Here is a 67,040-nt window from a genome sequence, read left to right as displayed (position 1 = left end):
TGGCAAGGGAAGTCCATGGGCCTACGTACAACCCGACCACCGAGGAGCACTTTGATGCACAGATTGTGATGAGGGTCAGGCAAGGCAAGAAGCATGGGCGGTTCTGGCTAGGCGACGGCACCATCGACACCAGCTCCACTCCCACTCTGACGCAGATCTGGCAGGCTACCACGAGCTCAGACCAGCCCATATGCCAGCGGCCGCCTATGGTGTTGGCACTCCAGGTAAGTGCTCCTCTTCCATTCCTCGTCCTCTAACATGTACAAAACAAAGCTCCACAATCTTGAAACACAAAGCCTTCAAATGTTGCAGAAAAAGGTCGCGGCTATGGAGGTCGAGCAGGTGAGGGGTGGCAGCATTGTATAGGCCGAGCATGAGAGGCTGGCAGCTTTGGAGGCCCAGAGCGAGCGGGACCGGCTGCAGATGGCCCAAATGGCCAGTTTCCTGACGAGCCTTGGGTTTCAGCAAGGTGTCGTGCTCCCGCAGCCGCAGCCTACACCTCCTCCGTCTTCTACTCCGGTGAGTACCCGAACGAAGGCTTTTCTTTCTCCAAGTGTCAAACATAGTGACATGTAGTGAAACCTAATGCTACTACTTGTTGGTTACCTATTTATCTTATATCATACGCTCCACATCAAATTTGTGCAACGTCAGTCGGCAGCGTCCAACGATCCAACCCTTCTGCTAGGCAACTCGCTGGGATCACACGTGGGGACGTTAGCGCCATAGGGGCTGTCACCGTGACCAGCTTGGAGCCTATTATTTTTTCTTTAGGTTGTTTGTCATGGATATTGCTTATGTTGGTACTTAGAGACTTCAATTTGCGAGTTTGAACTTAATACTTCGTTTGTGATGTGACATATGTAGTTTGAATGTGATATATTGTGATATATGTGGTTTGAATGTGATATGTTGTGACATATGTGGTTTGGATGTGATATATATGTTTGTATGTTGTCAGAAAATGAAAAAAAAAAGAAATTTCCCTGGAGGCTTTGCCGAGGGCAATGATCAGACTCTCGGCAAAGAATTAAGGCTTTGCCGAGAACCATGCCATAGCTCTCGGCAAAGCTAATTTTTTTTTAAAAAAATTCTTTACCGAGAGCCGCACCGTAGCTCTCGCAAAGAGTTTTGTAAAAAAAAGAAAAAAAAATTTCTCTGCCGAGAGTTAACTCTCGTCAAAATTTTTTTTTGAAAAAAAGAAAAAAAATTCTTTGCCAAGGGGCAAAGTGGGCCGTCACTGTGACTTGGGCGTCACGGCGATTTTTCTTTGCCAAGAGCCGGCCGGCCCTCAGCAAATCCTTTGCCGAGAGCACGTGTTTCGACTCTCGGCAAAGAGGTTCGCTGCCGACAAGTCATGTTCCGACCGCCTTTGCTGAGGACGGCTCTCGGCAAAGTTTTTGCCGAGAGCAAAACAGGCTTTGCTGAGAGCCCGAGGCCCTCGGCAAAGAAATCAGTTCCAGTAGTGATATTATGCCACGAAGTTCATCATATGTTGTTATATTTGTACACCTTTGAATTTGCTTCAACTTAGTTATTTTCTCATTTCCACTTCGGTACAATAATGTTTACTTATAATCTATTATTACTCCTTCCAAATGAATAAAGGTTAGTTTTTCCTTGTGAAAGTTACTCGTGTATGTACTTCATGCTTGGCCGGATATCATCACTGTGTGCGACGACTGCTAGCAGTGTGTATGACACTATGACTTGCTCTTGCCTTGAGATTTCAGTCTCTGAGACTGAATTGCATGCTCTTCTATTGGCTACATTATGCTAATGACAAATATTTGGCCTAGGCTTCATTAAATGTGACTGCTCTTTTCTATGGACTGCTTTTGTTACTAATCTGAACCAGCTAACTGGGTGTGTTATTACAGATTAATTACACGGGAACTTAGCAAAACACCAAATTGCACATAGAACACAAGGGCCAACATCTGGCGCGTTTGACATTGTCCTGCACGGCCTGCAGCCAATTTTTGATACTTTGTTTCTTGCACTGGCCGCTTTCTTCAGCTCCATCGCTGCTTTGCATTGGGGATGCAGCATGCCAGCAAGCAGAATGTCTTGTTGATTTCCAGTAACAATTAATCCTTTGCATATGCTTTGCGGAAAGCCAGCAAAGTCGTGATTTTCCCAATAATATCATCCTTTGCTTGGTTACAAAATTTCGTCGCGTCGGTCGTGTCGCGTATTGTGAGGTGACCCGTCCACCTCCTCCATATATATACGTGCACTCGCTACAACTCATATGCATTATACTAGCACAATGACTAACTCCGTTGCTTCTCTTTCCGTCTGCTGCCTGATTGTGCTTGTGCTTCTGCTTCCTGCTCCACATGGCGCCTCCTCCCATACAAGCCACGAGCTAGGGTCCGGACAATTTTTTCCAAATAAGACACATGGCAAGTCATCTGGCAACTCACAGCAGGCCTCCACGGTGTCTACTGCAACCACCACCTCCTCGTCGTCCATCGCAACTGGTACACTATATACATTTAATAACATGACAAAAATCAAAGTTGTAGATCTTAAAGAGTTAAACAACTTTGTAGTTGATAAACTTTTTTATTGAAATCATTTATCCAAGAAAGATTATATTTGAATTTTTCATATTTGAAAAATTCAAAAAACTTTCAAACGGTCTTTGATGAAGAAACGACCAAAATTCTAATTTTGTTAGCCAAAGACGAAGAGCAGAACTAGCTCTATATATAAAGGGTGCGTGCACAACATATAAAAAAAATTATTGGATGATCAAAAGATATATAAATAGCTGTCCAAAGAATGATTTGGAGAGTGGGTTTAAAATATACTCTCAGATGTAGTCTTACATATTGTTGTATATATTTTGAACTTTTACAGGTCTACTAGGAAACAACAAGCTACCCATAGTGCACCAGCAGAGCCCATGCTCGCCGTTGCACGGGCTGCCATCCCTAACGGCGGCAGATGGCTTGCATCACGATGCCTCCCTCATCCGGCGCCGTTTCTCCTCAAAATCATCTCCGGTGGCTCCACCGGCTTCATCGCTGGCAGTGACCATAATCCCCACCAATGGCTCGTCGGACCCGACGAGGAAACCGGTCACGCTACAATACAGTGTGCTCGTCAGCTACGGCACGCCGGAGCAGCAGTTCCCGGTGTTGCTCGACACCAGCAGCATCGGCATGTCCCTGCTCCGGTGCAAGCCGTGCGCCTCAGGTTCCGACGACTGTCATCTGGCATTCGACACGTCGCGGTCCTCGACGTTCGCGCATGTCCTTTGCGGCTCGCCGGACTGTCCTACCAACTGCTCCGGCGACGGCGATGGCGACTCCTTCTGCCCGCTCGACAGCACGTACTCGATCATCGACGGCGCTTTTGCCGAGGACGTGCTCACACTGGCGCCGTCGTCCAAGGCCATCGAAAACTTCAGATTCGTCTGCCTGGACGTGGATGAACCTGATGACGACCTGCCGGTGGCCGGAACCCTAGACCTCAGCCGCGACCGCAACTCACTGCCGTCACAGCTGTCGTCGTCGCCGGGGCAGGCCACCGCCGCCTTCTCTTACTGCCTGCCGAAATCCCCGAGTTCCCAAGGCTACCTCTCCCTCGCCGTCGACGCCACCGTCAGACACGACAAAGTCACCGCACACGCCCCACTGGTGAGCAACGGCGGCGACCCGGAGCTGGCGAGCATGTACTTCATCGACCTCGTCGGGATGAGCCTCGGCGTCGACGACATCCCGATCCCGCCGGCGGGGAGCTTCGGCAACAATGGCGTCAACCTGGACCTGGGGACTACCTTCACCAAGCTGACGCCGGAGGTGTACATGACGCTGCGCGACTCCTTCAGGAAGCAGATGTCGCAGAACAACCACTCGTTGCTAGGGTTCGACGGCTTCGACACCTGCTTCAACTTGACCGGGGTGCGTGACCTCGCCATGCCGCTCCTCTGGTTCAAGTTCAGCAATGGCGAGAGGCTGCTAATCGACCTGGACCAGATGCTTTACTACGACGACCCCGCCGCCGCTCCGTTCACCATGGCGTGTCTCGCCTTCTCCTCCTTGGACGCCGGCGATAGCTTCTCGGCCGTGATTGGGACGCATACGCTGGCGTCCACGGAGGTGATCTACGACGTGGCCGGAGGAAAGGTTGGCTTCATCCCACGGAGCTGCTAATGTAACATGTTATGCCAAGGAGTTCATGATATATATGTTGTTATCTTTATACACCTTTGAATTTGCTTTCAACACTGGATAATTTTCTTTTATTTCCACTTTGGTGCAATAAATCTTACGTACTTTTGTAAGTTTAATTTGGAATATGAAGAATAATAATCATTAATCTGAGATATGCGTGTGTACATATATATAGGCTTTGGACCTGTGTTCATGATATGTTGTCATCAGCCAACAATCTTAATCTACAAGATATTACCACGTGCGTTGCCACAGGAACTTTCTAGTCAATCAGATTAAGTATTCTATGCAAAAACACAAAATCTCGTTTACAAATTAAATGATTTGCACCTCTAAAAGGAATGAACTATATGAGTCTTTTTTTATGATAACAGGAGGGGGGTGCTCCCCCTACTAGGCTTTTATTGAAAAAAAGATGGTTCTTACAGAGTGTAATCAGGAAACAAAAAAGGAAATAATCGTAATCGATGATCCAGGGCATGCCTCCATTGGTCCATCTTGTAGGACCAAATGGATAAGATGGTTAATTAGAGAGCTCGGGACATAAATTTTCGGCTATCACCGGAATGCAGAGCGCAATCACAACGAACGCGACGGACACAGACACACCTGAGTGAGAGAGGATAGTATTTCCCCTGCAGATGGTGCAGCTTCTTTGATGCATTGCTTAGTCTTTATCATGGGCTTGATCCGCACTACTACACATTATTTTAACAGAGGTAGGCCAAATTGATTAACCGAGGTGGTATTTCTAACTGCCTCAGATCAAAGGTCACGGTTAATCGTGACCTTAACCGAGGCGGGCAACCGGCTCAGTTAACAAAAAAAAGAAGCTATGCCTGGATCTGGACCTGGCCGCCCCTGTGCGTCGCTGTCGCCACAGATCCACACTCGTTGGACCAATCAGATGCCCCATTTCCTTCTCTGGAACCTTATTGCAAGCCTTCGAACCCATCCTTTGCTCTGATGCTGCTCTTGTGCCTCGGTCTGATGTGGCTACTCACGTGAATACTGGTGTCCAATGCCCCCTTCCCTGCTCGGTCCAATGCTTGTGGCTAGGTTTTGGATCGTCTATAGTCCGACGCCCTCAAGGCCTAGTTTGATGCATATTTCGCACCCCATATTGACTTGTTTCTTCCATCTTGTGTCTTGAACTTCTGTATGTCTTGTTAGTCTTCCATATGTCTTCTAATGTCTTGCTTTATGTGTTGATCAACCGGATAACTATGTTGTCTAAGTCTAAATCCAGCTTTACACCCTTTAAATTTCTACTATATCCAAATACACTGCTAAATAATGTTAGCCCAAATAGTCATCATATTGATCATCAAATACTAAAATCCAAACTAAATGGCCCATGGGGGTACATTTTTCTTACAGGAGGCACTGCATTTCCTATGACGTGATTATACAACTAACGCTCACTAATAGCCTCTTCCCAATTGCCCTTGCTGGTGAACACCACACCACCTACCATGAAAGGAAAGATCAACCTGGGGCATAGTGTAGATCCAGCCACACAAGGACGCCGAGAAGCGGAACATCTCGCTGGAGAGCCGTCGATATAGGCCGTTGCAAGCCACTCATAAGAAAACCAAGAGAGCGGAGGATGAGGGAGTGTCTAGTGGAGAGAAGCATAATTCCAAGCAACACACAACCGACAAGCCCACTAGACTAGAGTGCCCACAAAGGAGCCTCTTCACGCCAGCGTGCACCACTTCCCGGCTCTCCTTGCGCCATCCACATGCCAAAATGTCCATGCATAGATTGAGGCCTATGATGAGATCCCATCCCTATTGTCCGATCCTTGGGAGCCGAGCGCAGCAACGACGCAAGGGGGAGCAAGGGGCAGTTGTGTAAGGATGGGGACGGTGCTCCAAATGATAATACTCGCGGCTCTTCTCTAGTGTAACTAAATGAACTAAATAAAAAAAAATAAGGGAAGAAATTCACAAAGTTCTTACCTTTGTTTGAATTGTTTCTTTTTTTGCACGGTAAATTTGTTTTAACTCAACCTCAACACACCAACATACCAGTTAATTTGGCGCGCAATTAATTCCAGATTAGTTACCCGGTAGAACTTAACAACACCAATTAAATTATGCAACGCATGCACATAGAACACAACGGCCAACATATGGCGCGTTTGATATTGTCCTGCCACGGCCAGCCGGCCAATACGTGATATTTTGTTTGTTGCATTATAGGCCGCTTTCTCTAGCTCCATCCCTGCTTTACAATTGCATTTCATTGGGGAAGCAGCATGCCAGCCAAGCAGAAATTATTCTTGATTTCCAGTAACAATCCTTTTTGCATATATATGCTTTGGGCGGGAACCCAGAGCAAGTCGTGATTTTTCCAATAATCATCCTTTGCATGCTTCCGAGGTTACAAATTTCGTCGCGTGGGTCCTGACTCCTGAGGCGTATTTTTGTGAGGTGACCCGTCGCCCTCCTCCGTATATATACGTGCACTCGTCGCTACGACACTCGATCATATACATGTACGTAGCAATGACTCCCTCCGTTGCTTCAGTTGTTTCCTTCTTCTTATGCCTGCTTGTGCTTGTGCTTCCTGCTCCACACGGCGCCTCCTCCCATGCAAGCTACAATCTAGGGTCCAGACAATTTTTTTCTAAGACACCTGGCAAGTCCTCTGGCAGCTCACAGAAGGCCTCCACGGTGCCTACTGGAACCACCTGCTCGTCCCTTGCAGCTGGTAACATAGATATATAGAGCGTATATATTTAATGGTTTTATTTTTTACTAACAAAACATACTTTCTAATATGGTAGAGTCTGTACTGTTACCATACCCCTGCGCTATTATAACTTGTATGAGCATGTCCTAAGTTTCGGAAAACAATAGACCGATTAAGACTCTAATTTGTAATTCATCATGTATACTACTTACTACTACAAAATCCGCTTCTAGAGACATCTGTTTTCTTAAACAGATGTGGCTCAAGCTAAAACCACATCTAAAAATGGCTTCAAAAAATAAGCCACCTCTAGAAAGACATTTGTTAAGGCGGTAGGTATTTTCAACCGTATTTATAAATACCCCTATATCTTTCAAGGCGGCTAATATTTTTTTATTAAAATCATTTTTCACATTTAAAATTTAAAAACTTTCAAACGATCTTGGATGGAGAAACGATCAAAATTAGAGTTTTTTGCGAGCCAAAGACAAAGAGCAAAATTATGGATCGGAGGTTCAAAATCACGATTTTGAAAGTACGTTTAAAAAGTACTCTTAGATATATACTCTTATATACTTGTTATATATATTGAATTTTTACAGGCCTAGGAAGCAACAAGCTAGCCATAGTGCACCGGCAGAGCCCATGCTCGCAGTTGCAGGGGTTGCCGTCCCTCACGGTGGCAGATGTCTTGCGTCGTGATGCCTCCCTCATCTCGCGCCGTTTCTCCTCACAGTCGTCGTCTCTAGTGACCACGCTGGCCACACCGCCGGCACCGACCACGCAGCCCCCACCGCCAGCACCGACCGCGAAGGCCCCACCGCCGGCAACGACCGCGCCGGCACCAACCACGCAAGCCCCATCGCCGGCGCCAACCGCGCAGTCCCCGTCGCCGGCACCGATCACGCAGGCGCCAACTCCGGCAGCGACCATAATCCCTGCCAACGGCTCGTTAGACCCGAGGACGCTACCGGGAACGCTGGACTACAGCGTGCTCGTTAGCTACGGCACGCCGGAGCAGCAGTTCCCGGTGTTCCTCGACACGAGCAGCGTCGGCGCGTCCATGATCCGGTGCAAGCCCTGCGCCTCAGGCTCCGTCGACTGTGATCCGGCGTTCGACACGTCGCTGTCCTCGACGTTCAACCATGTCCTCTGCGGCTCGCCGGACTGTCCTACCAACTGCTCCGGCGACGGCGACGGCGACTCCTTCTGCCCGCTCGACGGCACATACTCGGTCATCAACGGCACGTTTGTGGAGGATGTGCTCACACTGGCGCCGTCGACCGCCATCAACGACTTCAAATTCGTCTGCCTCGACGTGCATAAACCTGATGTCCTCCAGACGGCGGTCGGAACCCTCGACCTCAGCCGCGACCGCAACTCACTCCCGTCGCAGCTGTCGTCGTCGTCGTCGTCGTCGGGGCAGGCCTCCGCCGCCGCCGCCTTCTCCTACTGCCTGCCGAAATCCTCGAGCTCCCAGGGCTTCCTCTCCCTCGGCATCAACGCCACCGTCAAAGACGACAACGCCACCGCGCACGCCACGCTGGTGAGCAGCGGGAACCCGGAGCTGGCGAGCATGTACTTCATCGACCTCGTCGGAATCAGCCTCGGTGACGAGGACCTCTCGATTCCGGCGGGCACCTTCGGCAACAGGAGCACCAACCTGGACGTCGGCACCACCTTCACCATACTGGCGCCGGACGCGTACACGGCGCTGCGTGAGTCCTTCAAGAGGCAGATGTCGCAGTACAACTTCTCGTCGTCGCCGACGGACATCGCCGGCGGCTTCGACACGTGCTTCAACTTCACCGATCTGAATGACCTCGTCATACCGAACGTCCAGCTGAAGTTCAGCAACGGCGACATGCTGGTGATCGACGCAGACCAGATGCTGTACTACGACGACGACACCGACGCCGCTCCGTTCACCATGGCGTGTCTCGCCTTCTCCTCCTTGGACGCCGGCGATTCCTTCGCCGCCGTGATTGGGTCGTATACGCTGGCGACCACGGAGGTGGTCTACGACGTGGCCGGAGGACAGGTTGGCTTCATCCCATGGAGTTGCTAGTGCTTGCTAGTATAACAACATATAATGCCACGGAATCCATATATAAATACTACTCTATATATGTTGTTATCTTTATACACCTTTGAATTTGCTTTCAACTTTTATTTCTTCGTTTCCACTTTGGTGCAATAATGTTTTAATAGTACTGCTTTCAAATGAATAAAGGTTAAATTTTCCGTGTCACAATGACTTGTGTATGTGTGGGCTGTGGCCGTGTGGTGCCGGGTGAGAGTGTTAGATTTACTGGAGTATTAGATTTTCTTGGTTCATACAATATTAATCATATAAAAGGGCGAAACTAACTGTTTATATTTAACGAGCATAAACCTAAACAAAATCTATAACTAAGATATACATGATAAAACTAGAATAAAATTTTTACCACAGTTTAAACATACAATAATTAGCTCACCATAACAATTTCACTACAATTGGACCATAGAAACTGCAGCTATAAACTATTAAATTTAATTATAGAAAAATATAGATATAAAGTTACAACAAAAGCTTTGTACTAAACCATATTGTATTATATGTTCACTACGTAGATCTACTTATCTACAGTCCAAAAAAATTAATTTTTCTATTTTTATAATTTTTTGTGATTTACCAGACTTTTCAAAAATTTAGGTGAAATAAATAAAAAAAAAAAACAAAGCCGCTTTCAAAGCCACTTTTGGCCACTAACTTCCCCCTTTACTCCGATTAATTACAAATATTCTCCGATGCTAATTTTAAGGTAAAATGGAAGTTACATAATAAATCAAGTGCATCATTGGGCCTCTTCAGTAATTCCATGCTCTTTGGCGATGTTCTTGACAGGATTATCTTGAGACAAAACTCAAGGTCGTTGTCTTTCCAATCTGGAATCCGGAATTATCTTGACGGTTGAAAATTTTCTTGAGTGCTAAAATGGAGCCGCCAAAGAATATATAGTTTCTTGGCGATGCTAGTAAACCTCCAAGAAAAGTATTTTTTTTCCTTTGAGGGGCTTATAAGATCCATCAAGGGAGTTAAGCATTTTGTTGAGTGTGATTGTAAGTCAACCATTTCCTTCACTGCTACTCTTAACTGCCAAGAAAATTTTTAATTTCTTTGAATACGATTAATTTTTTTTTGGTACATGTCGACCTTGAGTCCGAAGGACATGGTCGTATAGCAATATGCGCCGAAAGGAGTAATGAAAGAGGTTTTGATCTGATCGTCTTCCTTTAGCGAGATCTGGTGATAACCAGAGTAGCAATCTAGGAAAGAAAGGAGTTCGCATCCGGCCGTTGAGTCGACCACCTCGTCGATGCGAGGGAGACCAAAAGGATCTTTAGGACAGTGTTTATTGAGATCAGTGTAATCAACGCACATTCTCCATTCATTATTCTTTTTGCGTACAAGAACCGGATTGGCGAGCCAATCGGGATGATACACTTCTTTTATGAATCCGGCTGCTAGAAGCCGCGTTATTTCTGTCCTAATAGCCTCCTTTTTGTCACGAGCGAACCGTCGCAGCTTTTGCTTGATGGGTCTTGCGGTCTTCGAGACATTTAAGGAGTGCTCGATCAGGTTTCGTGGGACGCCGGGCATGTCTGCGGGTTTCCATGCGCAAACGCTTACGTTGTCCCTTAGAAACCTCACGAGCGCGTCTTCCTATTTAGGGTCCAGGTTGGCCCCGATGAGGGCCGTCTTCTCGGGGCTGCCTTCGACCAGCTGCACTTCCTTGTGTTCCTTGGATTTTAAGTTCTTCCTGGCGGTCTCCTGCTCGGGTAGTCGACGCTGGTCGGGAGGTAGCTGTGCAGCCTGGGTTGCTGTCTCTGCCATGCGGATTGAGAGATCGATTGCTTCGGTGATCTTGAAGCTCTCCTCCTCGCAAGTATATGCGGTGTAGACATTGCCCCTGACGGTTAGGACGCCTTTCTCCGTGGGCATTTTAAGGACCAGGTATGAGTAATGCGGGACTGCCATGAACTTTGTTAGCGATGGTCGGGCCAGTATAGCGTGGTAGGTCCCGTCAAAGTCAGCGACCACGAAGTTGACGAACTCTGTTCGGAAGTGGTCGGATGTGCCGAATTGGACAGGCAATGTTATCTGTCCGAGGGGCACTGAACTCTGACCGGGCAGAACTCCCCAGAATTGAGCGTCGTAGGGTTTTAGCTGTGCCGGAGATATCTTGAGAGCGGGCAGGCTGTTGCGGAAGAGGATGTCAATGGAGCTTCCTCCGTCTACGAGCACCCGCTCGAATCTGATGCTGTTGATGCAAGGGTCCAGGATTAGAGGGAAACGACCTGGCTCTGGGATAGCGGCCCACTGATCCTTCCTGCTGAAGGAGATCTCTCTGTGTGACCACGGGGGGAATTTCGGGTCTGCGACCAGGTCATCCGAGCTGTCTATGTTGAGGCAGGCTCTTTTTAGGAGCTTTCTTTCTCGCTTAGATTCGATGGAGACCTTGCCCCCGAAGATGGAATGGACCACGTCGGTGGGACTGACATACTGGTGTCGTGGGTCCCTATCTTGGTCCTCGTCCTCATCTTCGTGGTCGCGTCCGTCTTGCTTCCCATTCTTCTTGGCGGAGTCATCTTGGGCGGCCCGCCGTGTGTAGATGTTTTTGAGGACGCGACATTCTTCCATGGTATGGTTGGACTTTGGATGCAGTTGGCACGGTCCCTTCAACGTTTTGTTGTAGTCTTCTTGGTAGTCCCGCCGCCCGTTGGGGCGTTTGACTGTATTCACTTCGTGGTCATGGTCGCGGGGGCGCTTTCCTCTGAAATCGTCACGATTGTCGCGCCGCCTATCCCAACCTTCCCTGTGATCACGGTTGTCGGGACGGCGGTGGCTCCTGTTGTCGAAACGACCGCGGCTATCATCTCGCCGGGGAGGCTGGTCGGGACCTCTCGCATCGTCCCGGATGAGTTTTTCTGCGTCATCGGTGTCGGCGTAATTTTTAGCCGTGGCGAGGAGCTCGGCCATCGTTGTTGGCCTTTTGCGCAACAGCTTGTTCCTTAGTGCTTCATGGAAGCGCAGCCCCTTGATGAAAGCAGATATGGCCTCATCGTGGGAAATCTTCGGGATCTTAAGGCGCATATCCGAGAATCGTCGGATGTAATCGCGCAGAGGCTCGTTCTTCCTGTCCCTTATCCTTTCGAGGTCGTACTTGTTTCCAGGCTGCTCGCATGTGGCGATAAAATTGTCGATGAAAGCCTGGCGCAGCTCTTCCCAAGAGTCGAAGGAGTCCTCGGGCAGGCCAAGGAGCCACTGGTGACCAGCCTGGTCGAGGACTACTGGAAAGTAGTTGGCCATGACGTGCTCGTCTCCTGCTGCTGATCGGACGGCGATCTCATAAAGGGTGATCCAGTTTTCTGGATTTTCCTTGCCGTCGTATTTTTTGAGTTTCTCGAGCTTGAAATTGCGAGGCCACACGACCTGGCGGAGGTGTGAGGAGAACTGCCTCAGGCCCGGGGGGCGTGTGTTGCGTCATATTCGATACGACGCAGGTTTTCGTGGACTGCTCTATCCGTGGCGTGCCTGTTGATGCGGTCTCGGGCGTCTTTGGGAGGGATGTTGTATCGAAGATCCCTGTGCTGGTTTACTTCCTGACCACGCCCATGATTCTGCTCGTGGCGACCGCCAGCATCCCGATCGCCATCGCCACGCCGTGAATCTTTTCGATGATTGTCGGGGGAACGGCTGCGGTGGTGCCTGCTGGGCTGCGGTGAGGTCCGGCTGCGGTGAGTCTGGTCGGAGGTGGCCTCCGTATAGGAGACGGGTTGGACTCTTTTGAGCAGAGTGGCTGTCTGTCCCATTGCGGCGATCAGATGTGCTCGAACGCTGGTTCCGACGCCCTGGCACTCGGGAGTATCAGGGAGCCGATCTAAATTGGCCATGGCGACAGCCACGTTGGCGCTTGGCGTTTTGTAAACTGGCTGATCCCCGACCATGTCGAAAGTGTCGCTGAGATTATGCGGCGGGATTTGACGTTCCTCGTCCGCGCATCGTCGGGCGCGATCGGCGTTACGCTGCTCGCGGAGCTGCCTCTGCTCGTCTGTTTCTCCATCGACGACCGGCTCGTCGGCGCTGACATTGAAAACAATGTCTCCTCGCCGCGGCGGAAAGACCGGGAAACGAGGGAAGCCCGGAGGATGTGAAGGTAAATCCAGATCGTAGTCCTCGTCTTCGGAGTTTATGACCTCGGTGCGGACGGAACCAGTGCTCGAGTTTGTGCTGGAGGCCTGGCCGTCCCGTAGTTCTCGGATCGCCACCATGTTGACGTAGTGACGAGTTGGTTGACCGTTCCGTTTGGGCAGCTAACCCGCCTTGTTGAAAAGGGATTGGACGTGCCGTGAGTAGAGAGAGGCCGAGTTGTTCAGACCGCAAGGGTAATCCTCCTCCGGGTTAGCTTCGAGCTTGACGAATCGTCCTGAGGGAGTTGAGGTTATTGTCAGAGACGTTCTCAGTCGTTCGTGTGTAACGACACGAGTTGGCCGGTGGGAGTTGAAAAAATCTGCTAGAGCGGCTTGACCAGGCTGACGCAAGATCCCATCTATTAGTTGGGAAGCTTCGAGTATCTTGGAATCAGCGCGATCAAGTGCTTGGAGAAGATCCGAGCAGTCGATCTCCTTCCCCTTGTAGCGTGGGAGTGGTGGTCGGGCGCTCGGTGCCGTCATCCGAGTGGTCGGAGGCAACGTCATCCCAGATTGGATCTGGGTTTCTTCCGAAACCGTGGTCGTGAGACCACCGCCGCGCGTCGTCCACGTGATCTGGCCGACAGTGAACGTGAGGCCTTCAGGCACGGCCGCGGAAGCTCGAACTATGACCATCTTGTTCGCCGGAGAAGTTGTACGCACACCCCCTACCTGGCGCGCCACTGTCGACGAAAGCTGGTCGGCAGTCTACCTTGGGGTATGCTCACGGTAGTAGTTTATCGGCAGACGGTGCGCAAACTACGAACTCGATGGTGACGCAAGACACGGACAAGCTTTTTATCCAGGTTCGGCCGCCGTGTGGGCGTAATACCTACGTCCTGCGTCTGATTGTATTGGATTGAGAATAATGTCTCTCCTAGGGGGTCCCTTGCCCCTCCTTATATAGTCCGGAGGGCAGGGTTACAGATCTGGAAACTAATCCTAGTCGGTTACAATTACCATAGATAGTTCGATATCAATTCCTATTCTAACCGACTAGAATCCTGCTTGATCTCCACGTCTTGTTTGCTTGCGCGGAACTCCAAGCTGTCGGATCAAGCCTTGAACTTGTCTCGTAATGGGCCAAGCCTTCTGACCCAAGTCTAGCCGTAAGGGTATAGGGGTTTATACCCCCACAGTACATAAGGTAAAAAGTTTTGCATGTTACTTTAGAAGGGTATCTTAGTTATTTGAAATTATGAAAAACATTTTTTTGCATGACAAGTGCCCATATACATTGTTCATAAGAATATATAAAAAGTTAGTTTGACTAGAAATATGAAGTGTATATGAGTAAGAAAACTTTCGAGATGTACAAATAGCAAAGTTTTGTTAAAGTTATAACATGAAACTTTGTGAGAGATATGATGTATTATTTTGTTAAATTAAACAAGTATAGGCCAACTTTTGTCAAATATTTTAGATTTTTTATTAACATTATGCACCCATAATATGACACCACGACAATTTAAAGTACTTTTGGACTACTTCTAGACATTATCATTATTTTCCTTCCATTAGTTGCAGAGAGAAATTTGAAATATTCCTGTCAAACATTTGAATGATTTTTGTCTATTTTTAGGATATAGATATGGACTATAGAATTATTCCTGTCATACATATTTTGTAAAAAAAATTATCTATTTTGAGATACACTTAGTTTAAATGTGAATTATGTTCAATAAACGAGCATAAATTTATTTAAACTATAGAAGATATTAAATTGACTCAAGAATTATTGAAACTCCTCTACCATAACTTATATGTAGTATATTAAATCTAAACAATATATTTGGGTATATAAGATATGCTTTCTACATGTTACTTAAGGGATTCCATACTTAAAAACTACACAAAATAGTTGACTTCATATAATTGACAACCTCACAATATTGTTCCTAAGAATAAAGCCATGCATATCATACATGCAGGCCAGCACAGCCCGAATCAAACCCAACCTCAAACTTGGTTGTTAGGACGTCTCCAATGGTTTTCAAATAGCTAATTTAGAAGAATTTTATTGGCTATCAATAACAATTTTTAAATTAATAGCTAGCAAGATGAGACATAAACATAAGAAAATAATAAACACTATAGTGGAGAGTTATGTGAGAGAGATATTTCTAGGAGATCGTGCTAGATTAGTTATTTGGAAGTTGCTAATTATTTTGGAGTCGCTAGCTATTTGATCTCTTTCCTTGAGAGCCAATGAAAGTGTTATATTTTTATTATTTTAAAATGTCATCTAGCTAACTGTTTATAAATTGTCATTAAATATGTCCTCATAGCCAATAGAATTCTTTTAGTCAAACTATTTAATTACCATTGGGGATGCCCTTAGATCGAAAGGGACGACCAAGGTGCACCAGGCCTCACCCCTCGCCTTTCATCTTGTTAAGAAGGAAGCAGAGGCACACAAGGGAGGCAGAACTAGCCAACTAGGCAAGTTGGCTTGATAGTTCTAGATCAACCATGTTTTGTAAGACTTGCCTTTCTCCTCAAGCCTTTCTTTCTTTTACAACTGGTTAAACCAGAGATCTATCGCAACAACACGACTGTCTCTAGTATATATACTGCATAGGGATCAGACCTATTGTAGGCCAAATGTGCACATAATCAGTCGCTTGTTAAGTTTGCTCTGTCTCAGTTAAGTTCATGTCTTGGCTTTGTGTGTTGGACAGGCCACAGTACACATGCCAGCTTCTGTGTCTTGTGCTTCTGTAACATGCCCTCTCCTTTAGATCCCCAAGCTGGTGCCTTGGGAAAGCATGTGTTGGAAGCCAGACCTGTTTTTTTTTAGGTCTTCGAGGGACAAATTGTCATTATACTATGCATGTGTGTCATGGGAAAGCATGTGTTTCTGAAGAAGTACAATTGAGGAAACACAGAACTACAAAAGAGGCCTTTACAATATAGGCTCATAACCTCCTTCCAAATCAGCTCTCTAGTTCTAGCTGTAAACATGCTGATCACATTCGAACTGTTTCAGAAAGCAGAGTAAAACCTTATCGCCCCTAAGGATCTCCATGGCCCTCTTTGTGGCTCCGACCTCGGATCCAAGATCTGTGGCTCCGAGGTACCAGCCATGTCAATACCACCTAGAATGCCCTGCTGTGCATGGCCAGGCACCTCAGAGTCAAGATTTATGGCGCGGAGATGTGTTACCTCAGAGCCATGAGTTCTGACGCCGACCCTCAGAGTTCAAAGATGAGTTTATGTTACATAAGGGGCCAAATGTAATTTTGTTCCAGAAAAAAGACCAAAATATACAAAATTGGGTTGGACAGAGGGGCAAAGCCAAGCAAAACACTATACTAGCTAGTATATGGCATGCTGGCTCCTACACGCCGTTACACGGTTCTCTAAAACCTCCTGGTACTTCCCATGCCTACCAACATGAATTTGCATCGAAACATATTGCATGGCATGTAAGTTCTGTCCCTGAGTTTAAATTTGTTGCAAATCATACTAGCATGCAGTTAAGAAAGTTTTGGGTGGAGCAATAGGACAAGCAATGGGGACGGAGGAAGAATGCCTGTTTGGTTAATGTTGGATGCTAGTAACTGCTTAGTCCCCTTCTATATATCTTAATCATGTCCTTCTTAAATGCCATTAGCCTTACTATTAAATTTTCACATATCACTACAGGATTCGGACGTTTTGCCAGGAGCCGAAAACTCCCGGAAAAGGGAGCAGCACCCGGCAAAGAGCCTCCGGTAAAAAATTGGCCGGCAAAGATTTCTTTGCCGGGAGGTTTTTATCGGACACCTGGCAAAGACTTTGCCGAGAGTAAACACAACCCCCGGCAAAGAAAAGTGACCATCACGGCGCCGGCTCCGTCGGTTCTTTCTTTGCCGGGAGCTGTGTCAGAGACACCCAACAAAGATTTTTTAAATTTTTTTCCAGATTTTCTTTGCCGAGCGCTTGCTGGCTAGGCTCCTGGCAAAGGGTTTTTTTCAACAATTTCTTTGCCGGGCGCCTTGTCCCTGGCACCCGGCAAAGATTTTATTTTATTTTTTTTACAAGTTCTTTGCCGGGTGCCCTGGCCCTGACACTCGGCAATTCTGGGAACATGAAGTTGGCGTATTCCCAGCTTTGCCGGGTGCCATTGCTAGGGCATCCGGCAAAGCCTTTATTTTTTTATTCTATATTTACAAACATAATATAACATATATTTATATCACAAACACAATATAACACATCCATCTCATCAAAAACTCAATCCGGCATATATATATCACATCGCCAACACAAGATCTCACATGCATACACGACATCACAAACATAATAGTTCCAATATCCATCATCACAAGTCGATAGTCATTCACAGTGCATCACATGTCCATCAAGCCATGAAAAAGAAAAACAAACTAGAGGTGGGGGGGAACTGAGTACCCGGTGAAGAAAAATCGCCTGAGATGGGTTATTCCAACTCAATGGTGCCATCACCAAGCCAGTACCGTCCATGCCATCACTTGCATCGTATCCATGCAAGTGATGCGCTCCTCATAGTGCATGTCAGAGAGGCGCTTCCTAGCACATTTCACCAAGTTCTTCTCCGCCCTCTCCTCCTGTCCCTCTTCACACCTGAAAAAAAATCTGCAAACAGACATAATGTATCAATTCATCATGTCAAAAAAGTCGAATGAATACGATGTATTGATCAAAGTTGTGCAAACAAGACTTACCCAAAACTCTCTCCTGACCCGCTCCTCCTTGTTTCCATAATCTGTGTCAGGGGCAGATTTGTAGTGGTCCCATGTTTTGGCCGGCCCCACAGTCCCCTTGTGTGTGACAATGCCAGGGTAATAGTGCCTACACACAAGCCCCAAGATGTGGTTGGAGTTGCGTGAGTCACCAGGCGACACAACCTCCCAGTGCCTACACAAGTCATTAACAAACATTATTAGTTTATCTGACATTATATGAAGTAGCTGTGATTAAATCTAAAGTTAGTTACCTGTCCCCTGTGGGCGAATCACTGGGCGTAGGGGAGGAAGCGGAGGCCCAGGGAGTTTTGAGGGACCTCGCAAGTAGGGCTTGGCAGCAGTAGAGGCAGTGGAACCACCTTTAGTCTCGTCGACCTCCAGTGCGTCTCCCTCGTCATCTATCGCCCCAACCTGGTCATCCCCCGAGGAGTTCGTGGTACGGCACACCTCCTCCGGCACGGGGTGCGGCCTGACTAGAGGAGGCCGAGCCCTCCTGTTGCCGCTACCGCTACCGCTACTGCTGCTCCTAAGCCTCTGCCTCCTCTCATCCGACGAGTTCTCTCTAGCATCCTCACATGCCCTCTGGTACCTCGAGTTCATGTTCCTTGGCCCACTGCCGCCCGCCATCTTTGTTCAATCACCTACAATTAAAAAACAAACAAGACATATTAGTAGATGTATTAGAAATAGATGTATTAAAAAGAAACAAACAAGACATGATTATTACAAAATAACATAGTATTACATGTATTAGAAGTAATCATCATTATTGGGATTATCTGGATCATATGTCTCATCATCACTATCAAAGTTGTCCAAATAAACAAGATTGTATGAAGGTTCAATGTTGCCTTCATCGTCATCGTCTAAATGTAATCGCTCAAGCATTTCTAAGTCCTTTGCATTTTGCACCTCATCTCCTTCTTCCTCGTCATCAACCCTTTCATTGTCTACTTCCATTCCGATCGCCTCGGTTAAGTCTATCACCAACCTCCCTTGTAGCCCATCTTCTTGATAGAACTCACCATCATAAGTGTTTGGGTTAAAGTTGTAATCTTCATCGTTTGGGACAGGACATCTCCCATGTGGCGATACCTGGTGCACAATAGACCAACCCTGAAGAGCCCTGTTGCCTTGGCATGTGTATGGCAAATAATAAACCTGCACGGTCTGATGTGCCACAATAAAGACATCTTTTCCTTGATAGATGGAATCATGTCGAATCTCGACTTGACCAATATTAGAGCTCCGTTTCGTTAGTCGAGGATTGAACCAGTGGCATTTGAACATGACAAGACGAAGAGGTTCCTTTCCATAAAATGAAAGTTCACAGATATCTTCAATTATGCCATGGTACTCTAGGCCATCAGTGCCAGGAGTAGAAACTCCGCTGTTTGTGGTTTTTCGATGGGGCCGAGCTTGCTTGTAGCTTCTTGTGTGAAAGCGATATCCATTCACATCATAACCTGAATAAGCTTTCACCTTATTATCAAAGCCATTTACAACTTGTCTTAACTCCTGATTCATAGTCGCATCAGTTTAGGCCTACAAGCGCAAGAAGGAAAGATTGCCAGACTAAGTACGTGAAACTTGGAATCTCAAACTAGATATAAGGTAAATTTGAGAATACCTTTGTTTTGAACCAAGAAATGAAATCGGGCCTCCCTGCACCGAACCCTATAAAAGAAGGGTGTCGGTTTGGCGTTGGGTAGGATCCCTTGGTTGATGCCAAGATACACGAATAAATTCCCTATGCAAACGAGAAAGAATCAGTTGGATGCAAAATAGTAAGGGCATATTGAAACAAGTTCTTTGAGAACTTACTCAATGAATGGTTTCACCTCAGGAAGGTTGTGGAACACATATAGCATGATCGTGCGCCACTCTTCATTGCCTAACCTCTTATTGGTTGATCCACTTGACTTGCTGAGTTGCCCTTGGAAAAGGCTAAGGTTGGATTCATTCTCGTCAACATTGTAGCGAGGGAGTGGATTATGCACGCTAGGAAGGTTCTCCATGTAGTATAGCTGTGTGAAGTTTGTCACCTCCTCTAGAATGGAAGCCTCTGCAATGGAAGCCTCAATTTTGGCTTTATTTCTACATTTTTTGTGAATGACCTTTAGACATCTCTCGATTGGATAGCACCAACGGCCCTGCACGGCCCCCCCATACGTGCCTCATACGGGAGGTGCACAATCAAATGTTGCATCGACAAGAAGAAGCCAGGTGGAAAGATCTTCTCCAACTTACAAAGCAACTTAGGTGCCACTTTCTCCAAGTTTGTAACCACGGTCCGAGATAGCTCCTTGGCATAAAGCTGGCGGAACAAATAGCTCAACTCTGCTAGCACTAGCCAGAAATGCTCAGGAACATAGCCTCGTACCATCGCCGGAAGAAGCCTCTCAATCCATATGTGGTAGTCATGACTCTTCATTCCGTTGACTTGCATAGTGAGTAAGTTTACTCTCCTGCTTAGGTTCGCTGCATATCCATCAGGGAACATTAACGCCTTCATCCATTGTAGTACTTCCCTCCTTTGTTCGGGTTTCAAGACAAAATCGGCCTTAGGCCTTTTCCAGTTCTTGCCGTTTGTAGGAGGCCGCATCACTTGCTGTGGTCTATCGCATAACGTCTCCAGGTCCACTCTAGCCTTAGGGTTGTCCTTAGACTTGTCAGTGTCCATGAGTGTTGCCCAAAGTGCTTTGGCGATATTCTTTTCAGTGTGCATTACATTAATGGTATGGGGCAGCAGTAGGTCCTTGTAATAGGGGAGCCTCGTCAAGCCGGACTTATGAGTCCACATGTGTTGCTCACCATATCCCACAAAACCACCTTCTTCATTGGGCACTAGAGCATCTATCTGAGCATAAACCTTAGCAACAGTCTTCAAGTGCGGTCTAGGGTCCATGACTGCGACACCTTTCCTAAAATTCTTGGTGTCTTGTCGGAATGGATGGTTGTCATCTAGGAATTGACGATGTTGATCGAACGGTGAATACTTTCCACCCTTCTTCAACCAAATGAACCTCACAACTTCCTGGCATATTGGGCACGGGAACTTTCCATGAACACACCAGGCGCTAAATAACCCATATGCTAGGAAGTCATGCATGGAGTACTGGTACCAGACATGCATTTTGAAGCTTTCCTTTGTAGCTCGGTCGTATGTCCATACCCCTTCATTCCAAGCTTTGATCAACTCATCAATCACAGGCTCCATGAACACACCCATATTACTCCCTGGGTGCCCAGGAATTATCAACGTCAAGATCACGTTATGTCGTTGAAAGGCAACGCCGGGGGGGAGATTGAGGGGATGACAAACACGGGCCAACATCTGTAAGGGGCAGACATCATGCCATAAGGATTGAATCCATCTGTTGCCAGCGCGACACGTACATTACGAGCCTCATCGAATTTCAAACGATGCTTATCATCAAAGCTGGCCCATGCTTCACCATCAGCTGGATGCACCATCCTGTCAGGATGGTAGCGTTTGCCATTCTTGTGCCACGTCATTTGTTTCGCAGTTTCCTCGGTCATGAATAGCCTTTGAATCCTCGGCAAAGGGAAGGTGCCGTAGGACTCGGGCAGGTATCTTAAGCTAGCTCTTCTGGCCACCACTGTCACCAGATAGATATAGCTGAGTGTGGGTCACAAATTCTACTTTTCCCTATGATACTCTCTTGTTCTTTGGTACTAGTCGTACACTCTACCTCCTGGTTTGCTCAAAATTACACATACTATTTGTTGAATTGGTCTGCCAGATACCTATTTTGACTGCCTTTTTCCTAGAGCTCCTGTAACCTCTCAAGCCTAATTAGCTTACACATCAATGTACATCAACACATGTTGCATGACATGGAACTCATGCAATTTATTCTGTCCGAGGATTTGTGTAGTGGGGATTATTGTGGCAAGTGGTGACCCGAGAACTAAAAACAATTTTGACTACCTTTTTCCTAGAGCTCCTGTAACCTCTCAAGCCTAATTAGCTAACACATCAATGCACACCAACACATGTCGCATGACATGCAACTCATGCAATTTATTCTGTCGGAGGATTTGTGTAGTTGGGATTATTATGGCAAGTGGTGACCCGAGAACTAAAAACAGCAAGCCTTTTGGCTTGGGTTGGATGCTAGCTTTCATTGCCCTTTTATATGCCTATATACTCTTTAGATGGTGGTCTCTCCACATATTATTATTTATGACAGGCTAAGCCCAAGGAGTACGTCATACATGGCATTATATATCAACCCCGGCCGGCCCTTCCACACGCTCAGCTTCCATGTGGTCTTTTTAAGTACGGCAAGCTTGTTGAGTTGTCTTTAGTTTTTATCTCACAGTTGTAAGGTTTTCGGGTCTATTTTCCATTAAAGCCTGGGTCCATCTCTATTTTTCTACTGATAAAATTACGGCAAAGATTTTGCTACCATTTTAAAGAAAAAAGATATTTTCTTACTGGTTTATTATAGGGCAACGCCATTTGAAGAGACTACTTTGTTGTGGAACAATTTGGTCAGAGTGGGGTTTCATTTCTGTTTTCCAGTCTTAGGATGAAATGATCAAGTTAAAATGGGTTTTAACCCATTCTAGGGAATATGTAAGCGTGTAAACCTAAGAAAATGATAAAATCTGGATATTGGAACATTTGGATTGCTGTCAAGTAAATGCAACTGCCAGCTATAAACCTAGCTTGTGTGCACTAATCTCACACTTCATCAGAAATTAAAAGAAGAAAAACAAACATAACAGGTTTGACAACTTTTTTTAGTCTCATATATATCTCATCTCTCCCTCGGGCATTGACAACATATATGCACGTGAAGCTACTCTTATTTCAATGTGGACAGTTCCCTTTGGAATCCCAGGTAGATTAATTAAGGGTGTATCGGGTTGATGTCACCTCCTCATGGAGCAGTGGTGCATGATGCTGATCAGATAAAATTTCATGTACATTGCCGTGTAATTGACACATCACTCAAATCAAACAAAAAATAGAGAACTGAGAAGAGGATAGACCATTCCATTCCTCCAAATAAATGCCTGCTAAATGCTTTAGTGAAGGACGAGCTGGTCCAAATGGCGATATCAAAACATACAAAGACGACAGTGTGATCTGGCTTTGAACCTTTCCTTTTCAACACGTTTACTGTCTTGTTTTGTGCTAGCCTTGTCACTGAATGTTAACATAAACACGTTTGTGTAGGCTGCCTGTACTCTTGTACCTGCTGGCAGCTGCAAAGATACAAATCAATACTCCGAGCTGCTGTTTATGTTGTCTGCAGTAGCAATGACATTCTAAGTTGTCCAATGTTCCTGGCACTTCCCATGCATGCCTAGCTACATCTTTGGTCTGCACCCATGGGTATGCGCTGGTTGATATTGTAGCAATTGTAGAACCTACACAATAAGTACAGATAGAGAGATTAAGCAAGGAATTATGTTTTTGAGAAATTTAAAATTAATATTGGCGAACATATATATCCAGTAGGATAAGCATGTGAGTGGAGAGGCTGAGAGGATAAACTCAAGTCGTTGTTCCGATCCTTCACGAACACATGTAACAGGCCAAACAAAATTAAATAGTACCCGAATTGATTAAACTAATGCACCAAGGACCAAACTATTCTGGATATCAAAATTTGGTTACACCGTGTTCATGCAAAATGGTAACTAAGCAAAATCAGAGTATCAACCGCAAGCTTCATTCATGACAGCCCATGAGGGCAAGGGTCGCACATGCGAAGATGTTGAAGATCCCCGCCGTCACCTACCTTGCGCTCGCATGAGCTTCTCACTATGCTCTCAGCTGCGCTTGCAGCTGCAACAGTAGCGCCCAGTGTCTCGCATGTGAGTTTATAGGCCTTGTTTAGTTCCCAAAAAAATTTTGCAAAATTTTTCAGATTCTCTGTCACATCAAATCTTTAGACGCTTGTATGGAGTATTAAATATAGACGAAAATAAAAACTAATTGTACAGTTTGGTCGGAATTGACGAGACGAATCTTTTGAGCCTAGTTAGTTCATGATTAAACAATATTTGTCAAATACAAACGAAAGTACTATTATTTCTATTTTGCAAAATTTTTTGGAACTAAACAAGGCCTAAGTTCGAGTCCTCCTGGAATAAGTATTCGACCATTCTGCATAGAAGGGCGAAGGCATGCAAGCTAGCTACCTCCTGCCATGACCGAAGTTGTCCAATAGCTCCTGGTACTTCCCATTCCCTTGCCTAGCTGCTAAGACTTCGATGGCATGAAACCAAGTATAGACTATAGAGAATATTTAGACTAAGAGAAGCAAAAAAAAAAAGTACAGCAGGACAAGCGCAAGCGGCCGGGTATTGAGGTGATGAGCTCCCCAGTATAGAAAGAAGTGTCTTGTTTGGTTTATGTTTGATGTAGTATATCGCTGCAGCTTTGTATTGTATATGTATGCCTGGACTCCTCGAATGGTGGTGGGACCTGCTTGTTACGCAAGGTTGGCTGGGGCCCAACTCATGATACTTGACTAGTAAAAGCATCTCCAGGAGTTTGGTAAATAACTTCATATCTCAAGTCTTTAATAAAAAGTGAGAAAAGTCTCCTCCAACAGTTTGGTAAAAGAGATACTTAAAAATAAATGGTTTATCAAATATTTTCCTAAACTCGTAAGTTTGCAAAGCGGAGGGAAATCTTTATCTCTCTAGTAAAAGATATGATCGCCCCGCCCCGCCGCCCGCCGCGCCCCGCCCGCCCCACCCCGCGCCCCGCCCGCCCCACCCCGCGCCCAGCCCCGCGCCCCGCCCGCCCCTCCCCGCGCCCCGGCCCGGCCAGCGCGCCGCGCCTCCGTGTGGCCCGAGACCCCGGCCCTCCCTCGTGCGCTGCAGCCAGAGAAGGCAGCGGGGGGCAGCAGAGGTAGGCCGGGAGGAGAAGGGAGAAGGGAGAGGCCGGGAGGAGAAGGGAAGAAGGGAAGGAGGAAGGAGAGGAGGAGGAGGAAGAAGAAGAGGGAGAGGAAGGAGAGGAGAGGAAGAGGAAGATGGGAGCTTTCGACGACCTCACCGCCACCGTGCCGCCGTCTCCCTAGCACCGCCGCTCCATCGTCCGACACGTGCAACCACCCCGGAGACGAAACTTGGTAAAGAACTAAGTTTTTGGTCATTGGGCCGTTGATGTGATTGACGTATATGGTTAACGGCGTTCGTGCCGGGATTGGGGATGTGTGGGCCATCGTGCCCCGACTATGGACGCCGGCCATCGAGCCGGCTAGCTATTTTCTTGCAGGTTTTGAAACATCCCCGTACAGGGGAGGTTCTGTCGAATTTTTTTACTTATGGTGTTTTGTTTGTTCTATTGCTTAGCAGGACCTGTCCGAGCGGAGTCGGAGCACCTAGGCGTTGCGGCTCTACCTGCACCGCACCGACTCGCCACTGCGTCAACTCACCACTGCGCCGCTATCATTTCAACTCCGACACCTTAGGTATAAATAACCCCTCGACCTTTACCGTTGTATTATGTAGACCGGTTTAGCCCAGTTAGGCGTCTCCCGTCCGAAAGAGATATGGTTGGTGGTATGTTGATCAGTGCATATCCTCCTTGACCGTATCTGTTTCGGATTGTCCACATACTTTGGACAGCCCACGGATGCGTAGATGAGTTAGCTTCCATGCTCAGCTCCGATCCACATGTCTATGGTTGTATTGCGATATATGTGATATATGTGCTATATTGTGATATATTGTGATATATGTGATGAGTAATTATCGATGGATACGCTGTCCTAATAGCGGATTGCGCGGAAATAGCCCGGACATTTAAAAAAAAATAAAATTTCCCAGCTTCGCCAAGTGCTGCACTTGGCGAAGCTGGGAAAGCCAAGTGTAAAAGTCACGGGCTGAGGGGCTTCGCCAAGTGCCACGTGGCCGGCACTTGGCGAAGGCAGAGGCTTCGCCAAGTGCCCGCCACGTGGCACTTGGCGAAGAATATTTTTTAAAAAAAATAAAACATTTCTTCGCCAAGTGCCACGTGGCCGGCACTTGGCGAAGCCTTCGCCAAGTGCCAGGGTCCCACTTGGCGAAGAGGACGGAGAAGCCACCTGCCGTCATCTTCGCCAAGTGGGGATTTGGCACTTGGCGAAGGCTTCGCCAGTGCCGAAATTTGGCACTCGGCGAAGAGCTCTTCACCGACAAGATCTTCGCCGAGTGCGGCACTCGACGAAGCCTTCGCCAAGTGTAAAGTGACCTTCGCCAAGTGCCCCAGGCACTTGGCGAAGTCCTGTTTTCCAGTAGTGTCTCCTGACTCACGCATCCACGCCTCATCTTCCACTAGCTCATTACCTCAGATTCCCATTCACAGCCGTGCACCACACCAGACATGGAAGCAACGAATGAAGAGACACAGGGCAAATATCCATTGACGCATAATAGCAAGGTGAGAGCAGGCTTGACCTTTAGCACCTCCTTAATTTTTCATGCATGCAGCTCGCGGATCTTTCCAACTAATTTTTTTTTAAACTATACATAACGTTTCATTCCATTCTACCAAAAAGTTTTAGAAAATTTGTCATGCCAGTTCCTAATAAACTTCCGCAGCAATGCACTTGGTATTCTCCTAGTTATATAAATGAGGAACGGAGGCAGCCAGCAGCAATCATCAAATTAAGGGAAAAGTTAGCTTGCAGCAAGATGGCCAATCATGTTCTCCACAGGCTTTCTTCAACTATATGAACTCGATCTCGTGCTCGATCATGTGGATCGTTCATTTATTAGCTTGCTCTCCTTGTTGATGTTTCAAGAAAGTCCTCCAAAAACATGGCGCGCACGTGTGTCATTCCACCACCGCCGCCGACCACTGATCATGATTGATCTGCTGCATATATAGATCTGCTGGAGGTCTCGCGGCGCCCCGGCCGGACACCACCTGTGTCGCCCGCCTTGCTGCTCCATGCTACCATGCATGTGGTACCAATATAGTTTTTTACTCTGGAACAGTACTTCTCCAATTAGATATCCAAAAATAATCATCCTCTATTGTGGATTTCTCCCTAGATAAAAGATAGACTATGAGTTTTTCTTTTTTCTAAAAAAGATAGACAATGCGTTTGGCTCTCTAAATTAAGTGCACATAAGATATATAGAGAGGTCGTTGGAGGAGTGCAAAAGATATAGAAACAATTAATGTTCAAAGAATTTTTTTTTTAATAATAGTTCAAAGAATGAGTTTTGGGAAGACTTTTGAAGATATTCTTAATCTACTTATCGAAACAACCTTCTGGTTCACTTTCCCTTGTCATATATAACCACCAATCCGTGTAGCCATGGCAAAACACCAAGCGACTTCTGAATTCTTATGGAAGCAAGCACTCCTAACAATCATTTTATACAATATAATATTATTGTGTTGCCGGTCAAACCTCTCAACTTTTAACTAAGTTTATATAAAAATATAATAATCAATAATGTGTACAATATCATTAAATGCAGTACCCAAATATTTTTTTCTTTGGCACGTACCTAATGAATACATTTAATTTTGTGGTTGTTTATATCCTTATCTATAAATGTAGTTAGTTTGACTTTGAAGAAAACTAGATGTTTGTTTGGCGTGGCTGCTACTCCAACTGCTCCTCCACAGGAACCGGAGCCGGAGCCGCGCCAGAGCATAAACTCAGAAGTAGCTTCTACTATACATGTAAAAATGGTTCTATAAAATAAAAACTCATCTTTGTTGGGTGTTTTCTATGGTTTCTCTTTGGCAACTTCGCTGAAACTATTGCTGGAGCGACACCAGGTCCTAAACCATCTTACAAATTACTAAATTGCAAATTGGAAGCAGCAGTAGATAAAAGCCCAAAGCCCAAATCAGGACATATCTCAATATATAACTAATCAAATCCTCCCTGGTGTATCTGTAGTCGATCTATCTCCTCTAATCTCTAATCTCCTATCCCTACTGCGTCACCAACATCTTGCGTTGTGTGCCCTCCTCTCTCCGTTATATATATAACCACCACACCCTCGAGCCATGGCATCACTCCAGCTCAATTCTACTGATCCAGCAAAATACGACTCCAGCAGTCCAGCTCGCTTGCTAATGACCATGGTGTCGTCGTGTATCGCCGGACTTCTCCTTCTTCTCGCCGCGCGCTCCGCCGCCGCCGCCGTCGGGCTCGCCACGCCTGTGGAGTACCAGTACCACAGTTATGCGGTAACACCTCTGTCTCCGCACGCACATAGCTCCCCGGAGGCTGCCGAAGACGGCGCTCACGCGCATCAGGAGGACATGGCTGCGTCGTCGTCGTCGGCTATGCACGTTCGCCTGCTCCACCGCGACTCGTTCGCCGTGAACGCCACTGGAGCCGAACTCCTCGCGCGCCGCCTGCAGCGAGACGAGCTGAGGGCAGCGTGGATCATCTCCACAGCTGCTGCGAACGGTACGCCGCCACCGGACGTCGTTGGGCTCTCCACCGGACGCGGGCTCGTGGCGCCGGTGGTGTCCAGGGCGCCGACGAGCGGGGACTACATCGCCAAGATCGCGGTGGGCACGCCGGCCGTCGAGGCGCTGCTGGCGCTGGACACGGCCAGCGACCTCACGTGGCTGCAGTGCCAGCCATGCCGGCGGTGCTACCCGCAGTCCGGGCCCGTGTTCGACCCGCGGCACTCGACGTCGTACGGCGAGATGAATTACGACGCGCCGGATTGCCAAGCACTGGGACGATCCGGCGGCGGCGACGCGAAGCGCGGGACGTGCATCTACACCGTGCTCTACGGGGACGGGGACGGGCATGGCTCCACGTCCACGTCGGTGGGTGACCTCGTCGAGGAGACGCTGACCTTCGCCGGCGGCGTCCGGCAGGCGTACCTGTCCATCGGCTGCGGCCATGACAACAAGGGCCTGTTCGGTGCGCCGGCGGCGGGGATCCTAGGGCTCAGCCGCGGCCAGATATCGATCCCGCACCAGATCGCGTTTCTCGGCTACAACGCGAGCTTCTCCTACTGCCTCGTCGACTTCATCTCCGGCCCGGGCTCCCCCTCCTCCACCCTCACCTTCGGTGCCGGCGCCGTGGACACCTCTCCGCCGGCGTCCTTCACCCCCACGGTCCTCAACCAGAACATGCCCACGTTCTACTACGTGCGGCTCATCGGCGTCAGCGTGGGCGGCGTGCGCGTGCCGGGCGTCACTGAGCGCGACCTCCAGCTAGACCCATACACGGGTCACGGCGGCGTCATCCTGGACTCCGGCACCACCGTGACGCGGCTCGCCCGCCCGGCGTACACCGCGTTCCGTGACGCCTTCCGTGCCGCAGCAACCGGTCTCGGCCAGGTCTCCACCGGCGGCCCCTCCGGCTTATTTGATACGTGCTACACCGTGGGCGGCAGAGCGGGCGTGAAGGCAGTGGCGAAGCTAGGTGTTGATTAGGGGGTGCAAATGCACCCCCAAAAATTATAAAAATAGTGATTAGATTCAAAATTTCATCATATATGCACCCTCTACGGAAGATGTCTATGCACCCACAAGCTAAGTGCACCCCCCTCCAATTTACTCTAGCTTCGCCACTGCGTGAAGGTGCCCGCCGTGTCAATGCACTTCGCCGGCGGCGTGGAGCTGAGTCTCCAGCCCAAGAACTACCTCATCACCGTCGACTCCAGGGGCACCGTCTGCTTCGCGTTCGCCGGCACCGGCGACCGTAGCGTTTCAGTCATCGGCAACATCTTGCAGCAGGGGTTCCGCGTCGTGTACGACATCGGTGGCCAGCGCGTTGGGTTCGCGCCCAATAGCTGCTGATTATAACTCTGACTTCTGCATAATGGGTTGTATAATAGGACCAATGCAGAATCTCTTTCGAGAACCAACCTCTGTTTTGAGAGCCAATACATTAAAAACCTTAAGACAAATGTGAAAGTGCTCATTGCACCTCATTCTTATATTTGTTAATAGAGCAAAATTCACCGCCGAACTTGACCGGTAGTGTCATCCGGGTCCGTAAAATCCTCTAAAGTGATATATATGTGGGTTCCTAAACTTTGCAAACGATATCATCCAGGTTTGTGACCTTTTAAGGTGATCACCACATATCTCTAAACTTGGCAAGCGGTATCATTCTTGTCTCATTAGTTAGAACTTCTGGTAGGAGGTCAGAAGTTCTGATCTTCGGACAATGGATAATTTGGTTGTCAACAGAATCACTATATAGGAGCAACCCTGTGGTGAAGCTTCTTATCATATTCGGCTCAGCGGACGATGAGGCGTTTTGAACCGTTGCGATTTCCATCGGCGTGGATCATGCAACCAAGCGGCGGTGGTAGATGTTTTTGGCTCTAACAGGCATTGCGACCTTCCATCTTCAAACCCATGGTGAAATATCTTATCACCGCTGGTTTGTATGTGCATCACGCAATAGGTATTTAGGTGACTAGCTGCCGCTGCTAAATGTTTTCACTACCGGTTTGGTGTAAGATATGGTGGCGAAGACCGGCACTATTTTTTCCATCGGATCATATGCTCAGCCAATGGTGAAAACATTCATCACCACTAGTAAAGTCATCCTTCCACGCACCCTCAGCCTCTGAACCAGCGGTGAAAGTCCCGGTGGTGATCATCCATCCTGAAGTGGTGATACTGGCTCAACAAACAAACACTAATTACCATAGATTGAACCTTTTAAATTGGTGTGTTATTCTTGACTAGTAAACATGTTCATGCTTTTCAAAGGAATACAACAATCTATTAAAGATTAATGATAAACAAGCAACGGGTATGTTAAGTTTTATTTTTTCTATAAAATTAATAGGAATTTGCTATTTAATTATCTGTCAACGGTTTTTTGAGAAAAAAAATATTTCAGATTTTCAAAAGCTGGGTGTGAAATCTATAATCCAGATCTTTTTAATGAACCTTTTCTCTATTAGTATTATGCAACCAAAGCCGTCGGGATTCTTCCGGTCCGAACTTTCGGACGGAAGCGCTCGTCCGATGATTCCCGCGCAGTGTTTTCCCGCCTGATTTCCACATGCGGACATGAGCAGAACAGGTGTGGTCCATATCGATTCTTCAGGTAAGTACGTATGTTTCCTTTTTTCTTTTTCTTTTTCTTCCCTTTTTCTTTCCTTTTTCTTTTCTTTTTTCTTACTTTATTTCCTTTACTTTTCACTCCTGCCTGTTTATTTTCTTTTGTTTTTGTTTCTTTTCTATTTTCTTGGTACTTTTTTTTCTTTATTTTGTTTTTCTTTTCGTTTCTTTTCTTTTTCTTTTTTTTCTTATTTCCTTTTTATAGCTTCAACTTATTTTTCTTTTCTTTTCCATTATTTTCTGATTATTTTTTATTTTATTTTTTCAATTTTTTTTTGCATACTTTTTGTTTGGTGTGACCTTTCATTATTTTCTCTTTTGTCATTAGGTTTTCTGCATATCTTTTTTTGTTGATTTTATCTTACTTAATTATGTTTTATATTTAATTTTTCTATTTTCTATGCTTATATAGTATAGATGTGATATTCTACTATGTTTTTTGTGATATCCACATGATTATAATATCATGTTCTGTGATATTTTTTGTGATGTTTATGTAGTATACATGTGATGTTCTACGATATTTTATGTGATACTCATGTGTTACATGTTCTATTATATTTTGTTTATATTCATGTGGTATAGATGTGATGTTTTATGATGTTTTTTGTGATGTTCGCATAGTACACATGTGATGTTCACATAATATATAATAATGTTCTATGATGTATTCTGTGATGTTCATGTAGTATAGATGCGTTGTTCTATTATATTTCTTATGATGTTCTATATTATATTGAGTGATGTTCACTTAGTTCGCATGTAATGTTCTATAATATATTTTCGAATGTTTGAAAAGTATCCATATGGTATTCTTTTAAATTTTCTCTACTACGTATTTTTACTTTTTTTCCTTATGCTTTGCTCTGGATTTCATTGATCTCTATTTGTATTATGTATTTATTTTTTATTTATTTTTACGTATATTACAATACTAATTTTATGAACCTAAACTGAGAACATTCTTCTTACAAAGACGGAACATTATTTTTTGAACCTAGAACATTGTCTACTATTTGAAAAATATTGTTTTCTAAACCGAGAATATTTTCCATACGAAGACGGAATGTTCCTTAAATCTAGAACATTGTCTCTACTTAATAAAAAATGTTCTATCTTCATAAGAGAAATGCTCGTTAATAATTTTTTGTCTAAATATATTCATGTGGGATCTTATTTCGAAGGATTTATTTTAAGAAATCTGATGATGAAATCGAAATTTAATTTTGATATTTAGTTTTGGAGTTATGACTTTTTTTAGTTTGTTGGAAGTATATGTGTATGCGTGAGCTAAGCTGTTGAGTGAGGTGGATTGTGCGTCAGGTGTCAGCAGTGAGTTAGGCAGGTGTCAGCAGTGAGTTAGGCTGTTGATTGAGATGGATTGTGCGTCAAGTGTCAGCATCAATTCTCCACACGCACGAAAAGTCGAAGAACAGTTCAGACGGACCCAGCTCAATAATTCAGAGTGGACGGTAGCATGCGGCTCGGCGGGAAACAATCACCAAACTCGGCGGGAAAATTGCCGATCTGTCCGAACGGCCGGACCGCAAGAGCACCCCCAAAGCCGCTCTTTTCTCATAAGTGAGAATAATGATAATCAACAGTTATTGGGCGCGAACCCAACACGCTGGCCATTTGCCGATGATGGAAATGCTACGGTCACCGGTGCCGGCGAACGCGAAGCAGACGGTGCCTCGAGAGTCCACGGGGATGAGGTAGTTCTTGGGCGGGAGCCTCACCTCCACACCGCCGGCGAAGTGCATCGACATGGCAGGCACCTTCACTCGCCGGCCGCCCACGGAGTAGCACGTATCGAAGAAGCTAGAGGTGCCGCCGCCGGTGGAGACCTGGCCGAGGCCTGTTGCCGCAGCGCGGAAGGCGTCGCGGAAGGCTGTGTAGGCTGGGCGGGCGAGCCGCGTCACGGTGGTGCCGGAGTCCAGAATGACGCCGCCGCGGCCCGTGTGATCTGGGATTCGACCGAAATACTCCAAATTTCAGCGAATTTCGTCCAATTCGGTTAAATCCGAAACGAATTTTGTGATTCAATTTCCGAAAATTCACCGAATTCAGCCCGAAATTGAACCGAATCTTCCCGAATTTCGTCCATTTTGGTTGGGGCCGAATTTTTTTTTTTCAAAATGAATCCCAGAACCCTCTGGAGATCGCCCTCAGTAACACCAGCCACGCGCACGCCGCCGACACTAACGCCGACGAGCCGCACGTAGTAGTACGTGTCCATGTTCAGGTTGCGGATTGTGGGGGTGAATGACGCCGGCGGGTAGGTGTCCACGGCGCCGGCGCCGAAGGTGAGTGTGAAGGAGAAAGAGCCGCCTGGGTTGGAGAAGAAGACGACGAGGCAGTAGGAGAAGCTCCGGTTATAGCCAAGGCCGGCGATCTGGTTCGGGACGACATGAGGCCACGGCCCAGGCCTAGGATCCCTGCCGCCGGTGCCTCGAACAGGCCCCGGTTGTCGTGGCCACACCCAATCGACAGCTGCGGTAGCCTGACGGCGCCGCCGGCGAAGGTGAGCGTCTCCGAGATGAGGTCCCCCACCGTGGTGGAGTCATCGCCGTAGCCCACCGTGTACTTGCACGTCCGACGCTGCGGGTCGCCGAAGCCGGACCGCCGCAGCGCCTGGCACGCCAGCGCGTTGTACCCGATGTCATGGCGCGACGTCGAGCGCCGAGGGTCGAACACGGGCACTGACTGAGGGTAGCACCGTTGGCACGGCTTGCACTGCAGCCATGTCAGGTCGCTGCCCGTGTTAGCAGCGTCTCGACGGCCGGCGTGCCCACCGCGATCTTGGCGATGTACTCCCCGCTCGTCGGCGCGCCGGAAACCACCGGTGCTACAAACCTGCCGGCGCGCTGGAGAGTTCTTACGACCCCCGCCGCTGTGTTGGCCGCCGCCTTCGAGATGATCCATGCTGCCCTCCGCTCGTGTCGCTGTAGGCGGCGCTCGAAGAGCTCGGCTGCCGTGGCGTTCACAGCGAACGAGTCGCGGTGGTGCAGGCGGACGTGCAGCAAGGCGTTGGCAACGCACAGTTCGCAGCTAGTAGAACACTGGCGTTGGTGTCTGCACAATGGTGCATGAGAATTGAGAAACTCATGAGGATGGTGTCTAGGAGCGCTACCATCACTTTTCTTTGTGTCAACTCATGTGTTTGCCCTCGGTCAACTCGATAGTCATGGAGTATGTACAAGAAGTTGTGGATAGTACGTTCGCTTGAGCTTATCAGTCTAATCTGTCAGCCATTCAACAGTATTTTTCTCTCACAATAAATTAGCAAACAATACGTGACTCATTGAAAAACGAATATGACATTCATTTTCACACGAACCCACAGAGCGGACGGTGGTTAACGAAATCAGCAACTATTTGGCGCGAACCCAACACGCTGGCCGTCGACGTCGTACACGACGCGGAAACCCTGCAGCTGGATGTTGCCGATGATGGAGACACCACGGTCGCCGCTGCCGGCGAACGCGAAGCACATGGTGCCCTTGTTGGAGTCCACGGGGATGAGGTAGTTCTGCGGCGGGAGCTTCACCTCGACGCCGCCGGCGAAGTGCATCGACACAGCAGGCACCTTCTTCATCACGCGTCCACGCACGCTGCTATAGCACGTATCGAAGAAGGCGAAGGGGCCGCCGGGGGAGGGCCAGCCGAGCTCCTTCACCGCCGCCACGCGGAAGGCGTCACGGAACGCGGCGTACGCGGGGCCGGAGAGGCGGGTCACGGCGGTGCCGGAGTCCACGATGACGCCGCCGTGGCCCGTGGACGGATCAAGGCGGAGGTCAGATTCGGTGACGCCCCGCACACGCACGCCGCCCACGCTGATGCCGACGAGACCCACGTAGTAGAACGTATACATACGCGAGTTCGTCAACATGGGCGTGAACGACGGCGGCGTGGTGGTGGTGGTGGTGGCGCTGGCGCCTGAGCCGAAGGTCAGCGTCGACGACCGGCCGCCGGTGCCTTGGCCGGCCAGGCAATAGGAGAAGCTCCGGCCGTAGCGGCCGGCGATTTGGCTTGGGAACGACAAGCTCCCTCTGCCGAGGCCCAGGATCCCCGCCGCCGGCGCTGGGAACAGGCCCTGGTTGTCGGAGCCGCACCCGATCGCCACGCCCGGTACGCGGACGCCCGGCGGGAAGGTCAGCGTCTCGACGCCGAAATCGCCCGCCGACGACGAGCCATCGCCGTACTCGACCTTGTACTGGCACTCGTTGAGGAACTGGACGCAGCCGCCGGAGCTCCCCAGCGCGCGGCACGCCGGCGCGTAGCAGCCGACGTCGCTCGCCGAGCTTGACTTCAACCGGTTGTACACGGGGCCCGGCTGATGGTAGCACCGGAAGCACGGCATGCACTGTAGCCAGGTGACGTCGCTGCCCATGTCCGGCGACAGGAGCGCCTCGAAGCTCGAGTCGTTTTCGTACGGCGTGCCGACGGTGATCTTGGCTATGTACTCCCCGCTCGTCGGCGCTCCGGTCACCACCGTGCCGTTTTCCGGGTCCGCCGGTGTGGCCGCCTTGGTGATGATCCACGCTGCCCTTCGCATGTCCCGCTGCAGGCGGCGCGCGAGGAGGTCAGCTGCGCTGGCGTTCACCGCGAACGAGTCGCGGTGGACCAGGCGGACCTGCAGAGCCGACGACGACGATGGCATGGCGGCGGCAGCCGCCGGGGCAGTGTATGTGTGGGGCGAGAGAGGGGATGCTAGAAAATTGTGGTACTCGTACTCCACGGGCTTGTTGGCAACCCCGACGACGGCGATCGTGTCGTCGGAGCACGCGGCCAGCAGCAGCAGCAGCAGCAGTCCAGCGAGAGAGGACCACGCCATGGCTTGCATTGCTTCGATCAGAACAAGTGGTGAGTGATGCCTGGATGCAGGGCGTTGGTTGTTAATTATATCAGAGAAGAAAGAAGCGAGGAGATTAATGAGACTGCATGCAGCAGCAAGGAGCAAGAGCAGTCAAACTTGCTTAGCTTTAACATCTAACAATAATAAAATTGCGCAGTCAAACTTGATATATTTTTCGAAACTTTGTCAAAACTTGACAAGTTTGACATAGGAATAATCTGTATCTATCTGTATCTATATCTATATTTATATCTATCTATGTTCTAATTATAATAATGTTAAATATAAAAAAAAAATCGTCTCTGTCTATTGTTTTTGTCCACATGACCCTAACTAGCTGGGTAGTGGAGAGTTTGTTTCGTACCACTTTATTATTTCCTAAATTATATTACACTGACGCCCTATATTATTGCTTATATGTGAGTTGGACTCTCACATGAGTTACAACAACTTACCATCTAAGTGTATATACTAATATTAAATTTTCATCCGGTTCAATCACCAGCATTCCTCCGCGTCCTTTTATATTTTCCGTCTCCATTTTCCTTCGGACCACGAAACTTTAATGCACAGATTTCCAACGCTGTACAAAATTGTGAGGCGGAAGAATGACACAATGCACAGATTTCCAACGCTGTACAAAAGCTACAGGATGGGCTTAATCTTGTTGTTCTAGTTTTACTGGTCAATCTGAACGAGAATAAGGATAAGTTTATTTGACAGTTGAGGAAGAATGGACTGTTTACAACATAACCAAATCAGGGTTGTTCTCTGTCCATTCTATATGTTATCTCTATCTTATAGATAGACAAACACCTTTTCGTCATAGAAAGATCTGAAAGATGAAAATTTCTCTAAAAATTAAAATCTTTCTTTAGTTCTTACAAAAGGGTTATCTTAACAAAGACAACCTCGCCAAGAAAAATTGGAAAGGGAGTCAGAAATGCATCAGTTGTAATAGAAATGAAACTATCCAACACTTGTTCCTAAACTATCCCCTTACCAAAATGTTTTGGAGGATTATCTTTTTTGCTACTAATCTAACCCAACCTAGATCAATCAGCCACATGTTCGGTAATTTGCTAACTAATCAAAATAAAAGGATTAGAATTTGATTTGGGTCGGGTTGGCTGCCTTCTGCTCGGCTATCTGGAGATGCCGTAATGATGTTATTTTTAATCAAATGAAATCTAACTCTATTATGCAGGTAATCTTCAGAGGAGCGTACTGGTTACGATCTTGGGCACAACTGCAGCGTGATGAGTCAGCCAAGGACGCACTCTCAATGATGAGCAAGAAATTAGAAGTAATTGCTTTAGAGATATCCAATAAAGAATGGAAACATTTTTATTGTTTGAACTAGCGTCCTGGTCGATCTATAAGACTATGACTCTCTCTTTTATTTCTCCAAACTTTGTAATAATTGGCTGTGTACATCCACAGATGTAGAGGCCAGATATTTTTTTTTATCCACTATCTAAAAAAATAATCTTTGTATAGAGATGTCATGAAAAGAGAGCGAATCTTGGAGAAGATGGTGTTGTGAAAGACAAAGCTACCCACAAAGAGTGGGAATAGCAGCATTGTGCTTGGCTGATGAAATGATGCGGTTTTAGAGGACCTATTGGATCATTTTTAGAGGGACCTATATTGGATCATTTTTAGAGGGATCTAATCACAAGTAATAATAGTTTTGAATATAATACTAAGTCTTTCCCGCGGGCCATTTTTAGAGGTACCTATTGGATCAGACACTGATCTCAGTTGTCTAAAGTGGAAGAGGGTTTGGCTGTAGACGAATTTAAGTCTGTGGTGCTTGATTTTCTTTGGGAGGACGGAATGGAGACATATATAGGAGAAGAATTGAGAACTGGCTAGTTTATTGTGGCTTTGTGTGAACTATATATGTGTTTTTCCGTCTGTGTATGTTAGGTACGGTGTTCTGTTGTTTTCAGTCCAGGTCGTCGGATTTAGGTCTAAGTATCCTTGAATTTGTATTGGACTATCCTTAATCTGAAAAAAAAAATGGACTTTTACGTCCTCATAAAGTCTGTGCTCATGAGAACTCTGCCGACATTTGGCTGCTGCGCACAGACAGCATGCATATGACTATTTTATATTTTGTGCCATGCAAAATCATTGTGTGGACTGACTCAACAGGGCAATTCTAGTGCGGACCCCGACTCAGCGTCTTGTCTGAAACGGGCGCAACGGCCTCCCGGCGGGCAAGGCAGGCACTTCGCCGGGTTCTCGCTTGCTCTTGCTGTTGCTGCTACGGTCAAGTAAGTCGTAAGATGCCAAAACCGAACGACGGGTTCTTTGTTCTCAAATCCAATCACGTCGATGGTGCTGCGTGATTACGTGTGTGTTTGCATGGTTGTGGAGTCAGCCAATAATGCTTCATGACGAGGTGATCCATCATGAGTTCATCCTATGATATATTTTGGTGAAATGAACTATTTGTCATGCATATTATTAATTATTAGCTTATAAGCAATAAAGTGGATCAACCTATTCCATTCTATAAACTAAATAAAAAAAGTAAGAAGCGAGTGAGAAGAAAATAAGTCACATCATTCCTCAAAGTCGTCGGTCGTTCAGAGGAAGCAACACGTAACTGACGTGACGCTCCAAATTAACACAACGGGGTCAAGAGAACCTCGATCTCAGCAGAGATGCAAAAATAGATTTGCCATTTACAAAAATAACAACTTCATTTCTAACAAGCAATAGTCTAGCAATTGGCAGCACCTCGTGTGTCAACATAAGAGCAAGCATTGTTCCATTAACTCTGTCCGTACCACTACCCATTAAAAAGGTTCGTAACATTATTAGATCTTCTCATACCTACTAAGTTATAAGTAATATACATAGTGTCTAATAATAGCCTAGCAATATAATGTTAGTATAATACCATAATATCTCTAACCTAGCAAGGTTAGTAATATCCACTGAGACGCGCAAGAGCGACCCCTCACTACCGGAGATATGCTCTCTCGCGCGTCTCTCATTACCAGAGATACGCTCTTTGCCGAGTGTCGCGTCCTTTGCCATTAATTTTTTTTACCGAGTCGTCACTTGCTGGTTGCCACGAAGTTGCTTGTACTGCCATGGCTACCGCCACCTCGCTAGGGAGTGCAAGCAGCCTAGGTCTACGACATCGACATCAGTGAAGGGTGGCGACCTACCACGACGATCTACTCATGGCGTCAACCCATCGTAGTTGCCCCATGACAGTCCATCAAACTCGGATGGTACCGTGCAGGGTGCTATGGGGGGTGGCAACAGAACCCGATGACGACGCTAGCAGCGCCAGAGTTGCCGGTGGTGGACATCATGTTGGACACGCCTGCCGACCTCAATGGCAATGTCGCTGCTACATGATACTCCCCCACTTTAGATCCACTGGTGTTGGAGCTAGGCACAGACATGGGGCCTCCGACATAGGTCAACCCAAAGTGGGAGGAGTTCACTGCTTTGCTCGTCTTGGCACCAGGAGCGCTAGTGCTTGGGTGGCCGCCTACTCCACCGGTTGCCACTCTCGAAGGGGAAGCATCGTTGATGGACTTCCATTCTCTGACGAAGGGTGCCTAGCTAGGGGAGGATGGACTCGCCTCCGTTGTTGCCTATGTAGGGGTAGCCACGGGGCACACCGCCGTGGGTGATAGTCCTGCGTGGTGGATGTCAACGCGCACTCCCGCGACATCCTCCCAGATGCTGACCTGGCCACCCCACCCCAACCTGCCAATGCTGGGCCAACCACCCTGGGAGACACGATGATCAAGGCTGCAATTGACATCGTCAACCGCACTCCATGACCTCAAGCAACCTCGATCGAGACACACCTCAACACTTCACCGAGCAAATCACAAAGTGGAGGCAGTCGCCTCTCCTAGAGCTGCCCGGAGATGATTTGGCCTATGGCAAATTCGCATTGCCCATGCTCCCCATGCGAAGCAAGTGGATAGCAATGTAGAGCATATCTCAAATCCAGGCTTCAAAGCGAGGTGGGAAACATTGTCATAAAGCGCATGGGACTAGCTAGTGGGATGTCGTCTCCTTTGAAATAGGCCACGAAGGCGTATGATAAAATGTTCAGCGGTGACCCCGGTCATACACAGGTGCTGCATGAGTTGTTCCCAGCAGACGGCGAGGTGGGCGCACGCAAGCAGCGCCAACGCCGCTCAACAGCCCGGGTATAGGCCTCCTAGCCAGCCAACGCAATTTGGATTGATCTCTGTCCAATGTAATAGCACAGCTTGCAGTATAATAGGAGGATCCGAGCATTCTTATACAACTTATTGACCCCTAGGGCACCACTAAGGCATGTTGTATTGGACTTTCTCTCTACCTAATTATAAAGATGCGTAAACCTTTTGCGTGTACGAGAAAAAGAGTGTTCTCTAATAAAGTCAACACTGGCTAGTGTCTATCAACAAATCTGGTGTTGTCTTCTCCCGCTCAGCTCGCTCAAATAGTGGTGCCATTGACAAGTTGGCCTACCTGGTTCAGAGACTGTTTTCCCAGTGATGCATATTACCTCAAGAAGAATAATCACTGTGAAATAAACCAAACCCTTGGCCTATTTAAACCTCAGCTAGCTAGACCTGCAGGCATCCTCCTCTTCCATAGTTTCATTCTTCATAAAGGCCTCGCTTCACCACTAGACATCCAAGAACAAAGCGGCCACAGGAAACAAGAGAAAAATGACGCTTGGCGGAGGAGCTCTTGCTCTGCTTTTGCTCATGTTCGTCCACGCTGGAAGCCAGCAGCAGGCAGCGGAGGCCCGCGGGGATGCGTTCGTGAGGGTCCATGGCACCCACTTCGTGCACAACGGCAAGCCGTTCTTCGTCAACGGGTTCAACGCCTACTGGCTCATGAACTTGGGCGCCGACAACGCGCAGAGGGGCAAGGTCACCTCGGCGCTGAGCCAGGCCGCCGGCGCCGGCCTCTCCCTGGCCAGGACGTGGGCGTTCAACGACGGCAACCGCAGCAGTGCGCTGCAGTACTCTCCCGGCCTCTACCATGAGAGAACTTTCCAGGTCAGCTTCTGTCCCTTGATATCGAATATGCTGGCTCTTTTGCGACGTTAGTTGTTTGTGAGCTGATCAATGTTTTAAATAGCGGGCTAAGCCTCTTAGCGGCAGTCTCTCTAAAAGGCTAAAAAAAGCTATAGCGCGCTAATAGCGGGCTAAGCCATTTAGCGGCTGAGCAAAATATATGTCAAACATCATGTAATTTTACATATAATAAAGATGAAAACATTATGAATACCAATAGGGATAGATATTTCAAAGTCTTACTAACATATTACATTAAAGTTCGTAGTTTATACTTGATACATCAATAATAACATACATCACATTTTTTTTAAGAATCTGGAGGGGTTTTACCCCCTACAGTATAATTATTATTAAAGAAAAACAAGAGTTCTCGAACAAGAAGAAGAAGCACAGGTACAGGAATCAAGAAACAAAAAAAGAAAGGAAAAAGATCTGCTCTAGGCAGCTAGTAGTTCTAGGTGACGAAACCATGAGTCACACTGAGGTTGTTGATCTTGCTTAAGCTTGAGTTCCTTGAAAAAGGTTCTGATGTATTCGTCCCCGCAAGTTCCATTTTCTCTGAAAATCAGCTCATTTCGTGCAGTCCATATTGCCCAACATATCATAACTATTGTCTCCATGAAGAACTGAGAGTTTATCTGATGTTTTACTGCCAGGATTATGTCTAGAAAGCTACTCATTAGCGGGATGTCCACCCCAATTATGTCCCAACACATTATGGCATAGTCGCAATTTAGAAATAAGTGCTGCTAGTTTTCTTCCACTAAAAAACTACATAAAGCACAGTGATAGGAGTTGAGGTCTATTTTCTTCCTTCTCAAGAAGTTTTTGGTGTTGAGTCTGTCCTTAAGCAGCAACCAAAAGAATACTCTATGCTTAGGTTGTGCTTTGCATTTCCAGATCCATTTGTATACGGTGGGTGTGCATTAGAATGCCCTATCAATGATCTGTAAACTGTTCTGGTGGAATAGGTGGTAGAGAGTCCATTTTCGGTCCACTTGTTCGGCTCTTCACTGACTTCTCTAGTTTACAGTAGGTGTTGGATTTGCTGAAACTATCCAAATGCTTGTTAGGGGGAGTTGTACAAGCTAAGTTATATCAGACATATTGAGTACCTTGAAGGCAGAGATCTGCGAGTTCCTTGCAAAGGAACAGAGTTCAGGGCAACTTTGTTCCAAGGGAGTGCCATTCCAAGAGTCCAACCAGAAGAGGACGGTGGACCCGTTATTCATTTCATTTTTGCTATCTGCTTGAACTCAGGAAGTAGTTTTAGTACATCTCTCCACCAGAAGGAGCCTTTTTCTGTTGTGCTTTGGCAGCCTGTCATTCGAGTAGTGCTTTTCCCAGATCAAGTTAACCGAGGGTAAATCATGTCTGTTGAAGAATTTGTACAAATATTTCATTACCAGCGCTTTATTTTGCTTTGCTAGATCAACGACCCCCATGCCTCCTTGGTCTTTGGGTGTACTTACCATTCCCCAAGCTGCTTTTGGGCTGCCTTTCTCATTGATTGAGGATCCTCCCCAAAGACTGTTTTCTATACTTGTCAATCTGTTTGATGATTGACTTCGGTAGCATGATGGAGCCCATAAAGAAAGTTGGCAAGGCAGAGAAAACAGCATTGACTAGCTGCAGTCTACCGTCCTGGTTTAAGAAAGGTGATACATAGGTTAACCTCTTTTCACACTTATTCACCATTAGCATAAAGTCTTGTGTTCTTGTTCTAGTAATGCACAGGGGCAGCCCAAGGTAAGTAAAGGGCAGACTTCCAATCGAGCATCCAAAAGTCCTGGCTAAGATTTGTATTTTTTTCCTCTGAGATGTTGATTGGAATCATCATTGACTTATTGAAGTTGATCTTGAAACCAGTTGAGAGGGAAAAGGTGTTGAGGATGGATTTGAGGAAGAAAAGTTGCTTACATCACATAGGGACATATCCCTGCTATTTGGGCCTCCAAGTTATTTGGGCTGATAGAAATAAAGCCCAAAGCCAAATAGCGGCGCTAAACTAACCCAATTTGGCGAAATTAGCACGCTATTAGCTACTAATAGTGGAAACAATTATTTAGCGTTAAAATTTTCATAGCTTAGCAGTCCTCTTCCAGAAACGCTAAATAGTGCTATTTGGAACAGGGGAGCTGATTGATGCACATGCATTGCCATTTTTTCCCCTCAATATTCTGCTGTTCATTTCAGGGGTTGGATTTCGTGCTATCTGAGGCCAGGAAGCATGGGATTAAGATGATTCTGAGCCTTGTCAATTATTATGGTGACTATGGAGGGAGGAAACAGTATGTGGATTGGGCGAAGAAGCAGAATCAGATCATTCCATCAGACGATGGGTTCTTCAATAATCCAGTTGTCAAGGGCTTCTACAAGAACCATATCAAGGTGAGAAAAAGACAGAGAGACACAGAGAGGGAGGGAGAGTGCTGTTTTTTTTTTTGAAAGATCCGGTTTTACCGGCTTTGATTAATAATAAGAGGAGAAGCAGGAAACATCGGGTTACAAGCGCGAGCAGCGCTCCCCCACGCAGCCTAGACCGCGTGGGGCTTTTGTTCTTAGCTAATTACTCACTAATTACATGTGCAACCATAAGAGGCCTAAGAGCTTTGCATCCTGCCAACGACCATTGGCGAGCCATGTCCTTAATCTCCACCACTAGTGAAATGGTCGTCTTTCGATCTTCCCTGAAAACAACTGCATTTCGTCGGTTCCAAATGCTCCATAGAGTTAGGATTGCCAATGTATGCGCCTTCTTCTCCCCTGTTGTCAAGGTTTGGCTGAAACAGTCCTCGAGGCGGCTCCTGTCTTCCCATGAAGCCGGCTGCAAGCTAGGGCATGAACTCCAGGAGGATACAGCTTGCCAAACTAGTCGAGAGTAGGGGCATTCAAAGAATAAGTGGTGTGCTGTCTCCAGGTTTCTTTCACATAGTGCGCAGAAGTAGTTATTCTTCCAATGACGCTATTGCAGACGTGCTGAGGTCCATAGCCTGTTTTTTAGCAGCAGCCATAAGAAGAATTTGCACTTTGGCGGTGCCCATGCTTTCCAGATTAAGGCTGGGAAAGGGGATTGGACTTGGCCAGCAAAATGAATCATGTATGCCGATTTGCTGGAGTATTGACCTGAACTTTCAAGGCCCCAGATAATTATGTCTCCACCTGCCTCATCTAGAGCTGGCCTGACACGGTCGATAGCCAACCAGAACTCAAAATATTCCTTAAGCAGATCCTGATTCAGATTGTGTGCAATATCACTCACCCATCTTCTATTCAACAATGCTTCTCTGACTGTCCTATTCTTTTTCCTGTTGTGGGCGTACAGCCGCGGCCACAGACTGGCCGGTGCTCTCCCTTCGATCCAACTAGAGTGCCAGAAGGAGGCCTTCCTTCCATCTCGAACGGTGACAGTTGTAGCTGCATTGAAGAGCGCCACATCATCAGCATTCACTGGTAGTTCAGACCCATTCCATGGTCTTTCTGGTTTAGTCCACTGGAACCAAAGCCATCTAAGGCGCAGTGCCCTGCTGAATTTATCTAAATCAATAATGCCCAATCCACCAAACTCCTCCGGCTTGGCCACAGCTGTCCAAGCCACTTTGCATTTGCCTCCTGAAATCTCATTATCTCCCGCCCAAAGGAAGCGACGCCTCATTTGATCAATGTCCGCAATCAGCTGCTTTGGCGCCTTGAGAGTAGTCATTAGGTATACAGGCATGGAGCTAAGCACAGAGCGTACCAATTCTCGCCTGCCCGCCGGGTTCATTAGTCTTCCTTGCCACGCAGCTAACCGAGATCTTGATTTATCAACAATCTTTTGCAGGTGCACAACCTTCAGCCTACCTAAGGACAATGGTAGACCCAGGTATGTGATTGGGAAGTTTGTTTTATTTCCTCTATAACCCTCAAGAACATGATCTAGGTTGATCTCAGCACATCTGATAGGGGCTACTGTGCATTTTCCAATATTTAGCTTTAGGCCGGTTGTCGCTCCAAACTGCTCGAGGATTTCAAACAGCGCTGTGACCTCCTCCCTGATTGGGTTGATGAAGATAACAGCATCATCGGCGTAGAGAGATAGTCGGAGTCTAGCATTCCTCCCTCTTAGCGGCGACAGAAAACCATTTGCTGTTGCTACTTCAAGGATCCTGTGCAGCGTGTCTATGGCGAGTATGAAAAGAAACGGGGAGAGTGGATCACCTTGTCGCAGCCCTCTGACATGGTTGATCTGCCTTCCCTCGGTACCGTTGAGGAGGACTGTTGAGTGCGAGGTCTTGAAAATGAGGGTCAGCCACTCTCTCCATCTAGCACTAAAACCCCTCTGTTCCAGCAGCTCAAGCAAATATTCCCATGAAATTGTGTCGAAAGCCTTGGAGATGTCCAATTTAAACAGCAATGCCGGTATTTTCTTCCGATGGTATGCTCGCGCCAGATTTCTAACATACATGAAGTTGTCTTGGATGCAGCGGTGCTTTATGAACGCGCTTTGGGAATTGGAGATCATCCGATCAATGTGAGGAGAGAGGCGGATGGCAAGTGTCTTGGTCACAAATTTTCCAAAAGAGTGGATCAGGCTGATCGGCCTAAAGTCTTTGGGGTGTTCTGCATTATCGGATTTGGGAATTAGTGTTATGTTTGCTCCATTCAGACTTCGCATTGGGCCAGCTCTTAGGCTATGAAAGCTGTTCATGGCCGCCAGTATGTCTGTTTTTATGATTTCCCAGCACTTCTTGTAGAAGAGTCCATTGAATCCATCGGGTCCAGGAGCCTTTTCTGCTGGGAGCTCATCAACCGTGTGCTTGAGCTCCTCCAAAGTGAAAGGTTGATCAAGGCCTGGAACATCCAGTCTGCTCACATTTAGACTTTCCCAGTCCAGAGTGTGCCGTCTCCCCAATTTACTCCCTAAGACTCCATGGAAATGTTGGTGGAGGATCGTTTCCTTGTCACAATGCTTCCAGACCATCTCACCACCTTCATTCTTAAGATAAGTGATCAAGTTTCGTTTTCGGCGACCTTTGGCTCGCTGATGAAAAAATTTTGTGCAGGCATCTCCCTCTTTGATGTTAATGATCCGTGAGCTTTGTCTTCTTCTCGATCGTTCAATTGCTGCCCAGCCAAGTAACTGCAGTTTCAACTGTCTATGGAGATCAACTTCTGCATCAGACAATGGTCTTGATTCTTGAGCGATGTCCAACCGTAGGATTACTTCATTTGCTAATTCCAGCTGTAGGCGTGCTTCACTGAATAGCGATTTGCTCCACTTTTTGAGAGCCTCGGCTGCATTCCGCAGTCGATTGTGGAGCAACATTAGTGGGTTTGAACCTCGGACCGGTAGTGCCCATGCTGTTTGCACAATTTGGAGGAAGCCCGGCACACGTACCCAAAAGGATTCAAACTTGAAGGTGGCTCGCCGGTGCGGCTGTTGCTGGTTACAGAGGAACAGAGGGCAGTGATCAGAAAGCGAGCTGCTCAGGGCTATCAGTGTGGCCGAGGGGAAGATTTCATCCCAATCCAGATTGCAGAAGGCTCTGTCTAAGTGTACAAGTGTTGGATTTTTTCTACCATTACTCCACGTATATTTTCTATTTTGCAACTTAATTTCCAATAGCTCACTAGCATCGAGTGCCTGCCTGAATTTCCTCATATGTGCTCTATTGATGTTGTTGTTGTTCTTGTCTTGGGTTTCACAGATAAGGTTGAAATCGCCTAGGCAGAGCCATGGCCTGCCCCTCGGTTGACATCTGATGAGCTCTGCGAGGAAGGAGTTCTTCTCTGTGTTGTTTGCTGGGCCATATACAGTAGTCAACACAAAAGAGTGGTTGGTTAGTCTCAGGGTGATATCAATTGACAGGCAAAACCTATCCTGTCTCACAAGATTCCCCCGAATGTAATCCTGATCCCAGGCAATTAGGACACCTCCTCTAGTGTTGTCAGCAGGAAGAAATTCAAAACTACTGTAATAGTTGTTCCCCAAGAATTCCATGGCAAGCAGGCCATCAATAGCATCAAGCTTGGTTTCCTGCAGACAAATGACATATGGCCTTGCCTGTTGACAGATCAATTTCACTGCTTCTCTTCTTGCTGCACTGTTCAGACCTCTGACGTTCCAATTTAGGATTCTTGCATCATTTTCAGACATTATTGAACATAGAGAGCGACAGGAGGAAAACACAGGTGGCCAGCAAACCGTGATCATCTATTGAAACAGCACAACAACCTGGTACAACAGCCTTCATGCTATGGCTGGACAACATCACACCCACAGTTCCACCATCACTAAAACTGCCACACAGACCATCACTGTCAAGCTCAGAACATACCTCACAGAAGTAAAAGAGACCTAACTTCACCGGTTGAAGACCGGCCGACGCTGGCACTGTTCTAACTAACATAGCAAACACTAGCACACACAGACAAATAAAATGCAAGGACTCTAGGTCTCCATCTCCAGGGCATCAGCTTCCTGCACAACAGCCTCGAGGATCTTGACAAGCCTCTTGTTCCCCAGGCGAGCAGCTGTCTGAATTGCCTTCACAGCCTGCTCCGGGAGGTCGTCTGCATACAGGTCAAGGTACTCCGTCACCGCTGCATCTGGTGCCTGCTGCTGATTGTTGTCGATGAAGCTCAACTCTTGCATCAGCTTCCGTTGTGCCCGTTGGGCCACAGGCACAGCCGATGGCCTAGCTGCCAGGTGTGAACTGGAGCGCGTGGACACCGTGGGCTTCTTCATCTTGCGCGCCCGAGGCGCGGGCTCACCAGGTGCCGGCGCCTGTAGGACTGGTGCCGGGAGCTCGCAGAACGAGCCAGTGTAGAGGTTGGGTGGCTGTTGGTTCTCAGGTGGCGGTGGTGGTACTCCTGCTGGGCTACTCGTCATAGCAGCAGCTGTCGGCCCACGTTCAGTCGCAGTGTCGATGTCCATCTTGGTGACGAGGCCTGAAATCACTCCAACCTCATCCATCGAACCAGCTTGTGAGCCTCCAGGCTCCTGTTGCTGCACCCCTGGTCCAAAGACGATCTCATCCTGGACAGTTGGGGTACAGTTGGTCTGCTTGTTCCCCCACCAGAGGGCGGAAACTGGGATGTAGGCAGGAGATTGCGGCGCGACATGTGCATCATCAGGGGCCGTCGGAACGCTGTCGAGGTAGGAAGCCTCCAGTATCATCGGGTCATCGGACCCGCGGGGTGGACTCCAGGCTGGAGAGGCTCGCAGGCAGAGGTCTGCCAAGGGGTCCAGGCTCCCCATGTAATCGTTGCAGCTAGCCGCGACGCATTGGCCGCGACACCCCGGTGACCGAGAGCGGCGGCGTTCCCAGTCATCTGCAGCGTGGGGAATGATGTCGCGCGCCCTGAGGCTTCTTTGCAGCGAGCGGCATGGGGTTCGACCTCGCTCCAGGTCCTCCAACTCTGGGGTCCCCGCTGCCCGTCGGTAGGGGTGCGGTGAGCGAGACTGAACGCGCACCGATCGATCCGATGCACAGCCGGGGAACAGCTGACGCACCCGAGAGCTCCGGGGGGCGTCGTGGCGTCGGTGTGGCCCCTCACGGTCGTTGTCGGGGTCGTTGTCGCGGCGCTTCTGAGGGGCGGCAGGCGCCCTGCACCCGCCGTTGCGTGGTGGCAGAGGCCTTGCCTGCGTAGGCCGGCCATCCAGGACCCCTGCTGCCCACTCATGAGGAACGAACGTCGGGGCCGAACTCCCGTGCTCTGAGGAGGTCTCCGAGCTTGAAGATCTTGGGGACTGCGGGCTCCAATCCTCGTATCCCTCCAGATGGATCAGGATGACCTTACCCCCAAACTTCCCCGTCGGGGGCGTTGACGGGACGGAGGACGGCAGGCCCAGGAGCTCCATGGCTTGTCCTGCCCTCGCCGCAAAGTACCAGTACTCCATGGCCCTGGGGAGCGCGTCGGGCGTCTCCATCCACACCCAGCAGGTGGATGCCAGCCCAACAGTAGCAGATCCTCCGTGGCGAGGCTTGGGGGAGGTGGATCTTGAGCCTGCTGCTGGGTTAGCAGGCGCATCGCACAGATCCGGTGGCGTAGCGTCGTCATCAGCATCAATGGCGGTAGGGTCGTCTTCCATGCCACCATCGTCATCGGATTCGTCCCAGTCAAGCATCTCCACCTCCTCCTCCTCAGACGGCTCAGTGGGGATACAGTCTGGAGGTATTGGTGCGCCCAGGGGTACAGGGGATGGGCTTGGGTTGGTGGCCGGCGGCGCCGTGGAGGGCGCCGGCGGTGCGGGAAGAGGGGGCTCTCGCTCGCACGGGCACTCAGTCATCGTAGATCCTCAACCCTTTTCATGATCGAGGGAGAGTGCTGTGAACCATAGTGAATTTGTTTCATTCAAACCCATAGTAGTTTGCACCGTTTCATTAAAATCAAGTCATTTTTTCTTTACTTTAACTAAGTTTGTAGAAATAAAATCAAGATTAATGTCTCTAAAATGTCCATTTTGGTCTGAATACTGCAAGTTACAGTCAGGTTAATTAATATTCTCTCTGCACTTCAAAGAGAAACTGCCTACTAATTTTACATTGATGGAAAACAGGCAAGGAAGAATGAAGACGAGCAGAGAAAGGCAACAAACTGAGGATCTTGTTGTTCAGAATAATCAGACAATTAGTCAAACAAGCTTTGTTCTGAAACTAGAAGTGCATATATACTTTAATTAGCACTCTTTACCTACTACAGTAGTATATATTAGCACAGCATACTACTAGTAATCTATCACTACGTACTTAAGCTTGTCTCAATCTTTTACTGCTAGTTCGAGCACGCACGCTTCTGACAAATCTCTGCTCATATTTTTGTTTTTCATGAATCGATCAAAAGGCCATTCTGACTAGGGTGAACGTACACGTTCACCGGCGTGGCGTACAAGGACGACCCAACGATCATGGCGTGGGAGCTGATGAACGAGCCCCGTTGCGAGTCCAACGTGACCACCTGCCGCACCATTCTCCAGTCTTGGATCACGGAGATGGCAGCGCACGTCAAGTCCATCGACGGCAACCACCTGTTGGAGGCCGGCCTGGAAGGCTTCTACGGCTTGTCGCCGCCGTCCCGCAGCTCTGTGAACCCGCCGGCGCACGACAAGGCGGGCACCGACTTCATCGCCAACAACCTGCAGGTGCCCGGGATCGACTTCGCGACCGTGCACTCCTACCCGGACAAGTGGCTGCGCGGCGTGGACGCCCAGTCGCAGCTGCGGTTCCAGGGCACCTGGCTCGACGCCCACATCGCCGACGCGCGCGCAGGCGGTGCTGCGGAAGCCCCTGCTGGTGGCTGAGTTCGGGCTACAGCGTCGACCAGCGCGACGCGGTGTTCGCCACGGTCTACAACTCGGCGCACGCCGGCGGCGGGCGCGCTCTTCTGGCAGCTCATGACGGAGGGGATGGACTCCTACGAGGACGGCTATGAGGTCGTGCTCCGGCAGGCGCCGTCCGTCCACCACAAGAGTCATCAGGAAGCAGAGCTGGAGGATGCAGGGCCTCGCCTTGGGCTTCCCTCCCGTGCGCGCGCGCAAGGTCAAGCGGCAGCTAGTAGTGTATCACTGTATCCAGGCTAGCGCTGCCGCAAAACACAGAACGTAAAAATTTATAAATAATGAAACGGATATTATAAGATTCAGATTTTTGGTGGTTATATATATATATATATATTATTTTATATACTAATTTACGATAATATCAATACATATTTACGATAGTTAGGTTACTATAACACATGAAGATATTTACCATGATGTTATATTAAACCACTTAGTATGTATGAAGTTATTATAATCTCGTAAATTAACATAGTAATTATTATAACTCAAAGTGGCTACAAAATAAGTTATTTTATAGCGTAGTTATATCTATTGTGTATTGCCTAAATGTGATTGCAGCACGCATGGAGCAATTGGCATCTGTCAGAATTTGTTGCCAGCGTGAACCATTGTAAAAGAATTTGACCAAATATATATATAACATATATTTGATTTCTATTGTGTATTTTCGGATTTGCTCCCTGCAGATTCAACAACATGAATTTGACCAAATATATAAATAACATATATTTGTGTTGTTTTTTAATAATGGATAGTTCATATCCGGCTTCGTCATCTCTGCAGAAAGAATTAGGCCAATTATTACAAAGTTACACCCGAGACTACACACGCGGCCTGCAAAAAAGATTTACAGTCGTCAAGGAAAGGATAACCGAACAAGGAAGGAAAAAGCCTAAGCAAGACCAATATGTCTTGTAAATATTTCATATTTTCGGATTTGTTCCCAGATTCAACAACATTTGTTTAGTTGCTCGTGACATTATTCAATGATTGTGAGGCGTCTCAGTTACTTACTCATATCGTACGTCTGCACATTATTAGCCATGGCTTTGACGATGGCCTGATGTGGAAAGGAATTTACTCATAGATTCTTAAGTCTTAACAGCAACCCGTTATGAAAGTTACTTGTAGTGTCACAATTCATTCATTCTTATCTATTATAGCTAATATATTAAAGATCCAAACGTCAGGGTGAGGCGTTTTGTTTTCAGCACACCCTTTTTCTATTCGTCCCAACGTCAGGGTGAGGGTGTCAACGTTATTTTAGCACTCCTTTTTTCGTGCGCCTGACCATCTCCAACGGTTTGCCAAATTTCACTTGGCAAATCTTGTGATTTGACAAGTGCCTAAACTATATGGCAAATAGAAAAAGATTGTATCTCCAATAATTTGCCATTTGAGCTTGGTAAAATTAAAAAAACTAGGCCCGGCCACTTCCAAACTAGATAAACTAATTTTTACCGTCGCCTCACCTTATCATAGTGTATGCAAAGCTGCTTTTGATCGGAAACTTTCAATCAATGGTCCTGTTTAGATGCAAAATCTTTTTGGATTTTGACACTATAGTATTTTTGTTTGTATTTGACAAATATTGTCTAATTATAGAGTAACTAGGTTTAAAAAATTATCTCGTGATTTATAGGTAAACGGTGAAATTAGTTTTTTTATCTATATTTAATACTTTATGTATGTGTTACAAGATTTAATGTGACAAAGAATCTTGTAAACTTTAGAAATTTTGAGTGTATTTAAACATGCCCTATGTGTAAGGAAAACATGTGACATCCCTTGCCGGCCATAAGAGTTGATGTGACAAACGATTTGATATATTTTGATGGGATCACGTGTTGGCCGAAGTGATGCAGTGTAGGGCGTCCCCTCGCCGCTAGGTCTGGCCGGTTCTGAACAGATGCATTTAATTGGCGCCGAAGATGAGCAGGCGCGGTCCTACGCAGGATGGCAAGCCAAACTCACGCGCAAATATGCGTGGGTTCAGCTGCAGAATGCCAACTCCTCAAATTATACCAAGGCAGTTATCAAACTGTTAGACCATGATTTTTCATGTTTTATCAAAACAAACAAGGATAGCAAGTGCTTTTAGCAAACTCTTGGAGATGCTCAGGCCACCATAAGGATTTGTTTTGGTTCTTTCCATCGTTCGATCCTGAATTTTAGGTTTGTTTCCATAAATATTAAAAACAAAACAAATAAAAGCAATCATAATGGCTCTTTTAAACTCCTGATGATCTTTTCCTATCTCTTATAAATAAAGTTTTTCACCATCAAATTATTGATACAATTTTTATTAGAAATAAAACTCATCATATTCGAATTTGTTCAGCCGATGGTCAAACTAATCAAAACCTAAGCGAAAAAAATTCATGCGTGAAAAAAAAAGTCAACTCAACATCTAAATGTAACAACACATAATAGTATGAAAATTAAAGTTATAATATGTTTGCGAGTAAATTTTTTGTGTTTTGCACGGGAGAAATAATCTATCAAAGATGTACTTAATTGGTATAAATTAAATAGGTCTGTTATTGCTAACATTAACTTATATTATAGATGTGGTCCTTAATTAAAATTGTACGTTTTAATAATTCAGAAAAGCATAAAGATAAATAAATCTGTAGCATTTATATTACCATTTTCTATGTATATTCGATAGCTTATTTTATCCCATTGCAATGCACGGCAATATTTGCTAGTTAACAAATATAAAAAATCAGGTCCAATGACTTTCACATTTCACAATGATGTTGACTCTCAAAACAGAAGTAGATTCTACATTGGCTGTATTATGCAACCCATATGCTCTAACTCACCAGAAGTCAGAATTATAACATCTATATCAGCAGCTATTGGGCGCGAACCCAACGCGGCCGCCACCGATGTTGTACACGACGCGGAAGCCCTGCTGCTGGATGTTGCCGATGATGGAAACGCTACGGTCGCCGGTGCCGGCAAACGCGAAGCAGACAGTGCCCATGGAGTCGACGGGGATGAGGTAGTTCTTGGGAGGGAGCGTCAATTCCACGCCGCCGGCGAAGTGCATGGACACGGTGGGCACCTTCATGGCCCTGCCACCCATGGTGTAGCACGTATCGAAGAAGCCGGAGGGGCCGCCGATGGAGACCTGGCCGAGGTCCACTGCCGCGGCACGGAAGGCATCACGGAACGCGATGTACGCGCGGCGGGCAAGCCTCGTCACGGCGGTGCCGGAGTCCAGAATGACGCCGCCGCGGCCGGTGTACGGGTCTAGCTTGAGGTCATCCTCGGTGACTCCCGGCACGCGCACGCCGCCGACGCTGACGCCGACGAGCCGCACGTAGTAGAACGTGGCCATGTTCAGGTTTTGGACCGTCGGGGTGAACGACGGTGGTGGGGAGCCGGCGGCGGCACCATCGCCGATGGTTAGGGTGGAGGAGACGGAGCGGCCGGGGCTAGACAAGAAGAAGTCAGCGAGACAGTAGGAGAAGCTCGTGACGTTGTAGCCGAGAGCAGCGATCTGGCTCGGGCACGATATTTGGCCGCGGCCGAGGCCCAGGATCCCGGCCGCCGGCGCCGCGAACAGGCCCTTGTTGTCATGGCCGCAGCCGATCGACATGTGCGGAACCTGGACGCCGCCGGCGAAGGTCAGCGTCTCCTCGATGAAGTCGCCCACCGTCGTAGATCCGTCGTCCCCGTAGCCCACGGCGTAGACGCACGTCATGCGCTTCGCGTCGCCGCCGCCGGATCGTCCCAGCGCTTGGCAATCTGGCGCGTCGTACCCCATCTCGCGGTACGACGTCGAGTGCCGCGGGTCGAACACGGGACCGGACTGCGGGTAGCACCGCCGGCATGGCTGGCACTGCAGCCACGTGATGTCGCTGCCCGTGTCCATCGCCAGCAGCGCCTCGACGGCCGGCGTGCCCACCGCGATCTTGGCCATGTACTCCCCGCTCGTCGTCGGCGCCCTGGACACCACCGGCGCCACGAACGCGCCTCCGCTGGAGAGTCCGACGACCGGCGTATCATTTGCCGCCGCCGCGGGCGCCGCCGCCTTGATGATCCACGCTGCCCTCAGCTCGTCCCGCTGCAGGCGGCGCGCGAGGAGCTGGGCTGGGGTGGCGTTCACGGCGAACGAGTCGCGGTGGAGCAGGCGAACGTGGAGAGCTGACGGCGACACAGCGACGTCCTCCTGCCGCGCGCGAGCGCCGTCGTCGTCGGCAGCAGGGACGCTATATGTGTGTGGAGACAGAGGAGTTACCGCATAACTGTGGTACTGGTACTCCACAGGCGTGGCGAGCCCGGCGGCGGCGGCGAGCAGCAGGAGAATACACGACGACGCCATGGTCATTGGCAAGCGATAGTAGGAGTCACGTACGTACTTGCTGGATCCGTCCACAGAACTGCCATGGCTCGAGGGTTATATAATGGAGAGAGCGGGGAGGGCACGCAACGCAAGAGGCTAGCTGCGTCTCCAGCGAGAGCGACGCCGGCCGTATAGCATGCTACAATAGGAGAAGTGATGGTATAGCTACACTTGCAGATACACTATATATAGGGAGAATTGATTAGTTAATTCGATATATAGGACCTGAGTTGGGCTTGTGTTTTATCTACCGGTGCTTCCATTTTAGTAGCTACACTTGCAGATACACTAGGGAGAAGTGATGTTTTAGGACCTGGTGTCGCTCAGCACCAGTTTCAGCAAAGTTGCCAAAAAGAAACCAAAGAAAACACCCGAAGAGGGAGTTTTTCTTAAAAGAAATTACACATGAGAAGTCTGTACTGTAGAACCATTTTTACACATGGAGTATAGCGTGATGCTCTGGCTCCAGCTCCGGCTCCGGCTCCTGTGGAGGATAAGCTGTTGGAGTAGCAGCCATGGCAAGCCTGCACCATGTTTTGTTCAAAGTCAAACTTGCTTATCTTTATTAACTACATTTATATATCGGGATATAAACAACTTAAATATATTCATTAGATACGCAAAGAAAAATATATTTGGGAACCATTTAATGATATTGTGCACATTAATATATTTTTATATAAAGTTAGTCGTCAAAAGTCTATATAAACTTAGTCAAAAGTCGAGAGGTTTGACTAGCAACAAAATAATATTGTATTGTATAAAATTATAGTTAGGATGAGTCACTTGCTTCAATCAGAAGTGAGCTGGAGTTTTGCCATGGCTACACGGATTGGTGGTTATATGTGACAAAGGAAAGGGAGCGAGTAGATTGCTTGGATCACTAGATTTTAAGAGTATTTAATTTTCAAAACTCATTTTTAAATCATCATTAAAAAGTCATTTGAATAATAATCATTTTCTATATCTTTGCACTCTCTAACGGCTTTTATATATCTTGTGTGCAAGATATGTTAATATGTATATTTTTAGTAATTACAAAGGATTTAGAGAATCTCTTTGACGTTGCTCTGACGAGGCAGCGTCTAATGCGGGCTACATGGTAGCATGCAGCAGCAAGGCTTTGGCAACCGACAGGACGCTGGCGGCTGCAGGTACAACAAGACATTAGATACACAATAGAGATCGAATTTGGATGATTTGATTAGTTTTCCTTATTTTTTTTGGATGAGCATCTCTAAGATATTAGCAAAAAAGACTAGCTAAATTTACTGATTTGGCTACTCTTTAAAATAAATTTGACAAAAAGGTATTAGACTACTCCAACAGACTCTATAAACGATGGCTAGTAAAGTAGACGATCGAAAAGTAGAGAGCAAATAAGGTGGAATAAAGAGCTATTAAATTTGAAGATTTATTTACAGAGTATGCTGAAAACGTTTTTTTATTAACAATAACTAAATTTACTTTAAAAAAATAATTTGACTATCTTTGGAGATGCTTTATTAATGCGCTAGGTACCCGCTCGAGCTTGTGTTTGACCTACTAGTGCTTCCAATTTTGTAATTTGAATAAAGTCAAACTTGCATTGGCTAGGGCGCGTTGACATCTACAACAATAAATACGTTCACTAGAGACACTGAGAAAAATATTTTGATACTAGACTTTAGTGAGATTGTAACTCTTAATATTATATTTTTAGAAAACTTAATCAAAAGATGACATGGATTAGTGTGTACATGGATTAGAATTTCTATTGAGACTTTTAGGATTAAAAGGATTTGTTTCGGGAAGGTGCAATCACATTCACTTATGCAACCCATGTCCTTAATCAGAAGTCAGAATAATAATAATAATAATCAGCAGTTATTGGGCGCGAACCCAACGCGCTGGCCAGCGAGGTCGTACACGACGCGGAACCCCTGCTGCAAGATGTTGCCGATGACTGAAACGCTACGGTCGCCGGTGCCGGCGAACGCGAAGCAGACGGTGCCCCTGGAGTCGACGGGGATGAGGTAGTTCTTGGGCTGGAGACTCACCTCCACGCCGCCGGCGAAGTGCATTGACACAGCGGGCACCTTCACGCCCGCTCTGCCACCCACGGTGTAGCACGTATCAAATAAGCCGGAGGGGCCGCCGGTGGAGACCTGGCCGAGACTGGTTGCCGCGGCACGGAAGGCGTCACGGAACGCGACGTACGCTGGGCGGGCGAGCCGCGTCACGGTGGTGCCGGAGTCCAGGATGACGCCGCCGCGACCCGTGTATGGGTCTAGCTGGAGGTCGCGCTCAGTGACGCCCGGCACGCGCACGCCGCCTACGCTGACGCCGATGAGCCGCACGTAGTAGAACGTGGGCATGTTCTGGTTGAGGACCGTGGGGGTGAAGGACGCCGGCGGAGAGGTGTCCACGGCGCCGGCACCGAAGGTGAGAGTGGAGGAGGGGGAGCCCGGGCCGGAGATGAAGTCGACGAGGCAGTAGGAGAAGCTCGCGTTGTAGCCGAGAAAGGCGATCTGGTGCGGGATCGATATCTGGCCGCGGCCGAGCCCTAGGATCCCCGCCGCCGGCGCACCGAACAGGCCCTTGTTGTCATGGCCGCAGCCGATGGACAGGTAGGCCTGCCGGACGCCGCCGGCGAAGGTCAGCGTCTCCTCGACGAGGTCACCCACCGACGTGGACGTGGAGCCGTGCCCGTCCCCGTATTGCACGGTGTAGATGCACGTCCCGCGCTTCGCGTCGCCGCCGCCGGACCGTCCCAGCGCTTGACAGTCCGGCGCGTCGTAATTCATCTCGCCGTACGACGTCGAGTGCCGCGGGTCGAACACGGGCCCGGACTGCGGGTAGCACCGCCGGCATGGCTGGCACTGCAGCCACGTGAGGTCGCTGGCCGTGTCCAGCGCCAGCAGCGCCTGGACGGCCGGCGTGCCCACCGCGATCTTGGCCATGTACTCCCCGCTCGTCGGCGCCCTGGACACCACCGGCGCCACGAGCCCGCGTCCGGTGGAGAGCCCAACGACCGGCGGCGGCGTACCGTTGGCAGCAGCTTTCGAGATGATCCACGCTGCCCTCAGCTCGTCTCGCTGCAGGCGGCGTGCGAGGAGCTCAGCTGCGGTGGCGTTCACTGCGAACGAGTCGCGGTGGAGCAGGTGAATGTGCAGAGCCGACGACGATGACACAGAGAAGTTGTCGTCGGCAGCCGCCGGCGCGCTATATGGGTGCGGAGACAGAGGAGTTACCACATAACTGTGGTACTCGTACTCGACAGGCGTGGCGAGCCCGACGACGGCGGTGTCGTCGGCGCAGGCGGCGAGCAGCAAGAGAAGTCCAGCGATACACGACGACGCCATGGTCACCAGTAGAACTGAGCTGGAGTGATGCCATGGCTCGAGGGGGTTGGTGGTTATATATATATATAAGAATGAGGACAGAGGAGGCTGCGTCTCCAGCGAGAGCGACGATGCCGTGGTTACCAGGAGATTAGGGATAGACTACAGATACACTAGGTCTTGTTCGGTTGCTCTGGATTGAGTCAATGGAATTAGCGGTGAAAATGGAATTGGATATCTCTCGAAATCCGTCCTAAAAGGGTCAAGACCTTTTATGGATAGTCCATATTTGAATTCAAACTTTTAATATCTGACCGTGTCTGAATCCAAATACTCAAGCTTGAATTTTGATATGTATATATAGAATAGATACCAATATCCGAATGATCTATATCTAGTTCGAATATCCGAGAAAAAAAATATGGGGTAAGGGGCATAATGTAGGATCACTGGTATCTTTGTATATCCAATCCTGGTTTCATCCCTAACCGGAATGATTCTAGTTGGATTTTATTCACTAATTTGTACAATTTTGAAAAGCTATAATAGTTCCTATATCCGATCCGACTTTATCCCTAACTAGAATGATCCGGTGAGCGAACTCAGCCTAATTAAGGAGGATTTGATTAGTTAATGCGATAGGACCTGAGTCGGGCTTGTGTGTTTAACTATTGTTGCTTCCCATTTGTAATGTATTGTTCCCTTTGTCTTGAAATATAAGGAATCCAATTTTGTCCTACGTCAAGCTATAATAATAATTTTAACTATTAAAATCTAGCACATCAAAGGGATATATTATAAAAATATATTTTATAATATAGCTAGTTAAGCTAATTTCATGTTCTAAGTATTTTTCTTCTTTTCTATAAACTTGATCAATTTTACTCTAGCTAGTTTGACTTAAGAAAAAATAAAATTCCTTATATTTCAGGACAGTGAGTAATTTGTAAGATGATGTTTCAGGACTTGGCGTCGCTCCGGCAACACTCGAAGAAGTGGAGCTATTTTTTGTATCGATATGTATCAGACCATGTTTTTACTCGCTCGTAGAGTAGAAGCTACTTTTGAGCCATCTACCCTTAGCTCTAACAACGGTTTCTGCGGAGGGAGAGCTTTTGGGCTAAGTTTGTTCGAAGTCAAACTTGCTTATTTTTATTAACAGCATTTATAGATAAGGATACAACATCTACAAAGTTAAATATATTTATTAGATACGCCAAGAAAAAAACTATTTTGGTAGCTAGTGCATTTAATGATAATGTACATGTATATAAACTTGAGAAATTTGACCGGCAACAAAATAACACAATATTGTATAAATGATATATAAAAGATCAGAAGTGAGCTGGAGTTTTGCCAAGGCTGCAGGTTTTGGTGGTTATATATGAGGAGGGAAAAGGAGCGAGAAGGTTGCTTCGATGAACAGATTAAGAGCATCTCATGAAAGTCTTTCTAAAACTCATCCTGTAACCTTCGTTCAAAAAGTCATTTGAATAAAAATCAATTTCTTTATCTATATATATTGTGTACACCCTGGAGAGTTAAACTCGTTGCCCATCTTTAGCTAGAGAGAGAAATTCAGAATAGAGGATAACTATATTTGGATATTCATTTGAAGATGCTGTTGGGTTTTCGCAAAAAAAATGAGATGTTGTGGAGGACACCTTTTCACAAAAATCTAGATCTATTGGCATTGGTATTGTTATTGTTATAGTATTTAAAAAACTTAGTAAAAAGTTGACAAGTTTGACTTAGAAAAAATAATATTGTATTGCCAAAGATTACAAGCAGTAAGCTAGAGGACAAGAACTGAAAAAAAACAAAATACTCTATTCTCACAATTAACTTCGTCAGTTCCGAAGAAATTGTGCTCATAGAAGGTGCCTATGTTTTTTTAGATAATGGATAAGAAAAAAGCTATTCCCTTTCGTCCTCGAATACACAATCCGATGTATTATGCTTTCAAAAATCTATACTAGCATTTTACGTAGTGTCCATGTTCCATTTGGCAAATTTTGTTAAAAAGAAACCTTACCAGATTTATAAGGAGAAAGCCTTTAATTGGGTTTAATTTATTGGAGTAGTTTTTCCTTAAGGCGTCTTAATTTTTTTTAAAAAACTTTCATTATAGAGAACAGATGGAGTATTTGAGAAAGATAACTGTTATAGAAGAGACTTTTACAAATTAGTCATAACCCCTAGACCAATGATAACCGTGGGGCTATGAGATATCAAGGGGAATAAATCAGTCTCGGTTGGAAACCCAGCCTAACAGAGCACGTAACCGGCCGAAAAGCCATGTCGCCAATAAGTGCCAGCCCAACACAATGGGCCAAATGCTCCAATGTTGCCTGATCCAGTTCTCCATAAGTGGCTGATACATCCCATGCCTAGCAGTGTTTGCGCCAATGCAGATTACATGGCATGGAACGAATGTTGTCCTCTGCGGCCTGGTTTTATGTTATCGGAATTATAGTAGCAATTAGCAACCAAATTAAAGAACTAATGAAAAATTTGGTGAAGGGGACAGAAAGGAGATGAATTCGAGAGGAAGTCTGTTTGGTTTCAGTTGGATGCTAGGCGTTTCTCATTCTCCATTTATATGCCAGCATTCCTCTCGGATGGCATCTGTCGTCCCACTTCTCCTTTATATTTCACGTTAGAAATTGCCATCCAACTTCAATATGGCCATTATATTTTTAGTTAGAAATTGCATTATATTTCACGTTTTCTTAGGGCACCAAAATCACCTATTGAGATTTAATTTGGTCGACGTATGGAGTTAAACAAAGATTTTTAATGCAAAGCTTCATTTGACAGTTTCATATGTAAGTCATAGCTAGAATCTAATTGCTGCCTTATGTTGTGAAATGATTTTGTCCGAAGCTCACACTGGGTTTTCATTTCTGTTCCCACATGGTGTTGACAATATCATACGTTGCATTTAGTGACATAAAAACCATTGCTTCTGTCCTCCTTCACCTTTATACTTTTCCACCAAAGCCTGAGAGGAGCATAAAACCCAGCGCCTCGCTCGCGTTCGCCTCTCCTTGTTTGCAATCTCCACATTCCAAAGCTGTACCACCACCTTGCTCGTTTCATATGAATGGGTGGCACCAAGGAACTCAGCGTTGGAGCGATATAATTAAGCATTCAAAGATGCAGCATTGGAGATTACAAATACCTTGAAGGCCAACCTACATAGAAATAGTGTGGCAGCAAAAGAAAAAACTATACATTTCTTGAGGGCTGCCTAACGGGAAAACATTTAACCTGACGGTTTCCTAATCCAAGGACGCGCAATTTTTCTGTGAGCTTGCCATAAGAAAAGTACCGTCAGAGATAATCTTTCTGACGGGAAACTTATAGGCAAAAAGAATTTCTCAGTTGATCTATCCCTGACAGGATTTGCCTGTCGGTTGCCCGACAGAATTTATTTCCCTCATGGTTTTTTCAGCTTTCTTGACGGGTTTTCAGCACATATATAGGAATAATGGTTTCCAGTCACATGAGTGTTCATTGGCCTCTACCAAGAGTGAAATTTGTGCAATCAGAAACTTATGTATTGTATATCTATGAGTTCAAGCCTCAATCAACACGTGAAAATTGTGCTACTTTAGGCCAGCCACACCGTACGCGTGGTGTTTTTTGTGAGGCCTGTTCAATCACAGTTTGCACTGGTTTTGGCCGGTTGGCACTACCGGTGGCGGCTGGCAACAGGTATCGTTCTACAGGTTAGGTTTTTTCTTGAAACTGCTATTTCCTGATGTACGGAACGCTGCTTATATATCAGAGTTCTCCTATATATATAGCTGGTTGGCCATTCAGTTCATTACCACTAGCAGCACTACACATAGCTGATACGAACCAAGCTGAAATAAACAATGAGTTAGTAACACTGAATAAAGTCAGTCAAACTGAACTCCCTACTAGACAACCTTCCATGTAACAAACTAACAAGGCAACCTAGCTAGGAGAACTCATTGTTAGCTTGTTGTGCACTGAGTGCCTTGTGCACTGAATGCTTGGGTGGATATACAGAGTCTACACATTCCACTTTTGAACACTTACTCATGTAGATTCGTCAAGAATATGTTTACACCAATTTAAACGGTATGTTTTGGTTTGGCATGGTCGAAAATATTTTGTGCACTGCTGTTTCATGCTTTGGGCTGTGTCATGACCCGTCCTCAAATGGTATGCCACATCTCTAATTAGGAAGGGCCATGCGCGGGCCGGGGCTCGGACAAGGAAGTAGCACCCTCTGGCTTCTGTGTATCCGCCGTAATTTGGGGATTTGGCAATTTTTTCCTAGATTAATTAATTAATTGAAAAAATTAAAAAAATCCTGCTCCATTTTTTAGGTATTACGTCTTAGTAGGTAAAGGGAGTATCGTAGCATTATTGTATATATAACATCCGTGCCATTTATTTCTATCACGTGGATGTGGTCCGTTAATTGCTCTATTTCCATGCAAACTACGGTTTTGCTCTATGAATTAAATTCCCTATGCTGGTGCGGTTCCAGGAGCCATCAACATGTCAGGTTTTGGTCATTCTACTGGAATGAATGCGGAGCATGAGAGAGTATAAATAGTTGATAAGCAGATTTCAGATGCAACACAGAGAAGTATGCTGGCAAAATACACTTATTACTGTAATTGTCAAATTTATATTCAACATGATCCATGAAAAAGTAAAACATTCTAACGCATGGCTGCTAAAGAAACTGAACTCATCATTTGACCTCTAACCACACGAAAAAAATGAATTAGTGTTAGGGAGCAAAATGCCTGATAGAATGCGTCATCACTTGCTCGATCATCTCATTAGAACTGCAACACCGAGGTAGATTTCAAGTCCTGACGCCTCCCATGCCTATTCGCTTGTCTGAAAAGTCATGGCTAAAAATACTATCGCTGATTTATTGTTAGAGAAAACACTGCTGGCTGACAGAAAATGTATAGCTTATAAGACAAGCGAACAGAAGTGCCCGTTGAGCTCCGCTCCTGGCCTACAATGCATTTGCTGCCATCTGATATTATCTTGCCTGAAACCCAATGCAACTATTTATCAATCTCACAGCTCTTGGGATGGATAAGACTTGCAGGTGGAATGGGAATGGCTCCAGGGAGATCTAGAATTGGCCTATGAGCTATATTTATACCCATGTATGTTTGTATCGAACTAGAACTAAAGATAAGCAAACTAGAGTTTAGGAATCCATATATATGAACTAAAAGCACGTAGAGGCATGTGGAGTGGACAGATAGATGGAGTCAGAGACACGCGGAGGCAGCTCAATCCTTACTCTGTAGCTAGCTACAAAATATGTTATTTTGTATCTACCTCCATTTACGATAATTTTATATACTAATTTACGATAATATGTATACATATTTACCATAGTTGGGTTACTATAACACATGGAGATATTTACCGTAATGTTATAGTAAACCAGTTAGTAAGGAGTTACTATAATCTTGTAAATTAATATAGTAATTATCGTAACTCAAAATGGCTATAAAATAAGTTATTTTATAGCCAGGTACAGAGTAATAGTATATATATATATATATATATATATATATATATATATATATATATATATATATACACACACACACACACCTTGCAGGATTCATGCTGAAATAGACATTGTCCTTAGCAACCATGTCACCAACCCAAAAGCCTATAGATCAGATTACACATTAATCAGCATTAGTGATGATAGAAGTCTATAAAACGTGAGAAAAGACTAGTACTAGTTAATATTATGTATTATTAGTTTATTTACTGACAGGTTTCCATGAAAAACTTCTGCCTTGAAAAAATTCACATGAGCATGGACTTCTCTTCCTCTTTCTTCTCAATGTCTTCTAATTTATTTCTTGCCAAATGCAAATCATCTCTATTTTTCTCTTGCTGCATACAAATCCTGAACTATCTTCCATAGGAGGACTGACATCTCTGGCTGATTTTCTTATGTCGGCTAATCCTGATTTGTTCCTAAACACTTGATGGACGTACTATGAATCTTACCCAGCCTAAAATATTTGTCTCCTCTTTCTTTACTTATGGGCATAACTCTCCTCTATCTTATTTCGCTTTGGTTCACCTAGCTAGGTCCAGCTTGAATTGGTTGATTGCATTATTAGACATGTTTAGTAATTCAAATAGACAAGTTTAATTATTTTCTTATCTGGTTGTGTCACTTCCTCACATATCGATTTGCTGTACATATCTAGCTGCTGCTGATCCATATCATTATAACCGCAATGGTAGCAGCAACAGACAAGCATCTGGCAACACGAGTGCGTAGGATGCTGTGGTGCGTGAGTTAGATGGGATCGGCTTGTTTTTAGTGGGATCCAGGAGAGGATGATGTGGTCGAGAACAGGTGACACGTACGCCAGACACTGCTTAGATCTGAAGTCCTAACACCTCCCAGGCCTACACATTAAACAATCATACATAACGCCTAATGATCACCTACACACTTAGCCTGAAGTCCACTGCAATTATTTATTAATCTCACAAATGCCAGGAAGACCAGAAGCTATGATTGGACTTTTTCACATTGAAAATCTAGCTTTTAAATGAGCCCTACGAAAGCAAACTTTTGTTTGCAAAAACTATAATAGGTGGGCCCTAGGTCTATTGAATTTAGTCATGTGGTCTATAAACTGGATGATTCTATTATCATGTCCTCTACTGATGAATAAATGTTTTGATGTCTCGATGCAAAATGATTGATAATTTAATTTAAGGATTCAAATAAGCGTGACACTATATCTAGTTCATGCTCACAATTCAATAGGCCACTACTGGAAAACAGGACTTCGCCAAGTGCCTGGCGCACTTGGCGAAGGCCACTTTACACTTGGCGAAGGCTTCGCCGAGTGCCGCACTCGGCGAAGAGCACTCGGCGAAGATCTTGTCGGTGAAGAGCTCTTCGCCGAGTGCCAAATTTCGGCACTTGGCGAAGAAATGTTTTATTTTTTTAAAAAAAGTATTCTTCGCCAAGTGCCACGTGGCAGGCACTTGGCGAAGCCTCTGCCTTCACCAAGTGCCAGCCACGTGGCACTTGGCGAAGCCCCTCAGCCCGTGACTTTTACACTTGGCTTTCCCAGCTTCGCCAAGTGCGGCACTTGGCGAAGAGGCCTTCGCCAAGTGCGGCACTTGGCGAAGAGGCCTTCGCCAAGTGCAGCACTTGGCGAAGCTGGGAAATTTTATTTTTTTTTTAAAAATGTCCGGGCTATTTCCGCGCAATCCGCTATTAGGACAGCGTATCCATCGACAATTACTCATCACATATATCACAATATAGCACATATATCACATATATCGCAATACAACCATCGACATGTCCACAACCACATATCATCCATCACAATCACATAAACACATCATCCATCCTCGACGAACACCACGTCCAACACATAGTCCATCACATAGTCCATCACAATCCATCAACTAAGTCCAACACATAAACAAGTAAAGAGACGTGCGAGGTACCTACGGCTCCCCATGGTGAGCAGAGTGTGAATCAGCCCACTGGTCCCACACAGGGTCACCCTGCTGCGGCTGAGTAGAGGCACCCGGCGGCGGACGAGGGAGAGTCGGCCACCCGGCCTGCGGAAGAGGGCCACCGTAGACCCCGGCCTGTGGAGGAGGGCGAGTCGAGTACCCTGGCCAAGTGAACTGCGGAGGGCACCGAGGGGGCCACGTGTACTGCGGAGCAGCGCCAGGGTACACGTACTGTGGAGGAGGGGCACCGTGCAACCCTCCCTGTGGAGAAGGCCCCTGTGGAGAAGGCACCTCTGGTGGAGTCGGGTTCGAACCCGCTGACTGTGGCTGCACAACGAAGTAGGGAATCCGTTAGTAACTGTGAGATGATCGCAAAAGCTAAAGAAATCAATGACTTTGAAGGTACTCACCGGGGTCCCGAAATACACCACTGGCCCACCACCTGGCGCCTGTGAAGCTGCCTGGGCCTGCGCTGCCTGCGCGGCTGCCTGCGCTGCCTCTAGTTGCTGTAGTAACGAGGGAGGGATGGGAGGTATTACCGCACCTGGTATCTGAATCGCCCCAAAGTAGCCAACCATCTCCTCCAAGACCTTTGCAGTGGCAGCTTGTACCTGGGCCTGGATCTGTTCCTGCATGTCACTCTGCATCTGATTCATCTGAGCCTGCAATATCCGACACACAAGGTTTAAACAATGCAAAGGAAATGATCGAATACATAAAGCAATGGACAACGAAAGAAAGTGAAGTCACCTGAAAGGCCGCCACCATCTGCGCCGAGCTCTGCTGCCGAGGTCGTATGGGCACGGAGCTGCTCGTGCTCCTCGACCGAATCGTGGCGAGGTTGTCCACGGAGGACGAGGAGATGGCGCTGTTGGCCATCCAGTACCGGCCGTGCTGCTTCCCTCCTCCCAGCCTCATCACGAGGTCTGTGTCGAGGGGCTGGGCGGTCGGGTCGAAGTCGGCCCCATGGCGCTCGCGAGCCGCCGCCGTGTACTCCGTGAGCTTGGTGTAGGCGTTCTCGTTGGTGTACGCCTCGGGCCCGTGAGCTGGGTCGTACACGTTGTCCGGAGCTGTCGCCTTGCCCCTGTGTGCCAGGGCGTACGCCAAGTACTCGTTGCACTCTCGGTTCTCGTACGACCGTGACTGCGAGGAAAACACAAAGACGATCACAAGTAATGAAAATTGAGCGTTAGAATTAAAAAATGAATAACACAAGTAATATACCCATCTCTCGGCATACTGGGCGAGGGGCTGTGGGCCCTGGTGGTGTGGCAACCCAGGCATCTGCAAGCGGCACTCCCGACGCTCCATGTGCTTCGCATAGGCCTCCTCTGAGAGCCACTTGTCCACAATGTCCTCCCAGCAGTTGTGGTATGCACCGCACCAGTCCGGACACACCTGCATGCCATCAAAAGTGTTTGATACATCATAAGGTGAATTCAAGTCAACCAATTTGGAATGAAAGAAAACATAACAAATGATTTGTGCTTACGTTAAGGTACTGCTCCTTGGTGAGGTCGGTCCTCTGACACACCATCTCCCTAGCCTCTTGCTTGTCGACCCGTCGATTTTCCACGTCCCCGTAGTGCTTGATGATGCAAGAGAGCCGCGTCTCGTGGTAGAATTCCGAGAGGCGGTTTTTGGCGACCACGTCCAGCACCGCATTCGCCTGGTCCTCGTACCCCTCGTCGCACTTG

General features: G+C 47.1%; 6 protein-coding genes and 2 pseudogenes across 6 annotated transcripts; 4 read left to right on the top strand and 4 right to left on the bottom strand.

Annotated features, from left to right (window-relative positions):
- On the top strand, window positions 2,273-4,166 carry LOC8065226 (aspartyl protease AED1). Its single transcript, XM_002443588.1, has 2 exons — window positions 2,273-2,486; window positions 2,869-4,166. Exons 1-2 carry the CDS (start codon window positions 2,273-2,275, stop codon window positions 4,164-4,166), a joined length of 1,512 nt encoding a protein of 503 aa, XP_002443633.1.
- On the top strand, window positions 6,701-8,955 carry LOC8065225 (aspartyl protease AED1). Its single transcript, XM_021466151.1, has 3 exons — window positions 6,701-6,905; window positions 7,490-8,235; window positions 8,368-8,955. Exons 1-3 carry the CDS (start codon window positions 6,701-6,703, stop codon window positions 8,953-8,955), a joined length of 1,539 nt encoding a protein of 512 aa, XP_021321826.1.
- LOC8071519 (aspartyl protease family protein 2) lies at window positions 27,884-29,600 on the top strand. The gene is made up of 2 exons (XM_021465929.1): window positions 27,884-29,207; window positions 29,382-29,600. The coding sequence occupies exons 1-2, from the start codon at window positions 27,909-27,911 to the stop codon at window positions 29,598-29,600; spliced, it is 1,518 nt and encodes a 505-aa protein (XP_021321604.1). The 5' UTR covers window positions 27,884-27,908.
- LOC110437645 lies at window positions 32,489-34,073 on the bottom strand (annotated as a pseudogene).
- On the bottom strand, window positions 34,198-35,772 carry LOC8065224 (aspartyl protease family protein 2). Its single transcript, XM_002442548.2, has one exon. It carries the CDS (start codon window positions 35,728-35,730, stop codon window positions 34,252-34,254), a length of 1,479 nt encoding a protein of 492 aa, XP_002442593.2. The 5' UTR covers window positions 35,731-35,772; the 3' UTR covers window positions 34,198-34,251.
- On the top strand, window positions 40,460-50,411 carry LOC8071517 (annotated as a pseudogene).
- LOC8071515 (aspartyl protease family protein 2) lies at window positions 52,889-54,469 on the bottom strand. Its single transcript, XM_002442546.2, has one exon. It carries the CDS (start codon window positions 54,467-54,469, stop codon window positions 52,988-52,990), a length of 1,482 nt encoding a protein of 493 aa, XP_002442591.1. The 3' UTR covers window positions 52,889-52,987.
- Window positions 56,327-57,834, bottom strand: LOC8065222 (aspartyl protease family protein 2). Its single transcript, XM_002442545.2, has one exon. It carries the CDS (start codon window positions 57,832-57,834, stop codon window positions 56,350-56,352), a length of 1,485 nt encoding a protein of 494 aa, XP_002442590.1. The 3' UTR covers window positions 56,327-56,349.

The sequence above is a fragment of the Sorghum bicolor genome, chromosome 8 (assembly GCF_000003195.3).
Source record: "Sorghum bicolor cultivar BTx623 chromosome 8, Sorghum_bicolor_NCBIv3, whole genome shotgun sequence".
NCBI classification, from domain to species: Eukaryota; Viridiplantae; Streptophyta; class Magnoliopsida; order Poales; family Poaceae; genus Sorghum; species Sorghum bicolor.
Note: the sequence above shows the minus strand (reverse complement) of the source record. Positions and strands in the feature narration are given on the sequence as shown.

Bases quoted from the DNA above. Each gene is read 5' to 3' on its own strand.
- LOC8065226 (XM_002443588.1), top strand. From the start codon at position 2,273: ATGACTAACTCCGTTGCTTCTCTTTCCGTCTGCTGCCTGATTGTGCTT. The intron at 2,487-2,868 runs GTACACTATATA...GAACTTTTACAG, and splicing joins CTCGTCGTCCATCGCAACTG to GTCTACTAGGAAACAACAAG.
- LOC8065225 (XM_021466151.1), top strand. From the start codon at position 6,701: ATGACTCCCTCCGTTGCTTCAGTTGTTTCCTTCTTCTTATGCCTGCTT. The intron at 6,906-7,489 runs GTAACATAGATA...GAATTTTTACAG, and splicing joins CTGCTCGTCCCTTGCAGCTG to GCCTAGGAAGCAACAAGCTA. The intron at 8,236-8,367 runs GTCGGAACCCTC...TCGAGCTCCCAG, and splicing joins CTGATGTCCTCCAGACGGCG to GGCTTCCTCTCCCTCGGCAT.
- LOC8071519 (XM_021465929.1), top strand. From the start codon at position 27,909: ATGACCATGGTGTCGTCGTGTATCGCCGGACTTCTCCTTCTTCTCGCC. The intron at 29,208-29,381 runs GCAGTGGCGAAG...CACTGCGTGAAG, and splicing joins GCGGCAGAGCGGGCGTGAAG to GTGCCCGCCGTGTCAATGCA.
- LOC8065224 (XM_002442548.2), bottom strand. From the start codon at position 35,730: ATGCAAGCCATGGCGTGGTCCTCTCTCGCTGGACTGCTGCTGCTGCTG.
- LOC8071515 (XM_002442546.2), bottom strand. From the start codon at position 54,469: ATGGCGTCGTCGTGTATTCTCCTGCTGCTCGCCGCCGCCGCCGGGCTC.
- LOC8065222 (XM_002442545.2), bottom strand. From the start codon at position 57,834: ATGGCGTCGTCGTGTATCGCTGGACTTCTCTTGCTGCTCGCCGCCTGC.